We start from the raw sequence: 72,089 nt of genomic DNA on the forward strand, positions 1-72,089 counted from the left end.
TAGACTTGGTTTAGATTTTGTGGTCAATTGGCCATTAATTGGTAAGTCCATGGAATAATAAAAATCTGTATCCCAAACAGATTTAGGTTTTTAAAATATTGAAGCCTATTTAGATAGATTTCCTTGTACCCGAGAGAGAGAGAGAGGAGTTTCCTTTATGTTTTTATGTCTAAATTAATGACCTCATGGTCCCACAAAGCCCTAGTTGATTTATGTTAATGGTCTCCACTTGTGTTTTGAAATTTTTTAAAACGAAATTCGACGCAATGAGGTTGACGATTTTTGGTAAAAAATGAACGCATTGAGGTTGACAATTTGCGTTTAAATTTTCACTGTTTCCATCATTATTTTGGAAAAAAAAAACCATCAACAATTATGATCTCGTTATAGGAATGGTGATTGAATTAATTTTGATCAAAACTAAGGGTTAGAGTATTCATAAAACAAACACCGTGGGTATCTTATTTAATTTGGTTCTTAGTCGTGTTTGGATCTATCTCTTCCAAATTATAATCTTGATGTGAAAAAAACTAGCATAGAAGTCCCACTAATCAACCACCGTGGGGATCGCCGACGTGGCCAGCCGGGTGGTTGTGAAGGTATTGAGTTGAAGGCCCTGGATTAAACCCGACTGGTGCATGGGTGTGTCCATAACTTTTAGAGGTTATGGGCCCCACCTGGGGTTTTTCCTAGCTTCGGCGAGGGTCATAAAAACAAAACAAAAAAGTCTCACTAATCACATAAGTTTGGGATCTAGTGAGACTTCGGCGAGGGTCATAAAAACAAAACAAAAAAGTCTCACTAATCACATAATTATACCTAATGGATAATATATAATCGAAAGGGATTAGAGAATGGCTATAGAACGTTCTAGAATGTTCATGAATGACAAATTGTATGTCAATATGGCAACTTCAACTTTTTTACATGCTAAAAAAAAAATACATATACATATATATATATATATAAGGAAGGGCCTGTTCAGATACTGCAACCGCCACTAATAATAGTAACGAAAAACAATGACGATGATAGTAAAACCATTATTAATCTTTTATTATTACAATTATCTTTGTTACTAGTATTATGAATGCAATCCTAAAGCTCCCAATAACATAGGCAACGATATCATTCACAAATAGCTACTTTATCTTCACTAACACTATCAACACACTATGGCATTGACCACCTAGAAGGTCCCTCTGATTAGGGCCGGTAAATGAGCCAAATAAGCCGAGCTTGAAATGTTTAAGTTTGTTCATTCTTGTGGCAAGCTGAGCCAAGTTTGAGCATATAATGAGGATGCACTAAATAAACCACGTTTGGGTTGTCTTGTTGATGAAAAACTACCCAAGTAAGAGATTATCTAAGAAAAGCTGAAAATAGTGAGAAAAAGCAAGAAGTCATGAGAAATTAATGCAAAGCACGAAATAAATCAAATAAACTGAAAATTAATTAATTTCATTATCCTCATGAATTCTAAGCTATGAATTTTGAGTTGTCTTATATTTATAGGGGAAGAATTTTAATCTTAGTAAACTCGATCTACTGTTATTGATAAACACAAATTAAGAAAGCTAAATATAATTATACTAAACTACTAAAAAAGATATGAATCAATTACTAAGATCCAATATCTATTATATTGACCCAAATATGAAAATATTCAGACTAAAAAAAAATATAAATCTCAAATGATCCAATAAGCCATATGGATTCAGATATGAGTCGCTTCGCTCCTGCATCAATCTCCATGATTTGGAGAAGACTTGTCCTCAAGTGTTGATCCTGCTTACGCTTCTTCCAATTGTGCTCTAATTGTAGGAAATAATGAACAATTGAAAACTTTAGAAGGCATAGATCTGCTAGCAATGGTGTGATCTGATCTGAAAAGTATTCAAGCAAGTGCAAAATGAAAAACTGATCATCTAATGGTTGATATAGCATGTAATCGAACAGATCTTCATTAGAATCAACCAGATCTAATTAGCCTCAGTAAGATCCAAGTGGATTATAGTATGTCCAGGGTCAAATAGATAGGTTATCTTGGGAATATGGGTTGTCTTAAAAGTGTCTAGATTGCAATAATCAAATTGTGCTTAGGATGGATTTTGGAACTAAAATAATTTTTGGGAGTTTATTTGGGGTTAAATGGGTCGGTTCAGGATGAAGGGCTTGGTGAAGATCCAATTGGATTATGATCAGATCGGGAACATAATCATCTGTCGAACTCATAATCGAATCGGTCGGATATTGGATAGAAGTTTGATGGGGATAGGTCTGATTTAACTTTGATCCAGATCCACAATATGTATAGGTTGAGTCTTGACCCGGGTTTGGTTATGAGTATTTGGACCAAAATCAAAGGTTTGGACCCAATCCAAAGGCTGGACACCCTAAACCACGCCCATAATACCTGAAACCTAGAAGTTAAGGGCCATTTCAGATGGAAACCTGCCCAAATATCTGGACCCAAAATGCTTAAAACTGGCTTCTACACATGAGAACTAGGTTGGCTACCGATTCCTGTGTTGGATCGATTATAAGAACCAATTTCGCTGATTCTTGATTCACGGGGAGCCCTTCCCATTTCAAGAAACCATGGAATGATTTTCTGAAATGAGTCAGTTCGACAGTGGCTCTCGTCCACCATTGCTGGTTCAGTGGGCATCCGTGAACACTCCAAATTTTTTAAAAATTCAAAAACTCTCTTTTTACCCCTGGCCCCCATCTTCTGAATAATTGGGTCAACTTCTAATCATTTCTCGGATTCATTTGGAGATTCAAAATCCAATTTTATCTTTGGTGCTTGATTCAATCTCGGATCCAGATCTGATATCCAAATCCAATTCTGAGTCCAGATCTTCTATTTTTCAAAAATCAAAAAAATCAATTCTCTATATTGGTTCATATATTTTTATCCAGATCCAATCTTAATTCAAGATCCAAACTTGAGTTTTTTCATAAAAACCTCAGATCTAGATCCATTTTGAAACTCATCTCTTAAAATTAAAATTCTGTTATTTCAAAAACCCTCTTTTTGTAAAATCCTCAAAATTTCAAAATTATTGTTTTCGTAAGCCTTATCTGGATCTCACTTGTAAAATCCCTCTTAAATTCCTTGTATTTTAGGTTTTCTCTCAAAACCATAAAAAGATTTCATAAAAGTAGCTTTTACACTATTTTGAAAAATCTTGTAAAAAATGCCCCCTTTCTGAAATTTCTTGAAAGTAGAAGGATCACTCTTGAAAAAATTCCTAACGGCTTCTTGTTATAAAAGAAGTCACAGGGGTCGCTTCCTCTTCATTTGTGATTCACCGCTCCACCCTTCTCCATCCATCTTCACCCCTCCACTTTGCAACAAAACTCTCTCCTTTTCTCCTTCTTCCTCTCTCCTTCCCCTCCTCCCCTCTTTTCCTTCGTGACCCGTAAAGAAAGTTCATCCGGTGGTGGAATAAAAAAGAACTCCCTCGACCAATCTACGGTGAGTCATTCTCTAATTCTCAGATCATGTCCTTGTATTATTTTCTTTTCTTCTGTAATTTTACATTTATGCATTTCATATTTGCATTGAATTTTTCTGATTATTTCATTTATTATTCTTCAGTTTTATATTTCCTTCATTATTCTGTATCTTTACATTTCTCATTTCTCTGCATATTATATGATGTTTCATCATTTTGATTAGTGTTTATATTTGCTTCTCCTGCATCCACTGTTATCATTGGATTAAACATCAGATCTGCAAGCTCTCTAGCTTCAGATCAGTGTTAAGATCTCATTCCATCGCATTTCTCTGTATATTTCTAGTTGTTTCATTTGATTAGTATTATTTGATCTCTTTGATTCATCGTTCATCATTGGATTTGTTGACCATACTCCATCACATTTTGTTTGGGGAATTCTGCTTCATTTCATCAATTTCCGATCTACATCATATATATTTCTTGTTCTGCATTGAGTTACTATTTTGTCATTTCCACTCTGATTCACCGCATATCATTTCTCTTATTATTTTCATTGGCTAATTTCATTTGGATCTGCATTCTCTACGTTGGGTCTGGATGAATATGTTTCCATCTCATCACATATTAGTTGCAGCTGGAGTGTCGCATTTTATTCTGCATATGTTCTCATCATTTGTGCATTATTCTGCATCACAACATTTGTCCATCTCTGCAGCATTTCTTCACTATGCATTAATATTTCTTTCTTCTATGCATCATCCAGTTTATCTGTACATCAACTATAAATTCAACGTACTGAAGTCCTATTTTATATGAGTCCCCTTTGCATTTGTTCAGTCCAACAGGGTTTAGGTTCACAACATGTCATTGCATTTTACTAAGCCTAGCCCATTGCATCTTTGGTTGCATCTCTTTGATTCACAACATTTCTTTCACTCCCATTTTCACATCTTTCATTTGCTGCTACCTGTTGTTTAGCATTTGTCCTTTTACCTTTTGCCACTTCGTATTTCCCGTTTACATTCTGTCTCTTGCATTTTAGTGGTTACAATCCTGTATATTTGTATTTAGTGTTGAAGTTTATTGTGTGTTACGACTTTATTTTCATCTGTATTTCATTTTCTCTGCCATATTGCATCCTATTTGCTATGCGATGGAATATTCTACAATTTATTCATATGCATCTCATAGAACAACATGATTTCCTGTTTCATACCTGTATCTGCATCACCACCAACAATCCAGCATTGAATGCATCCGAACAAAGGATCTGCTGAATGATAATGTTCCTTTTCAAGTATCATATTGTATTAATTCCAGCATAGCAATTATAGTGATTTTTGATTTCTTGTTCTGTATATTGAACTCAATCCACGCTTACTGCAATTTTTAATTTCATTATATGCCTTGCATTTGATTATCATTTTCATCCGACAACAAACTCAGTTCAGCATCCTTGTTTCAGTGTCTGTGCATCTGTTTATTTTTCTCTGGATTTGCATACGACACAATGCATTATATAGGCATTATACTTAGGCAACTTTACATGTATCCTTTCATTTGCATAGGAAGATACATATACATTTTTCCTCATTACCATTTGCATTGTACTTAGGCATTGCATATGCATTTTCTTCATTAGCATTTGCATTACATTTAGGCATTGCCTATGCATTTCTTCATAATGCATTGTATCTTCATTAATATATGCATTTTCATTATAATTTAGGCATAATCATATGCATATTAGTTTTAACATAACATTTTTTATTTCTTTTCTATATTTGGATTTCCCTTGCCTTGTGTTATCTTATATTTGCAGGAGAAGCTTGAAATTTGCTGATTTCCTTTCCTAGATTAGGAACTTGATATTTCAATTTCAATTCAAGACTGTAATAAGTTGATATTAATGAGAATTTCTACTTTTCAGCTTAGAATAGAATGTATGACCATATAGTTATTATAAATTGCCTGTGACATCTCATTTTATCTTCATTTTTATTTCAAAAATTCACAATGGTGGAACATGAATGGCATGTGCACCTTTCTAATAAGAGGTAAATAATTCTAAGTAAATGATTCACATTTATGATCATAGTCAAAATGTGAACAATACTTAGGATTTTTATATTTTATGAAAAAATACTTGATTTCCATCATATTTTTCTAAATCTCTTTTCTTCCTTTATCAGGATTCAGGATATAAATTAATTTGAGATATATTTGTAGCCATAGTCATGGATACATTAAAAGTTAATTTTATCTTAAATCCTATAAAGGCACAAAAAAATATTTTATTCTTTATTAGAATTTAAATATAGATTAGATTATAATATATTTGTGACCATAGTGATGAATGTATTTTGATTTAATCTTATTTCAATTCTATTAAAGAATAAAATTTGCTTTTAAATTTTAATCTTTAAATAAATTTCAAAGCACTCATCATTTATGATAGAATTGCATTCATTCTCAAATTATTTCAAATCATTTTCAAAATTTCAAGTGATTTTTGAAATAAACTTTCAAGAATACAATTTTCATTTCTAAAATTCAAAATCATTTTGAACTTCCAATTATAAATCCAGATTCATTCTTTTATTCTAAAATCCATTCAGTTTTAAATGTCCAACCTTCAATTCTTATTTCTGAATTTCTCATTTTAACTTCGAATTTCATTCAAATTCTTTATTTTCATTTCAAATCCTAAGTTTTAATTCAACTCTAAATCAAAGTTTTGAAATTCACTTTGAGATTCCAAATCAAATTTTAATATTTACTTTGAATTTCTAAATCAATCTCCAAATTCAATTCTGATTTCAAATACCAAGTCAAATTTCAAAATTAATTCAATATTCCAATTTCAAGGTTCAATTCAAATTTCAAATTCTAATTTCAATTTTCAATTCCATTTCTAAGTTCAAATTCTGATTTCAAAATCAATTCCAAGTCTCAAATTCAATTTTCAAATTCCAACTTCAAAATTCAGTCTCTTATTTTCCAATTTTCCTCTCTTTCAATTCCATTTTCGATTTTCATTTCTCGAATTCAAAAACTCTCAAAATCTCAATTCTATTTCAACCTTTTGATTTCAGTTACAATTTCAAATTTCAAACTTCATTTTCAAGTCTCAAATTCATTTCAGATTCAAGTTTAGATTCAAAATCTCAAAACTTTCAAATCAAGTTCATATTCTGAACCACTTCTTCAAGGATATTTCTAAACCTGTTTCAAAATCACTTGGAATGTCCAAATTTCTGAAATATTTTCAAAGCATGCATCATATTTCAAACCATCATTTTCAAAAATCATTGCACAAGCATGACTCTTTGTGCATTTAGGATTTTTGAATAATCATTTAGACAAATTTAGGCAAAGCAAAAGGCATTGATTCGATCCTTGGTTCAATTACCCCTGGTAAAGGCGCCAGGAACGGTTGAACCTCGTACCAATGAGCGAATCTCATCTCTCTATTTTTTCTGCAAAATTTAAAAAACGAAAGCGAATAAATTGTCAAAATATCTTTTTCAAAAGGTCAAGTGAGACCTTGCAAAAGAGTTTCTTTCTTTCTTCTTTTTTTATTTCTCCCCTTTAAAAAGAGAAGAAGGCAGAAAAGGAAAAGAAGGGAAAGAGAACAAAGGAGAAAAAAATTTTTTGCAACGATCACAACACCCTGGGCACAAGTGGCCCCCATCCGACGAAAACTCATCAAACCATGGTTGGCTGACGATGGGGTCTCCCATCGTGGTCTCCATCACCTAATCTGTGACATGTGCGTAGGTGAACCGAGGCCCATCATCGGCCACTGCCACTAGCTGGGTGGGCCCTTGTCGATTGGTCCCATTCGATGTGAGGCCATTAGATGAGATCCAAGTGGTGGTACATTGTTGTCTCACCAGATAATAATGAGATAGAGGAGTGAGAGGGGTACAACAACTCTCTCTCTCTCTCTCTCTCTCTCTCTCTCTCTCTCTCTCTCTTGTTATCGATTGAGTGAGGGCCATCATCGTTATGCCTTCCATCGATGAGATAAGTTTTCCTCGGCAAGGACCATCCAACGTGTGGCTAATGGATGGAATCCCATGAGTGGGAGACTGTTGTTACACCAGGGACTGGAGAGAAGGAGAAGGAGACGGGGGAGCGGCAAAAAATGCTTGTTCGCCCACTTTGTGTGTTGCCATCAGAAAACATCTCTTCGTCAGCTGAGTTTCACGCGACCTTCCCTTCCTTTGTTGATTTGAGAGGTGTTTGTATTTGATGAGCGTTTGTTTCAAGTGCAACATAGTTTTGCTATATTTGTATGAGCATCTTTCTCATTACATTATATTCTTACAACATCGTGGTTATAGTTGCTCTGATCGACACCGCTCCTTGAGTTGAATCGATTGATGAACCTAAAATCTAGCCAACCAACCTCCTCTGGTCCATCTAGTCATTCGTTGTAATGCAAGGGGTAGAGAGGGGGATGGCAATGGTGGGGAATGTTGGTGGTTCCAGCGGTGGTGTCATTGGGTTGGTTGGTAGCAGAATAGCACATGACGGTGGTGATGGAGGACACAACTTTTTTTAATGTTGCTTTCAATACTTTTCATGTTGTATAACTTCTTTAACTAACTCTTTTAACATCGCCTCTCTTTGTTGCTCTTTGCATGCTTGTGCAAAAGACTTCAAACTCTTTTCTGCCATCCATTTTTTTCGAATTTGAATGCTTCAAGACTAAATAAACCAACAAGATCATCCCTCTAATGGAATCGAAATGATGAACCTTGCTCTGATACTAGTTGATGTAAATTGGGAGGGCTCAATTTACGATAAAATCTATACAACTAACATATTATCTAGAAAATTTTGTAGAATTTGTTAGAAATTAACGCAAAGCATGAAACAAATCAAATAAACTTAAAAACAACTTATTTCATTATTCTCATGAACTCTGAACTATGAATTCTGAAATGTCTAACATCTTAGGCCTTCCTTATATTTATAAAGAAAGAATTGATAAACATCAGTTAAAAAGCAAATCCTATTTCTACTAAACTATTAAAAGAAGATATGAATCAATTACTAATATTCTATATCCATTACAATGGCTCAAACAAGAAAATATTCAAACTAAAAAATATGGATCTCAAATGATCCAATAAGCCATATAGATTTGGATATGAGTCTCTCCACAGCATCACTTTTACAAGATTGCAAAAAAAAAAAAATTAGAGATATAATAGTAAAATTTTAAGTTTAACATGTTGCTTGCAAACCAAATGTTTTACCTTCTTCTTCTTTTTTAGTGAAACCAAATGCTTTAGACAGTTCCATATTATACTACATTATCTTAAAATATATCTATTACTATGCTTGCTTAAACGGAACACCTATAGTTCATGTTTAGCTTACCGACCCTATTTTTCCCAGCTTGGTTTATTTTTCAGCCTTGCTCCTTTTTTACCATCACAACCAACACCACCACCACCAGTGATAAAGCATCAACATCATCCGCCATTCATCATCATCATCGTGATGAAGCATCAACATCATCAATCACCACCACCATCATGATCACATGAAGCATCAACATTATCCATCACCTTTATGAAATCTCCCATCTCCTTGGAGGAGGAAGGGATGAAAGTGAGCAAGTGGTTAAAAACTAGGAGCCTAAAATAGCAATGCTTCAAATTCGTAAGAAGGGATAAACTGTTTTGCCAAAATTGGAAATCACAAGGAAACACTCACACGCATGAAAAGAATAAAAAATTGAGCGGCAAAACTGAGAAAAGAAAAACCATAGGATTTTCTTTTAAACGCCACTACACTCCCTCTAATCACTCACGTCCTCCATGCGACGTGGCATTCATCTACCGTTCAAGTACGGAACCCCGGGTTGCGGTTCCCATCCCCAGAAAATTAGCCGCCTTCAGTGTACATCTCGACCATTGATCTTAAGAGATAGATGGCCGGCAAATCAGTGGGGTCCACGTGATCGAGTTCAATGGTGGATGTGGCGCCCAATAGCAATGGACGGCTCTGATTTGATCTGTGCCACCGGCCTTCCCGTCTTAAACCCAACAAAGTCTGGTGGAGGCTTAAGAGAGATATACGAAAAGAAATACGTCAGTGGGTCCACGTATTTCTTACACACGTGGAAGCAATTTATTGGGTGGTCGGCGATTAACCGAGAGCGAGGGCGTTTTATTTGGCCTCGGGGTCCGCTCTCCGGACAAGACCGCTAAAGGTTTCTGGTTTTCAAAAGTGGTTTTCGAGCGAGGGAGAGTGAAAACCGCCTATCTCCCACCCCTATAAAAGCGAAACCCTCAGACTCAGGCGCCAAACGAGAGAGAGAGTGGAAGGAGAGAGCGGCCATTCCCGACGACGATCGGAAGGTAAAGTCGGAATCTGAGGCTTCCAATGAATCTATGGCGGGAGATCGCGGGGTTCCTCCTCCTCCTCCGTTTGGATCTCACAAATTTTGCTCTATCGTGCTAATTTGCTTCAGATCCCTATCTCAACGAGCGTAGCGTTTTCTCCAGGGTTTCGGAGATGGGAAGGGGGAAGATCGTGATCAGGAGGATCGACAACACGACGAGCCGGCAGGTGACGTTCTCGAAGCGGAGAAACGGTTTGCTGAAGAAGGCGAGGGAGTTGGCCATCCTCTGCGACGCCGATGTAGGCCTGGTCATCTTCTCCAGCACGGGGAAGCTTTACGATTTCGCTAGTTCCAGGTCAGTGATAACACGATTTCGTGATATCGTTCTTCTTTTATCCGTTCGCTCCTTCTCTTTATATCATTATTAAACATGATTGTTTTTTTCCGTTGCCTTTGGATCCGATTATTCTTTTGTTCATGATATCGTGTGCTTAGAACTGGATTTTTGATTCGTGTTTCGTGTATGATCCTCATTCTGCCGTTTTATTTTGATCCTTGTGGACTGTAAATTTATATTTCTCCGATTTCACTTTAGCAGTGTTTGTGTGAGTCGATTTAATTACTTTGAGAAATGATATTTTCTGGCGAACATTGTTGGAGAAATTATTGATTTTTTTTTCTTTTTCCCTCTCTCTCTCTCTCTCGTGTTAGACCTGAAATAGGTAGAAACACGACAATTATTTTTCTTGAATCGTTTGCACTTTTTCTCTCCCAGTTTATTAGAGTAAATTTTGTGTGGAACTTGTAAATTTACTTTTATGATTATGCCTTTAGCAGTGGTTGAACAACTTTTTGTTTCAAAAATGTTGCAGTAATATTTGTTTTGAATGAACGCAGTAATGACTCTCTCTCTCTCTCTCTCTCTCTCTCTCTCTCTCTCTCTCTCTCTCTCTCTGTGTGTGTGTGTGGGGGGGGGGGGGTCGGTGGGGGGGGGCGTGCTCGCACGCATGCGTGTGTGTTTAAACCTGAGGAGCATACGAGGCTTATATATAGATAAAACCTTAGAAAGACGCGTATTCTTTTTCTTTTTCTTCTATCCTCCGTTCCCTTGCACTAGCTCCGAGTTTATATTTTAAATTAAAAAAATACATATAGAAGCATATAGGGATATAAAATCGATGACGTATTGATTAGTGGCCTCATATAGGGAGCAGATACTAGGTTTTCATGGCAACTGTTTCCTGTATTGATTCTGATTGAGATGACGTGTAGATTATTTGAACAGTACTTCAAGGAATGTAGAGAAGAATTGTTGCCGCAATAAATGTGAAGAGGGCAATATAGGATGAGTTATGGATGGCAATAGAGATAATTTTGAGACGAAGATGAAAATATTATGGTTTTGGTGGACACCTACATATTCAATGTTGGGAAGCAGAAGAACCTAGGAATAATAGATTCGAGGTGGGGGGAGAAGTTGCAATGTGATCTTCTTTACAACTATAGTTTATTGAATCTGTCAGAACCCAACCATGAAAAATCTGACAACTCATTTTTTTCACCTGTCATTCTCGGCCATACTTTATTAATCCTAAGACAGTTTAAACTCTGAAAAAGCTGCAAGCTAAACCCTTTCGGGACATGGAATTCTTTGGTTTCTCTTCTCTAGTGAATGACACTTCCTGTCAGAGGGATTCCACTTTGATAAGAAGTTTCAGAACTCTCTTTGTGCATCCGCCATTTTATCTTTGCACCGGTTGCAGTCGAGGGCAGATCAGGTGCAAATGTGAATCATGTGAATGCACACATTAATGTGCTGCTGCACCCCACATCTTTGGGATACAGCCTGTTAGCTAAAAGGTGGATCAGGTGCAATCATATTAGACACTTTGAGTGCGCAGCTACACCTGGCTGCCCTCCATCTTCGGAATACGGCCTGTCAGCTGTGTGGCTCAACAGAAGATGAAGGACGGATCAGCATGCAATATGATTGTACCTGATCTGTCGTCTGTCAGCTGTGGGGCCCAACAATGGTGGGTGATCAAGTGCAGCACCACACCAAAAGTGTGCAATGACATTGCCTGATTCTCCCTCCTGCTGTCCTATTCCTAATTCTTTACAAATTTGTACATATGAAGCAGGAGCCGATGACAGAGACTCAATAAAAGTTGGCGAGTCATATAAGCTAGGAAATCTGCTTCGTTCTCAATATCATTCAACGCGTCAATTAATTCAAGATGCGTGCTATGGTACACGATATTAGCATGTCTGTTGACGTAGATCCGACGTAGACATGGTTCAATGTCTGTGAGAATTATTTTATCTGATACTGCGGATGCATGAACCTTAGTCGTGCAAGGGTGATCGTTTCTGTGTTGCATGTTCTGGCTTTGTCCTTTCTGCCGTGAACATACCTGGAGATTCTCTTTGTCTATTTCTGGTCTGCTCTTTTATATATATTTTCTGATATTCCTGGAATTTTAAACGCTCTTCGCCACTATCGAGCGATCTTTTGGGCATTACCAACCGGTAAAACATTTCAATTTCGGCATGAGCTCACATGCATCAGCCCGTTGTCCTTCAACCACTTCGATAATCAGTTTCACTGACGGTTTATCTTAATCTGATCAATGTGTGCTACATGTGGAAACATACTCAATAGCTACAGATTGCGGTGCATTCCTAAGTCTACAAACTTACACTCTCTAAAAATTTCGTTTCCTGTGTAAGAGCAGTGGCTTCATCAATGGGAAAGTCTGCGCGACCTGTGGGGAATAATCATTATAAGATGCTTTACTCGTTATAAAAGAAGATTCCCATGTTTTAGGGTTCTTCAGGGCACTTCTTCCATTTTCATCTACATGTCTCATCAATTCATGGTCATGTCTAGCTAGCCATCTGCAGTGTGCCTCTTTCGTTCCGGTGGATCTGGTATTCAAGTATTTATTAGGATTTTCTGAAATGGCAGCTGGAGATGTTAATCTGAAAACTTCCATGTATCAATAAGTTCAGTTTAATCTTAATTTGAGAAAGACATTCTCCCGATAAAAAAAGATTTTGTTCACGCCAGGTACAAGATTTGACCAGGTTGGACAGGTCTCAATCGTAAAGTCCAAAAAAGTAAAGCTATTGGTCAATGGGATTAAGGACAATATATGAATCATCGTAGGCTACAGTGATTCTAAGCGTTGACTTTTAGATTCCACCCGAGGAACACAAAATTATGCCTTTGCACGTAATAGTCAGTGGTTCCCTGGCCCAACATTTTGGCCCGACTTTGGATCTCAGTTTGTCAAGGTAATAGGTGTAGTTAACATCATGGTAAAATCTCATTTGACATCTTTAGGCCATCAAATTTCAATGTAAAAGCCCAAAGGCCTTCACATTATCAAGAGGGTGGTGTGTGTTCTCCCCGAAACACAAATTGTGTGTTCCTGTGTGTGCGGAGGAATATCTTGGGACCCATGATAATTCATATGCCAATGTTGCCCACGATGACTTTATAATAAAATCACATGTAAAAAAGGTAGATATGCTTTTGACGAAAATGTCTTCCAGTAAGATAGATATGTGTTGGATGAAAATGTTCTCCCACAACCTGTAAATAGATTTGCACGTTTCGCCTTTGTTTTTAGCTTGTGTTACAACACATGGTCGCCTTCTCGTTCCTCCCTGATGAGTTGTGGAGCCTGATTTATAGTTTTTTCCCTTAAAAAAGGGGGGTTCCCCCGGCGTAGGTCCTGCTGCGCAGTCAGTAGGCAGGGGGTCTCTGGGGGGCAGCGCCCCCCGAAACAAATTTTTGTTTGGCTTATGCTTGAGACTCAGTTTCTTATGGATCAGACCCAACTTGTTTAGGTTTAGGGTTATCGCCCTTGCCTTGTATAAATTATTTCTTTTTTCTCTCTCTTATAACTGTTGAAAAGAGTAATAAGATTTCTCTCTGAGCGACCGTGGTTTTTTTTATTCTATTTCTTTTGAAAAAAGTAATTTACAGTAGAAATCAAATTAGAGAATAGCGATTTATAATAGAAATCAAATTAGAGAATAGCGATTTACAATAGAAATCAAATCAGAGAATAGCGATTTACATTAGAAATCAAATAAGAGAGTAGCGATTTGCAATATAAATCAAATAAGAGAGTAGCGATTTACAATAGAAATCATATCAGAGAGTAGCGATTTGCAATAGAAATTAGATCATAGAGTAACGATTTATAATAGAAATCAGATCAGAGAGTAGCGATTCACAATAGAAATCAGATTAGAGAGTAGCGATTTACAGTAGAAATCAGATTAGAGAGTAGCGATTTACAGTAGAAATCTGATTTGTACTGTAAATCGCTATTCTCTGATTTGATTTCTACTGTAAATCACTACTCTTTGATCTGATTTTTACTGTAATTCGCTACTCTTTGATTTAATTTATACTGTAAATCGCTACTCTCTGATCTGATTTTTACTGTAATTCGCTACTCTTTGATTTGATTTATACTGTAAATCGCTACTCTCTGATATGATTTTTACTGTAAATCGCTACTCTTTGATTTGATTTATATTGTAAATCGTTACTCTCTGATCTAATTTTTACTGTAAATTGCTACTCTCTGATATGATTTCTACTGTAAATTGCTACTCTCTGATTTAATTTCTACTGTAAATTGCTACTCTCTATTCTGATTTCTACTGTAAATCACTACTCTCTGATTTGATTTCTACTATAAATCACTACTCTCTTATCTGATTTCTACTGTAAATTGCTACTCTATAATTTGATTTCTATTATAAATCGTTACTCTCTGATTTGATTTCTATTGTAAATCGCTACTTTCTGATCTGATTTCTAATGTAAATCGCTGCTCTCTAATTTGATTTCTATTGTAAATCGTTACTCTTTGATCTGATTTTTACTGTAAATCGCTACTCGCTTATCTGATTTGTATTGTGAATCGCTACTCTCTTATCTGATTTCTATTGTAAATCGTTATTCTCTGATTTGATTTCTATTGTAAATCGCTACTATCTTATCTGATTTCTATTGTAAATCGTTACTCTCTTATTTGATTTTTACTGTAAATCGCTACTCTCTTATCTGATTTCTATTATAAATTGTTACTCTACTCAGTTTGACGTTGCCATTATTATCTCTGATGTAAATCATTATTCTCTGTCTACTCAGTTCGACGTTTGCACCCTCGTATCATGATGAACAATAGACATAATGCTGATTTTTCTTGTAGTTCAACTATTTCTCACGAACAGACAACGACAAAGGGTGCTCCGACGACAATAGGTGATGACGACGGCAAAGGGTACTCTGGTGGCAGCAGACGACGACAAAGGGTGCTCCGACGATAACAGATGACAATAAAGGGTGCTCCAACGACGGTAGATGATGGCAAAAGGTGCATCACCAATCAGAGCTCCTGTTACAGCAGATGGTGCATCGCCAAAGGGTGATCCAGAACGTTTAGGGTGACATATTGCGAGGAGCTTCTGTTAAAGCAGAGAAGTTTACTCCTTATGGCAAAAATGATGATGATTTTAACCCTTTCTGGCGGGAGAACATTTTTATCCTTTACTCGAAACATCATTTTATGACGCTAATGGCGGGAAAGGATACTTAAGTCTTTGCAAACGTACTAGACTCTGATGTTAAGTGATGTTGACACACACGGAGAAATGAGCCCCATGTGCTTACATACATGGCACTCATTCAGACTCGAGAACACGCACCTGCGTGTTTCGGGGGAGAACATATAACTTGCTTTGCATTATCAGACTTATCTGTACAAGGATTCCTCCACTCCGTACATCTTGTGGGCAGTATTCAAATTATGCTCTAACCATTGTCCGCTTTCAGTTTCCAGACTAAATAATAGAAACGTTTTAACATTCACTTGCCTGTTGCAACTGCACATTCTTTATTTACTATTTTCACTTGATCTCTCTCTCTCTCATATCTCACTCCACGAGTGAAATTTCTTGCTGGAGCTCTTTTTACTAATCCCAACTTGATGGTTCAAACCTGCTCCTTGGTCTACTTTTGCAAAAGATCCTACAGAAAACCATGAAGCTTTCACCTATCCAAGTTGCTCCTATATCTAACAGAGGAGAGCTTGTTTTCAAACTCAGGTATTTAGAAGTTCGTTAAGGGACTACGATTTGCTGGTGAGAAATGAGAAATGGGACTAAAAAAATGGATGCAAATGCCTTTTGGATGGTCCATTTAAGCATCTCTGAAAGTCATTGCGAGATCAAGGCCTAAGAGAGCTTTTGGAAGAACCAAACAGGTCACGAGGTATTTTCTGTTGGATGCACTGTCCCAGAGCCTGCTTCATTCGGTTCTGATATGGATGTGTTTGAAACAGAGGACTTGGCCTATGGCTCTGGAGCAAGAACCGTATACTCTATTTCGATGTGTGATTCCACAGCGTACAAAAAAACTTTCATACGCCTTTTGGATGAAGAGAGAGGAAGCTTGATTCCAGTGTGTTTGAATGTGTAGCGTTAGAGGAGCATTAGCACATGTTATTCAGTTGGTGTGAAGAAAGGAGTAGCTTAGCTACTCGTTGTGCATGTTCAGTGTGCAGCGAGGCACAAAGAGAAGATAATTAAGAAATTGCGCAGTAGAGAAAGATCAATAAGATCTAGTGTTATGTCAGAAGAACGGAATGACCGATTTTCCGACACCAAATCTTATAGACCGATCGGAGATATATAAGCTTCTTAGGAGAAAATTCATTCGTCAAATAGGTCATACGCATCCTAAAAGGTGGATGATTCTTTTGTCTTTTTAGCCGATTGATTTGTTATGTCATGTTGTTTTTCATCTCCTTAATGAATACACTTTGGAGGTCCACGTTGACTCCTAATGCTTATCGACTTAGTCAAACTCCTAAATGCCCAAAATTTCAAGAGTGATATTGTGTCTGGTTGTACTATATTTCTAGTGAGCTATAAATAGAGAGAGAGTGGAGGTTTTTGGCAATTTTGTTGTTCAATTGAATTGCCAATAACAAAAGCATCACACTCGAAGATACTCTCGGATACTTGATTTGTTCGTTAGAAGGAGTTGGTCCTACTTGTACTGCTTGAAGAATGGGCCTTATATATTTCCCAGCTTACTATTTGGAGAATCTTTTCTATTCTCTATGACATCAAGTAGAAATTCCCACACACACACACACATATATATATATATATATATATATATATATATATATATATATATATATATATATATATATATATATATATATATATATATGATTTTCCTCTTAAACTCATACTTGATTCAGTCCATGCAATTTCCTCCACTCATCGAAATAGAGATAGAATCTCGGACCTTGCTCTTTGGATTGCAAAAACGTAGATGAAGGAGTTGAAGATGTTCTCTCTCTCTCTAATTTTTCAGCTTGACATTTTTTAGAGACTCTCTCCTTTTTATAATGAGAGAGACTCCCTGGTTAGGGGGTGACACCCTCTTCTAGATAGATATGGTTGGGGTAGAGTTCTACCCAAAGTAGAACGTTACTCTATCATAACTTCTTTTAATATATATATATATATATATATATATATATATATATATATATATATATATATATATATATGTGTGTGTGTGTGTGTGTGTGTGTTTATTAAAGTTTTAAATTCATTTTATTTTAAAAAGGTATAGATGAATTATGGGTCTAGGTTGTACCCATGTTCAAAATCTATATCCTTTTGGATTTCAGCCCATGCATGACACTAGTCAATATGGATCATGGACTAGGTCCAAATCCATATTGACATCAACACAAATGTATATAGGCCGGTCGATTCCGATCCAATTTAAAAAAACACCCAAAATAGAGGGCGGACTCATTTGAAAAACATATTTTTTTACCAACCCATATCCAAGATCATCAAATTAGATCTCATATAAGATTTATGGTTCATAATTTCACCTGAATTTAACATGATTTTAACTTCAATTTCACTTGAATTTAAAAGTTAAAAATGAATAAAATTTTTAGGTGCTACATATCATATATATAGATATCTTCAATGGGCCCTCGACTAGGTTCAGACCCACATTGACGTCAGCCTATATTTATTATTTTTAATTTTTGATATATTAAATATAATTATTTAATTAAAAATTGTATTTTTGAGCTTGAAAATATCGAAAAAATTACAAAACATTATATTTGTTACTTAAATTAATGAAAACAAATATCATCGAGATTTTGAAAGTCTCATGATATTATTGCAATATAATCACCCAATGTGATAATCTCAATAATTTCATGAGATTTTCAAAATCTCACTCACTCCAAATATTTTGCGATAATGATCGCAAGTATATTTTATTTTACATCATAGCACTTCAAACCTTTATAATCATCAGCATCACCAACAAATTTACATATGTATGGCCCTTGGTTCAAACTTATTTCTCAATGTTTTGTCTATATAAACATAACATAGACAATCATAAACTCATAAAAAGTTATAACTAGGATGCTTCCCAAAATTTGGGCAATCTATATATAACATAAATACTAGAATGAAAGGCTTCAAACCATAAACAAGTTGTAACATTGATGATATATATTGTTGCTAAAGCACTTTCAACAATACGGCGATGTTTTATTTCAACAATGTTATTTGACTGTGAGGTATACATGCAAGACACTCTTTGATTGATTGCATTATTTTTTAGATAACCAATGAATTTCTTCAACGAGCACTCACCTTGATTATCACGAAATTCAAAATATAAGCAACAGATTGATTTCTAACCATGTTTTGAAACTTTCTAAAAATATTGAACACTTTATGCTTATTTTTAACAAAATAAATTCAGGTATAAAGAAAGCAATCATCAATAAACGAAACATAATGGCTCCGAAAATATTAGGCTTTGAGCCCCACATATGAAAGAATATCCTCAAAAAGTTTTAAAGTTTTTTTATTGGATGGACTAAAGCAGAGTATATGGCTTTTGGACAATTGACACTTGGACAAACACCATCTTACTCATGATACAAATTGAATTGTGGAATCAAATTAGAAGAAACTAGTCTCAATGAATAGATAACTACAATGACCTAGACGATTAGAGTTTTCTTGTTTGACTCTTAACTTACTAAAAAGACAAAGAATTCAACGTCTCCAACTCAAGTTTCAAAATTGTACCATCGCACATGGAAGAAGGATCTTAAAAATGCATATATTGCCCTGTCACTCTCCCTCAAGGAATGTCTTCGTACGAAGATCCTTAACATATAAACAAAGAAAAAAGTAAAACACACACACACAGATATATATATATATATATATATATATATATTTGGTCGCAAGCCTATTTGGTCGCTCGCTTGCCGTTGCGAAAGCTTTGAGTATAGGGTGCAAGAGAGTGAAAGAAAAGAGCGAGAGAAATTGCAATCACTTGAAGGTAATCACAACGAAGGTAAACAAAGAAAGCTCAACGCATTTGCATTCATTCACAGTTTTGCTCGAGGGCATCTTACAGTTCAGATCTACGGGCTAACCCTTCAGGGTGTTGATCAACCTGAATCGAGGTATAAGGGTGGCCCGAAGAAAGTTACAAGTGACTCAACACTTACATCATGACTCAACCAAAGCAAAACTGACTCTAGACACAATTGTACAAAGTAGGTCACAAGAGAACATGCGACGACCTCAGTGTCATCTGCTTCATGGTAAGCCCTAGGGGTGGCAATCGTGTCGGGTCAGAATACCTCAACCCGAACATGACCCATTTATTAAACGGTTTGGATGTGACACGAACATGGCTCATTTATTAAACGGGTAACCCGACATGACACGGTTAACCCGTTTAATAAACGTGTCAGATCGACACAACCCGATTACATTTAATTAAAGAGTATAGACGGTCTAGGGCAGCTTAATTAATATGACTTTGTTATCCAACAAATTAAAAAGGGTGTACAACTAATAGGCAATATTTAATGATACCATGCTCCCGAGTCCCGAAGCACCTACTCCATCTATATCGTTGGATTATTTTTCAATTCAACGGTTTAAATGAGCCTCAAATTTGTATAGCTTACCATCTTTAATGGCTTTCAAAAAGTAAATGAAAGAGGGGGTGGAGGCATTAATTTCAATTATTTTCCTTTATTAATACATTCTAAAAGCTAAACGAAGGAGGCACGCGTTGTGGTGTGGGCAGATTTCAAAGTTATAAATTAAATGTGATTGACTTATTAATTCTCTCTCTCATAGTTGTCAACTTATCTTCACGCACGGTATCATTAAATATTGCATGTTAGTTGTATACCTTTTTAAATTTGTTGGTTAACAAAGTTATATTAATTAAACTGCCCTAGACAGTCTATACTCTCTAATTGGGTTGACGGGTTCGTGTAACCTTGACCCCCCCCCCTAACCTGTTTATTAAATGGGTCAAACGGGTTGGCATACCCTTAACACTAACCCAACCACAGAAAATGCATGTGCGATCAGGATAAAGCTTCACCAACACTTCGTCCCCAACACGGAACTCAGCAGGCCGACGATGCTTGTCGGCCCACTTCTTCATTCTCTTAGTCGCCTTGTGCAGAAACGTCTTCGCCAACTCAGTTTGCTTGTGCCAATCTTGAACAAACTGATAGACAAAGGATGACCTTTCTTTCTTCTGTGCGGCTAAAGTATGTGAAGTCAACGGTTGTTGCCTCGTGGTTATCTCGAACAGGTTGTGGCCAGAAGACTCACTCTTCTAAAGATTATAGCAAAAATGGGCCACATCTAGAAGCTTCACCAAGTCTTTTTGATTGGCACTAACAAAGTGCCTGAGATACTGCTCTAATAGTCCATTGATGCGCGTTGTTTGCCCATCTGTCTGTAGTTGAAAACTTGTTAAAAATAGCAGATCAGACTAGTAGCTGAAATACTTCACACCAGAATTTGCCTGTGAAGCGAGTATCGTGATCGCTTACAATGCTTCTTAGTATACCCCAGTGTTTTACAACATGCTTCACGAACAGCTCTGCAGGGCACTCCTTCGAAGCTGAGATGAAAGTTGCATATTTAGATAAACAATCCACCACCACCAGGATAGAGCTGAAGTCATCTACCTTCGACAGACTAACAATGAAGTCCATGAAAATACTTTCCTAAGGACGTTTTAGAATAGGCAGATGCTCAAGGAGGCCGACAATCTTCTGGTTGGTCTCCTTGTCTTACTAGCAGATGAGGCATGTTCGTACATACCCCTCCACATCGTCTCTCATCTGTGGCCAATAGTAGTTGCGCTTAAGGAGCTAAGGTCCGCTCCTGACCTAGATAACCAGCCCATAGTGTATCATGGCACACCTTAAGCAGTTGACAGTGAAGGCTTCCCCACCGCGATACGAAGATGTGTCTCCCTTTTGTCACGAGGAGGTAGTCTCGTATCCAAAATCGTTGAGTCTTCCCCACTTGCATAAGAGAGATAAAGTGTTGCACCATTGTATCTTGTTGATGCCTTCACGGATGCAGTCCAGCAACGCACCCTCCAAGTAAACTTCGAAAGGCTCCACCCATGCAGCTGCTAGTTTAGCCTTGCGACTCAGGGCATCAATAACAACATTGGTCTTCTCCACCTTATACTCTAACGCAAAGTCGAACTCCACAGAACATTTTCTATCGAGCTTGCTTGGGTATCAGTTTCTTCTGCGTCTGAAAATAGCTCATGGCGACATTATTTGTCTTGACGATGAACTGGGCACCCAGGAGGTAGTGTCGTCAGGTCCTGGGGCAGTGCACGATGGTCGTTATCTCACGTTTGTGCACAGTGTAGCACCTCTCAGCATCCTTTAACTTCTGACTCTTGTAAGCAATCAGATGTCTTTCCTGCATCATAACTCCACCAATAGTGAAGACAAGCATTTGTATGGACTTCAAAGAGTCTTGTGTAGTTCGACAATCGCAACATAGGTTTCCTCACCAAGGCTTTCTTCAAGCCATCGAAGGCATCTTGGCAAGCTCTTGTCCAAAGTCATACCCGATTCTTCTTTAACAAATCTGTAAGGAGCGTAGCAATGAGGAAGTAGCTTTTGATGAACCGTCGATAGTAATTTGCCAAGCCAAGAAACGACCGCAACTCTTATACTTTGCTTGGTGGACTTCATTCCTGAATGGCGTTTATCTTTTGTTCGTCCATGTGCAATAAATCACGCCCTATAACATGGCCAAGGAAGCTGATCTCCTTTTATCCGAAGAGACACTTCTCTCGCTTGACACAGAGGTCATTTTCCTTCAGCACCTGAAACACTGTTCACAAGTACCCAACATGATCCTCCATGCTATTGTTGTAGATCGCGATGTCATCAAGATAGACTACCACAAACTTGTCTAAGAATAGAAAATCTTATTCATCAATGTTGTGAACGTGGCTGAAGCATTAGTCAACCCGAACGGCATCACCAAAAATTCATAAGCATCATAGCGAGTGATACAAGTTGTCTTTGGTTCATCATCATCTGTAATCCTCACCTGCCAGTAACCCGATCGCAAATCTAGCTTCAAAAAGACTTGAACACTGCCTAACTAATCGAACAAGTCCATTATCAGTGGCAACAAATATTTGTTCTTCACCGTGACTTTTTTCAGTGCACGGTAATCCACACATAGTTGTTTGAAGCCGTCATGTTTCACCTGAAAGAGCACATGGGCAATAAATGGTATGATTCTGAAGGACAAACGATGTTTGCTTCTAATATATTGTTCAGATGCCTGCGCAGCTCTTTCAATTCAGTTGATCCCATGCGATAAGAGACCATAGAAGGGGGCTTTGCTCTCGAGGTCAACTTAATCCTATGGTCAACCTCGCATCTTGGCAGCAGACGCTTCGACAGTTTTGGGGGCATCACTTCATAAAACTCCGCCAACAGTGGGGTGAGGGTCAGCGACACTGCTGCTTCAACCTTCCCTTCTTCAGTGCGCACCACAACTAAGAATGTCTGCTCTCAGCGCTTGACACCCTTCTTCAGTTACATCGCAAATAGCATTGAAGTCTTGCCTCCAAGAGTGAGGCACTGCACCGTGTGCGGCGAGTTTGACCTCATGATAGTTAATGAGTTCACCTTCCGCAGCATCATTACATTCTAGCTACGAAGAAACTGCATGCCCAAAATCATTCAAAAATCTTTCAGGCACACCACTGAGAAGTTGGCTTTGTCGACCCAACTTCCAACCTTGATAGCCACATCTCTTACTTCACCAAGGATGGGCTTGACCATAAAGTTCACTTTTTTGATGATCCTCTGCTTTGGCCCAGACTTCAATCCCAACCACTCTGCCTCTTCCCGTGAGACGAAATTGTGTGTGGCCTCAGAATCTACCATTGTCATAGTAGACTCCTCATTTGCAATGACTTTTTAAGTACATGAGTTCTTTGCTGACCGGTATATTTTCCATTGCACAGCTTCTGACCATATTTATAGTCTGCATGGCCCCCATACTGGGCTGCACGACCTCGGTATCACTACTTTCTGCTTGCACCGCATTAGCATGTCTGCCACCGTTCATGAGTCGATTTGGGCATTGCCTTACGATATGTCTATCACCACAGAACCAACAAGTCACAACCCGACCTTTGTTGTCATTATTGTATTTCTTAAAATTATATTTTTTGTCGAAGTGATTTTGGATCGATGTCTCACCATTGTTGTCGCGTCGATCCTCTTTCTTGCCTCTGTGGTCCGGCTTATTCTCGGCCTTGGTCGATGAACTGAAGGTTTTGCACTGAGTATCCACTACGCACTTGACCATCACATTTGCATCTTTCAAAGTCTCAGGATTGGTCATTTCCACTTCGGATTGTGCCCACAATAAACTAGTTGAGTATATCTTCATCTGGCATATTAGGCACCTCCAACATGAGCTTCTAGAACATCCTGATGTAATCTATCAAGGCTCTAGTGTGCTTCAATTTCAACAGTATCTGATATGCTTGTCGTTGTACATTCTGCGACATAAAGTAGTTTTGTAGCTCAGTTTTGAATGCCTCAAAAGTATCAATGATGCAATGCCCTCTTCCTATGTCGCTACATTTTCATCTACACCAGGCTATAGCATCCCCGTCAAGCAGAGTTATTGCAGCCTTTCGGCGAGTACATTCTGAATATTCAGATAGTCTTCCATCTGGAACAGAAAATTCTCAATGGTCTTGTTGTCTCTGGAACCATTGAACTTTGTTGGCCTTGATACATCTATCTTTGATGGCCTATCACCACTTTCACCATTTAGGGTCACTGTCTGCTGCAACATTCAATTTTTTAACTGAAGCTCCCCTACTTCAGTCTGCAAGGCGGTTATTATCGTAGTCGACGACATAACCTGCCACATCAACAAGTTTACCTGCTCTCGCAAGCTTGTTATCCCATCGTCTAATCCTCCAAACAACTCCAATATGCGTAAAAATCGCTTTATGATACAAAATCACATCAACCACTAGTCTATTGACAGTCTTGATCATATGCTCATAGCCTCAAAGTGAACTCATCTCCGTAATCTCGACAACTGCCTTACCTTTGGTGTTGCGCAAGTTGTATTAGGGTGCCATGATGTCTTGCTCACAAATTGCGACATGTCAACACGTCTCTCGACACAGACTCTGAAGTCCCTTCTCCAATTCAAGAATAAACTCTGGTATCACTTGTCACAGGCATATTTTTTCAACAAGTCAGTGCATCGCGACGACCCTTCCTTACCACCGCAAACCTATCTATGATCGCTCGCTTGTCGTTGCAAAAGCTTAAGTATAAAAAGTGCAAGAGAGCAAAAGAGGAGAGAGAGAAATTGCAATCACTTTAAGGTAATCACAATAAGAGTAAACAAAGAAAGCTCAATGCATTTACATTTATTCATTGTTTTGCCCGAAGGCATCTTACAATTCAAATCTACAAGCTAACCCTTTAGAATATTGATCAACCTGAACCACCGAAGTACAAAGGTAGCTCAAAAAAATTTACAAGTGACTCAACAACTTACATCATGATTGAACCAAAACAAAACAAACTCTAGAGACAACTGTACAAAGTGGCATTTACATGAGTAAATATTTTTAATGAAATTTTAAGCAACTGTATCAATCGTAAAGTTTTTCAGTCCAGGAAGCCTAAACCCCCTTGTTTTTATGTTCTTGATACGAACCCAACTTTCATATATGTTATATATTGAAACTTTTTCTTAGTCGAGAAAAGAGGCGTCCATACTTCTGTGCCACAGTAGGGCCCACAGAAATGCATGGGGCGCTGTGCATCTGTGGAATGCGCTTTCTGTAGCACACGCACACAAACTCGGCCTTAGTCGCCAAGTCTTGAATCCAAGAGAAAAGGACGCAGCAAAAGAATTCTCAGCTTTACTCAGAATAGATTAAACTGAGTTGTTTACGTTCTTATTAGACTTCGAATACTTTTGAACTGAAGGAAACAACGAATAAATAAATTTCTAAACCTGCTAAAATTATATTTAAAGAAATAAAAGAATCCCCTTCGATATCAGTTTCAAAAATGACGTCCACTAGCCTTATTCTAACGACTTTTGAGCATATTTTTCTTGTCCAAAACACTTTCTGTTACATCATTTTCTATTTGGTTTCCATAAACCAAAAGGTAAAACTCTTGCCAGAAAAGACTAACCACACACCCCCTTTTCCATCACCAGCCAAACGCTGCACTAGGCCACGGCTAAACCCCCATTGAAGTTTGGTTTCCTTTATTAATCAGCCCCAACTAAAGAACAAATCTTCTATGATAGTCCAACCAAGTTGTTGGAGGTCGACTGATATAGCTGGACACTGAGGATGCATGATTGTAACAGAGGGGACTCGGGTTCAAATTCCACCGAGGTTATCCCGGCTTGCCTATCCAACAAAAAAAAAAGTCCAAGCTGTTAGTTTATGTCAGCATTTATGCAAAAAATTTAAGCTTGAAGTACCAATGCAAATATTAATGGCATTACAGATGCATGCTTGGTATGATGGAATTGCATAAAAGTTCAAGAGAATCATTTGCTGTGATGTATATAAACAGAATTACTAATGTATTAAGGAATTAAACAATATTTAGCCATAATATGTCACCTGCATATCATCAATAGTTCTTATTCACTTAAAGAGCGTCTTTTGAAAGCTCATAATTTACAGTGCATTGTCTAAATATGTCATGCGTTTATGATGATACATCTTACCGTTTTGTTATTTATACAAATGTTTTCCTAGTTTTTTTATCTATTTATTTCATACTATTTTTCCAATAAAAACTAAAAACATACAAATTTTCAACTTCTCATGAGAAATTGGCCATCTTTTTTGCTATTTAAAACCCTACTCTCAATGACTCTTCTCCTTGATTTTATTTTGAAGCATGACTTGTATCAACATGGTATTAAAGTCAAGACAAATGAAAGAAAATGAGCTTTAGCACTTCCATATATGGTGTCCATTTTGAACAGTTTTAAAAAGAAGGTACTGTATTGTTTGAAAACCAACCCTCATTTTTTAACCTTTTTGAACAAATATAAAGATGGCAAGAATCATCATTTTTGTTTAATCAAAGAAAGAAGATATTCTGGAATCTAGAATCATCTAACCAGATATGAAGTCCAGTTTGGATCTTAGGTCCAACAATATCATGCTAGTGTGGAAGAGAATAGAATCATTATAATAAGAAATGCTTCCCAGTCCAATAAAGTAATTGTAAGGGAAAATTTACTAAAATGAGTGCAGTTTGTTTGATATGATGAGCCATAAATAGGCATCACACCCTCCTGTATCTTTTATTTTGTGTCATTTTATGATTTAGTAGACTGAGGGTCATGAAAATATGAAAAGATGAAAATTTCAAACAAACTACCCACATGTTAAAGGGGCTTTAGAGGCGCTCTCTTGAAGCAGAAAACTCCATGCTTCTCTAAAAGAAGGGGAAGCACATTTAAATATCAGTGCTAACTAATAGAAAAATCAAGTAATTTTAGTATTTATGCAAATATATAAGGGTGACATGAGCATGATAGTTGTGCTTACATGTGTACATTGCAGAAATCAGATATGTGCCTGTGTATATACATAAAGATAAAAATTTAATACAACAAATAAGGAAATTTACAAAAGATAGAACGTCTTTGATTTACAAAGCTTTCAAGCTTTTGTGAATACTTGGAGCATGCTTGTTTTGGTGACTGGTGAGAAAGTAGAAGCTGAGAGAGTAAAAGTTGAGAAAGTAGATCACAAGGTCAACCCTATTATTTGCTTTCACAAATTTCAAGGTAAAAAGAGGCAAAAACAATCACAGCTGACAATCACAATCACTACTACTTTTTCATGTTCCACTAACCTTGAGAAAGTATGGTGCAATCACAATAACAAGAAATCACAGGGCATTGCAAACATGCCCTTAAAACACCCTCACTCTATCTCACACTTTCACAACTTACAAAAGAACAAAAGAAAGTCTTACACTTTAGACGTGTCCCATGCTCAGTTCTCCAGACATGTAGAAGAATCGTATGTTCTTTTGGGTAGACTAGATCCTTCTTTTTTGTTTTTAGTTCTTGTTTCCTCCTTTTATTGTGCCTTGTAGTTGATAATGACTTCAGCTTTAAAGGTATGTTTGTCTACAATTCATGTGATTTCGAAATTGCATTTTGTTACTCATTTGCATGAGATTCCAAAACACGTTTGGTTAACTGTGCTACTGAGATTCATTCTCTCATTCATATGAGATTTAAAACCACACTTGAATGCAACCAAATGTGCCCTAAGCGTTTTCCTTTGGCTGTGACATCTTTGCATTATTTTTTACTTCATGATTTGATGGGGAAAAGACGTCTTACCATCATTGCTGAACGTGGACATAGTTTTTTCATTATCATCATCTTTGTTTAGAGAAAGAGATATAATTTAAGATGAGTGGCTTCTCCTCTGATGTGTTTGTTTTTTTCATAGTTCTTTCAAATAAAATATTTAAGGGTTGTGTAGAATTTTCCGTTAAGTCTATCATTTCTTTATATACTTCCAATTGAAGAACTTTTTCTGTTTTTTCTGAAAAAAAAAATCAATAAATATTTTTTCTTAAATCCTCTTTTTAAAGTAGACAAAATTTTGGCTTTGGGGCTGACTTAAGCCTCTAACCATTTAATACATTACTTTGTAATATACTCAGTAGAACACCACAATATTAGTTGTTTCGGGTTTCATATTAAATCCTAAGGTCTATAGGTCTAAAGTTAAGACCTTAGATAAATGAGGATATGATAAGGCCACCAAAAAAGTTAGGAAAGGTGTTAAAGAACATTGGCTCTTGGCTCAGACATGCTTATTATACTAAGCTAGAAGAGAATTTGTATATTCTGGATTCCTGCAATCTCTTAAGCTAACTAATATAGTTGTATTTAGTCCTTGACTTCACTCCAATCTATATCAACTGTAACTGTGCATATTTGCACACAGAGATGCCATGGCTTCTAAATCTTTTTTATTAAATAATTGTAAAACACTTGTCTCAGCCAGTATATTTCTTTTATTAGCACTTTAGGGATTTTTTAATTTGTAACACTTTTTTTAATATTTTTGAAACATATAGATGGCAAGTTTCTAGCAAACATGGATCTAACATAGGGTTTCCAAATATATCAAATGGTCAAAGGCTTAAATCAACACAAAAGCTTAATTTTGACCACTTCAAAAGAAGATCCAAGAAAATTCTTATTGAAAATACAAATATATCAGAAAAAATATTTAATTTGAAGTCTATCAAAAAGTGATAAACTTAATGGAAAATTCTTAAATATTTTATTCAAAAGAACTATAGCAAAAACAAGCACATTAAAGAAAAATCCACTCTCAAATTATCAAAGAAGCTACATTAGCCATGTTCGTGTTTAGCAATGATAATACAACCTCTTTGCCTCATCAAATCATTAAAAAAAAGGGGAAAATGTCATGAACCAAAAAAAGAGACTTAAAGTGGAAGTTATCATCAACTACAAAACTCAATAAAAGGGGAGGAACCAGAAAATTTATGTAGGGGAGCGGACATGTGTGTGTGTGTGTGTGTGTGTATATATATATATATATATATATATATATATAGAGAGAGAGAGAGAGAGAAATATCATGCCCTTTGTTTGGCTTGTTTATGTTTAACTTAAATAATTAAACAAATAAATAAAAGGTCTAAATAAAAAAAGTAAATAAGTAACCTAGGCGAATGTAGGTTTCATGAAATAACAAGTAAACAACAATGAAATGTACATGAAAATTTTTCTTATTTTTTGCTGATTTACTTGGCATCATGGTCAATTTTTTACTTAGGATTATGGGGCACCAAAAATATGAGAACATGTAGGGCTTTTGCCTTTTAGCTCATTAAACAATTTGGTAGGTAGGAATGTACATTGGAAAAAGGTAAAAAACAAAAGTTCAAAAGTTATTGGGGAGGGAAAACAAGGAAAGTAATAAAGTAATGGCATTTTATTATATTATGGTTGGGGCAAACCCTAATGGGTCACGTAAATTAACTATACAACCTAAAGAACTTTTTTTATTAAGGGGAGGCAAGACCTAAACACCGAAACAGAAGAGAGTCTACCAAAAAAACAAAGGAAAACAAATCATGATTTTCACTTGCTAAGAGAGACAACTCATGCGAAAATCCAAAAAAAAAATCATTGATGAAGACATGTTTCTTCTCCATGTGTATAAATAAAGAGAACTCACTAAAGAACACATCCAAATTGCAAGGATGTTTAGCATGTATTGAGACTATGAGATAGTGTAAGGATGTTAAAGTGTTCAAGAGAGCAAATCAAACGTGCCCTATCTTTTGTAAGTTTCCTTCTTGTATATTGTAATAAAATCTTACCCTTATGTATACGTTAATTGTTATTCAACTTGTTTATTTTTGTTGCATTGTAGTCCATGCCATTATGCACAAATAGGATCAACCATCATCATAAATACAGTATGTTTAATTTTGATAATGAAGGATAGATGCAAGCCATCATTAGAGTAATATAGATGAGATATCCCTAAATGATGTTGAACTTCTACTTCATTTTGACCTCTGTGCGTCTCTGTGTGGGTTTGTATATTGTGTTCTATGCATGTGATTGTGCCATCTCTAGAAAAAAACTTCTGGACCTATTCAACAGCAGTAATATCATACCTCATACCAGCACTAGTATCATACCTCATACCAACTTTTTGATAACCAACTGTTTTGCCTATGCACCGAATCTCAATGAATGACCACATCAACACATTCAATGTGTGTGAATGTGTTTACCGAAATTAGAATGACAAATAGTAACTTCATTAATTCAACCAGCTTAACACATTTATCTTGAAATTTATATCAGAACTAGAGAATTCCGATCCGCCCCACAAAAAATGATATAGTTGGAAATTGGAATCTCATGAACATCCACCCTGCATCCTTTAAGAGTTCAGAGAATAAGTTTTGTAGGTATCTCTAATGTGGTGTGCATGCCACAAATCTTTCATAAGACGCAAAGGTCTATAAGGCTATGTTTGGGAGCCTTGAACCGGAGGTTGTGTTGTGGTTTTCCCCATGCTCTCATACTGTCTTGCTGTTTGGGAGCAATGTCGTTGCTGAAACAATGCCATTGGGAATGGTGTTGGCAACCCCAACACCACATTTCAACACCATTCACAAGTGGATGTTTTTAGCAACTCCATCTCTCAACATCACACATTGGCAAAAAAATATTTTGGCAACACATTGGAAACCGTATTTCCATCCCAATGCAAGGTTCTCAAACGCCTAAATGTTTGATAATTCTCACTAACCTGTGTTCAATTGCAATGATACGTGAATAGACTTAACAGCATCAACAACGTAGAAAGTATCAGTTTTTGTAACGAAATATTGTTTTGAACATTATGAAGCGAAATGTCTTCAAGAATTCGTGCTTCCACCATCTGGTTATGTTAACAAGGTTCAACCTCTTTGACATTTATCATAGCATGTATGTTCACAGGATATTGATGCTCACCTTATGCATGAAAAATGACTTACTCCTGCACCTCATTATCATTTACACTAGATGAAGATTTGTCAGCATGAACATAAATTTATAATCTAAAATCTGCTTTATGATTACCAGCATGAAAGGAATAATTGATCGCTACAGTAAATCCAAAGCTGAAAATCATCAAGATCAGACTTCAAAAGCAGAAGCCATGGTATGCATCTGTCACGACTCCCATATTTAACTCCTGAAAGTTATGGTTGGGCAGAGTCTTGGTTGTGGTGATGACAATGATGATGATGATGAAAATAACATTGCATAGACCAAAGGCTTGTCATAAATAAGAAATCAACCATGGTTTGCCATCATTACAGGAGGGTAAAGGTTGATAGGAGACATGCCATATGTAATGTATTGAAGAAAGACATGAAATGTAGCCAACTTATGACAACAGGGATGATATACAGCCTTGTGTGTTAATTGCTTTACTATCTGTGATTTGCTCCCTTGTGATTTCATTGATTGTTTTTACCTACATGCCATAAAAACATATAGGCGCTTGTGTATCATCTTAACTTTCAGCATGATGACTCAGCAAGTGTTTCAAAAAGAAAAGAAAATACAAAGACAAGTTGCTTTCCGCTGAATAGCACAAGGTACAAAACCTACTACCTGAATTAAAGGTCAGTTGAACGGACCACTTCATGCCCAGTTATACCAATGAAAGCAGGTGTATATAAATCTGGTCCAAGAAGAAGGAAGTTGGTGCTAAACAAATGAAAGCACAGAACTGTTATTTTCATGGATCATAGAGAAAATCCTACATCACAGTTCAATTGTTTGGATGATTAAAATCTTCACCCCTTTCTCAGATTAGTTATTGTTTTTGTTCATAATAAGCTACATGCATAGTCCAGATGGAATGATTGGATAATTAGCATGGCTTCTAATCATAATCATTATTCTTCACCATTCTCTTATTAGCCATGAAGCCAAAGAGATCAGTATCTCATCTTGTTGTTCAGACAATTTTCAAACTGCTACAATATCGTTTTCTCAATCCCATCAAGAGAGAAACTAAGGTTTTTAACTGCAAGCAATTTTCCTGCACATCCAAAGTGAAATAGCATTTTCCAACAGCTACTAAGCCAACAATTATCATGACCTCCTGTGTCTACCAGATATATAGACAAATCAATAACTTTATTTTCACATGCAAGATGGAATCTGTTAGAACCAGTATTTCATAGCTTAACAATCATAGGTTATGGATTTTGGTGTGATTATCAATTATGGGATTTCTATTTTTGTATGTCATATTTTTCCATGATAAATTATATGTTGCGTGGACTAACAATGTCATATGAAAGTACCAGTTATGGCAGAGAGAGGCAGCAAACTTAAGGCAGCAACTGACGAATTTGCAGGAAAACAATAGGTACTCTTCCTGATCACATGTCTAATTGTTTCCTATCTTGATCATCTCATAATACAAACTGTATATCAAATTGTGAAGTACTTCAAAGTTCAAACCATCCATTTTCCTAAATCCAATAAAAATTAGCTGGAGAATTAAAGCACAGAATAAGTAGAGTGAATGTTAAGGAGAAACAAGGAACAAATGCAACCACCAAGCAGGAAACATGACACATCTTTGTTGGCAATTATCATCCAAAGTACCTATTAAATAGGAAGATAGGTTAAAAGTGCATCAAAACAATTTTTAGAATAATCATTTTGTAAAAAAATTGGAGTTTTCATTCATACTTGGAGTTCTAAAAATGAACCACCCTGGTTGTTTTCCATGAAAAAAGACAAAAAATAGAACTGCATGAAAAAATTATCTAAAGTAGGAGAGTAAGAAAAAGATTTTACTAATTGTACAGTAGGAGTAACTGATGTTTCTGAAATGCATGGTAGAATACACCACTGTCTACATATCATAACACCACAGATATTTATGGCTACGGATATTCCAGAAAAAACTAAATATGAAGTGGCCATGCAACACATCCTAAAAAGTAGAAGTACAAGAAGCATAAGGGATCTGTGGTGGCAGCAAAATGTCCAAGGAAATAAGAAACATTCATGAGAAACACATAATCCAGTATATGAATATTTGAGAAAACGGATGATTTACTTCATTCAGATTTAGAAAAAACATGCAAATATAGAAGATCCATCAACTTATTAAATGATATGCAGGAAAAGCACAGACAGCCAATGATGTGAATGGAAACAAAAAAAATCAATAGACATAGACATTATCTGGACTAATTTTAACTGAAAATCGGCAAGTAGATGTGCAGCTGCATTTTTATCATTTCACAGAGTAAGGGCAGTCTGGTCATTGGATCATGGTGCAGGAACAGATTGGCGTTCTTGAAAAATACATGAGATTGTATTGTACCATTACGCATAAATACCATTATGATTATACATAATGGCACTAAAATGTATTGCTTTCTTATTCAAGGGGTAATTAATTGTTAGAAGAGTACGTGTTACATAGGTGACCACTAAACAGTAGCTTATGTAACTGCCACACTTTTTCTTAAGGTTCTTATTTAGGTTTCGAACAAATGCATTGTTAGCAGTCTATATAACCTTCTTTACAAGTGATCAGTGTTATCAAAAACGCAACTTGAGGCACAAAAGGCACGCCTCACCTTGAGGCGCGGCCCTCTGTGCCTCAAGGCGCAAAAAAAAAAATTTTTACAAAAAGATTTCTGAGACATGATCAACAAGATTTTTGTAGGTTAATCTCATATATTTTCCAGTTATTTCAGTTATGTAATCAGTTTCTTAGTATATTACTATATTTTAACTTTTGTTGGTTAATCTCGTATATTTTTCAGTTATTTTAGTTATGTAATTAGTTTCTTAATATATTTTAACTTTTGTTGGTTAATCTCATATATTTTCCAGTTATGTAATCAGTTTTTTAGTTACTTTTGTACGTTAATCTCATATTTTTTAGAATAATCTCATATGTTTTAACTTTTGTAGGTTAATCTCATATATTTTCCAGTTATTTCAGTTATGTAATCAGTTTCTTAGTATATTTTAACTTCTGTTGGTTAATCTCATATATTTTCCAGTTATGTAATCAGTTTTTAGTTACTTTTATATGTTAATCTCATATTTTTTAGAATAATCTCATATATTTTAACTTTTGTAGGTTAATCTCATATATTTTCCAGTTATTTCAGTTATGTAATCAGTTTCTTAGTATATTTTAACTTTTGTTGGTTAATCTCATATATTTTCCAGTTATGTAATCAGTTTTTTAGTTACTTTTATATGTTAATCTCATATTTTTTAGAATAGTCTCATATATTTTAACTTTTGTTGGTTAATCTCATATATTTTCCAGTTATGTAATCGATTTCTTAGTATATTTTATCTTTTCTTGGTTAATCTCATATATTTTTCAGTTATGTAATCATTTTTTTAGTTACTTTTATATGTTAATCTCATATTTTTTACAATAATCTCATATATTTTAACTTTTGTAGGTCAATCTCATATATTTTCCAGTTATGTAATCAGTTTGTTAGTATATTTTAACTTTTTTTGGTTAATCACCTATATTTTCCAATTATGTAATCAGTTTTTAGTTACTTTTATATGTTAATCTCATATTTTTTAGTATTTATTTGAGATTTTTTATTTCTTATTGGTTGTTATTTCATCAATAAAGCATTTATTTATTTATTTGTATTTTTAGATATTTTTTTGTAATTTTTTTAAAGTTTTCAAAAAACATATGTGAGGCTTACGCTTTACGCCTCGCCTCGGTTTTTGGTGGAACGCCTCCCTACGCCTCAACGCTTTTCACAACACTGCAAGTGATTTTTTCAGATATCCCTGTGTCAGTGATATCATCCCTTTTTCTGGTAGGCAAAGCTGGGGGTTACCCATGCCCAAGACTGCTTGGTTATGATAGTGTCACCTAATCGACTAGCTATCCCATTTGGACATGAAAGAAAGAATAACCCACAATAAAAGTATTTCTCAACAAATACTCACAAGGAGATTACAAGGACCGAAAGGCTCCTCAAAGAAGGCTCAAACACAAAACCACACAAAATACCAAAAAAAGGGTATACACGAAAAAAAGGAGAGGAAAAACTTCATTAAAGTGGGAGAAATCCCAACTAAAAGAATAATACAAAGAGGAATAGGACCCCATATTTATAGAGGAAGTAGAGAAGCCTTTAAGGGAGTCATTGGGCTCCCAACGGCTCTATTTAGAGCTGTTGGGAGTCCAACGACTCTCTCGAGGAGTGCTTTTTGACTATAGTCAAAAAGCACCTTTTTGACTAGTCAAAAAGGTAGAGGCTATGGATGTCCAAAAATGAAATCTAACCTAATTTCTAGTTAAGTTCTAACTAAAAACTAACTAAGAAAATAACAAAGTACATCTCTATGAGATTACATATTTTAACACTCCCCCTCAAACTTACGGTTGGATAACCGAAAGTTTGTCTAAGAAAAAGTGAAATCTAAGAGCAGCAAGAGGTTTGGTGAAGAAATCTGCCAACTGATATTCTGATGAGACATAAAGTTTGTTAGCTTTATGGGTCTTGTTTCTCCATTCCTTTCTATTTAGAGTTACCTTGCAATCATGTAAAACTTTTATTCTCGATGAGAAAGTTCTTCATACAACATAATCAAACCATATTAAACGAAATTCTCTAATTTTTTGGTAGTATTCCTCAACTTTTTTTTTGACATGTTTATCCTTTTTCCTAACCACGTGTCCATCTTAACATACACATCTCCGTGATATGCAACCTCTTCTTGTCTCTTTCCAATTGCCCAATACTCAGCACTGTGTACGAAGGTCAATCTTACAACAACCTTATACAAACATCCCTCTAATCATACAAAAACTTGCTTATCATGACACTCGACTAGTTTGTCACCACTTCTTCAACAAGCACAAAACCTACTCCCAAAATCTTCCTCAAATCCACAAGTATATAAACGTAGGACATTCCTAAATAGCAAGATTTTTGTATTTGTGGGGGCCGCTTTTTGGATATAAGCCACTACTTTGTCTAAAGAAAACACTTACAGGCTTAAAGTAGATCCTTATTCCTTAGTCAATTAGAGGAGTTTTGACGATATTGTGCTAATTGCAAGGAGTATTGGTGTCAATGGCAATCCACTATGAACTTTAGCCATATCTTGTGAATATGGGTCTTGGAGAAAAACAAAAGAAAATATGACAGAGAAATCATGTTGAAGAAAAAAAGAAAGAATGTCTTCAGCAGAGGTAAACAGCTCCCTCCTCCTCCTCCTCCTCCTCCTCCTCCTACTACTACTACTACTACTACTACTACTACTACTACTACTACTACTACTACTACTACTACAAGGATGATGTTCATGACAACAATGAGACACTGTGTTAACAACTCAAATAAAAGGAGTGGAGATGCACCCATAACCTACATTAACATCACACATTCTCATACCACAGAGTATAGGTAATACTTTCTCAACTTAATTCAATTAGCATCTTAGAGTGGTAAACGTTGACATATTATATAACAGAGCAGCCCAAATCTGCAGCTTCCACAGAACAAGTTATTGCTTAACCTATGTCAAGTAGGCCACTACTCATGAACTACCTATTGTTGATAACAAAATAATCTACGAAAATAACATACAAGTTATCTAGTATATCATCTAACCATTGAAATTGACTGTAGTAGATGTGATCTGCTCTTGCAGGCAACTGATGGGAGAGGAGTTATCAGGCTTAAGCGGTAAAGATCTGCAAAATCTAGAAATCCAACTAGAAATGAGCTTGCGTGAAGTTAGAAGGAAGAAGGTGCTGTATTTCTTCTCAAGACCAGAAAGAATTGCCTTACCAAATCCAGGAACTTATATCCTACGTGAAATGCTAACCCACCTTTTCACTTTTTCAGGACCAAATGTTAACTGATGAAATTCAAGAGCTAGACCGAAAGGTCTTTGAACCAAAAGAAATCCACTTATATGCATATTCTTTCCAACTTACTAGCAAAACATGGTTGTCAAGCTGCTAATAAACACTGTTCAAATGCAGGGACAACTCATTCATCAGGAGAACATGGAATTGTACAAAAAGGTATTAATAGCCTAGAAAAGTATGAAAAGAAAATTTACAAAACTATCACTACTAATAACTTTCTATACATTTCAAACTGCAGAACATAGAGCGATGCAGCTAATTTAAGTTGCCAATTTGTTAAATTCAGGTTTATGGAGCAAGGACAGCAAGTGGAACAAGCGGGAGCTCATTGCTCACCAATGGCTTTAGTTTTGGGGAAGATTTACACATGTCTATTCATCTTCAGTTAAGCCAACCACAACCACAACAACATGAAGCATCAACCATGGCTACAAAACTGAGGTAAGTTCTCCAGTGCAATTTTAACAACCTAAAAAGGTACCCCAAAAAAAACAGAATGATAGATCGAACTAATGTGTTTCTTCTCTTAAAACCATGGGACAGGTTGCAGTTGCACTGAATGGAGTGAGTGATCGACGAAAGGAGGTTGTTCATTTGTCATTTGAAGATTCTCAAGCTTTGGCATTTCCAAACAGTCTCCAGGCAAGGAAACAGGAAGATCGTGTACAACTTCCAAGATGACTGGAAATGATAAGATATCTTTGACCCATGTAAGATATGTAGAAAAGCAACAGTGCATTTTCTATCTTGTGTTCTTTAGAACTTCCAGAACTCCAAGACAGTTAAACATTGTCAATAAAACATTTCTGAGCAGTAAATGGAAGGTCCATCCATATGATCCTATCCTCCCAACATCCTCTCTTTAATGCACGAAAAGAATTCACTGACACAATAATAACTAAGCAGAGACTTTTTGTTTGTTGCACGTGAGAAAGAAGCTACCAGAAATAGAAAGTGTTTTCCTGTTGGAGTTACCAAACAAGGGAAACAAATAACAGCTAGTGATTAAATCAAGAAAGACATATCTATAAAAGAAAACTGAACAATCAGATCCAGAAATAAGCATTAGTTAGAGAAGTCTTGTAATAGCAAACATAAGCAGCAGAAGAATCATGAGCTGAAACAGTTTACCATTGGTACCACTAATCTGATCTCTACCGAGCAATGACTTGTCTCAATCATGAAGAAATTAAGGGGAATTCATTAACAACTAAGGAATAAACTATAGACATATCCAGGCATAGAAGCAGAATTACAATTGTGGCATTGAGGCGGTCCATATTCTCTGACAACAAATGTAAAAAAAAATGAAATAGATAAGCAGTTTTGGTGGCATTCTGGTCGTTTAAGAATATCAATAACAGTACTTGGGACAAATTTGGTTCCCCTCACACACAGTGTAACAGTCCGAGATATAGAAAGACCTGAGAAAACAATAGTCACAGGTTTGATATGATTGTGAACACTGCATAAAGGCATACAGCACACTCTGACCTTATTGATTTGACTATATTTCTCTTAAGAGCAGTGATGATCATTCAAAAAAACAAGCAACCCTATAGAACCTCAGGACTCTGAGGAAAAAGCAACTGAAACCTTAAAACAGCTGCTATGAACAAAGTAAAAGAGCTAAAAAAAGATTACATGCCATTATGTATCAAAAATGCTTTAAATATAGCAAGCCATCATAACCTTATCCACTGTCACGTAAATGTGTCAACTGTGTTTCCATATTGAGAATGTTCAACAGTATTCCCCTCTTTCCACCCACATGACATGGTATCCATGTGAAAGTCGCCATTTTCACTGAAACAGAAGTAAATACACACATTTTTCTCCTGGCAGTCATCAGTATCCCCATATTTGTGAATGTACAAGCATGTGCACATGATAACTGACATCTTAAAGTCAACACTCAACAGTCATGGAACCAGTGGTAAAAGGTATCTGAAGCAAAGCCAGTCACTAACAGGCACATTGTTGAGATAAAGTAACTGGAAATTTTCTTTTCTTAACAGAGCACAGATTCCAAATATACAAGAACAGCAGTTTTTTATGTACATGACAAACTGCAGAGATCACATCCACTCTGCACTTAAAAACTAAGCAATATCTTGCACAAACATAATACAGTTCTCTATCTCCAAAAGTACTTCTCACAATCTGGTCATGTTCAAGAATAACACACTAAAAAGAAAGTGATGTCTAAAAAGTCATGCCACATGGTATGGCTCAAAATTGATGGCGTACATGTTAGGTTGCACAGAAACAGAGCAATGGTTACATGATTAATCAGAGCAGGGTCACTGAACAGTTTATCGCATTATAAACTCTTGATCTAGTCACAGGAACACATATAAGCCTTCCTAGCCAATGTAAAACATGGATCTGTATCATCATAAACTTGAAAGAAATCAAGCATATCATAGCCAGTTGCATGGAGTTGGCCTAATACCACTATTATTGTGTGCAGAAAAATCTGTCAAACCTATGTGTATAAGCATTCTAACCAAATATGTATCCCATCCTACCTTTCACAAAGTCATATCTTTCCTCCTCAGACATTGCAAGTATCAAATCCTTATTTTTGTTATCCCTCTTTATGCCATGTTGATATGCCTAGCATCCATTACTTTAACAAAATACAGGTAAATATAAAACAACACAAAGACCAATGAATATCAGCATCTAGTGAAAGATGAATTCCAGAAGCTCCCCATTAACATAAAATGAAGCATAGTTAAAAAATAAGCATAATTACTTTGAGGAAAGAAAAGCATTTAAAAGCATAGTTACTAAAGCAGAATGTGTAAGTGGGGAGCTATGTCACATGGGTGCGGGTGCGGGTGCGGGTGTGGGTGTGGGGGTGCGGCACTTTCAAAAACCTTGGGTGCGAGGGTGCGACAAATATATATATATGTGAATGTGCATTACAAAAACAAAGTCGTCGAAGCATGTGAATGTGTTGATGGAATTGGAACCTTGAGGCCATTCCACATAAGCCTCATGCTTAAGCTCACCATGTAATAATGCATTCTTTGTATAATATAAACACCACCAAAAAAACAATGCAAAATACAATATATTTGAACTTCACTAAATATGCCCACTTATATCCCAGAAATCTTATTCTTTGGTCTATCAACAACATCCCATGTACTAATTTCATATGTTCAAAAGATCAAGATGGAATACCTTTAATATCATTTAAGTCTTGTGTCACTAGCATGATACTTAGGTATCAAAGATTCTAGTGCCTAGATTATTGGTTTTAGACCCTTGAAGGTCACTCTAATCTTTTCTTTGATATATTTCATTATGTGACTCTTGAAACAAGAAATAAATCAGAAAACAGACATCTCTATTCCAACATAACATTTAACAGTTAACTTTTTAGGTCCATCTGCATAAGCAGCTCGATGTGATGTAGAGCAAAGCAAGATATTGATTTCTTCAAATCAAATGTCATGGTCAAGCAGTTAGTGTTTGGCATCTTATCCAGGGGATACTATCTTCTAATATGATAGTCAACCATCCGAAAGAATAGGGGGATTAGTTACCTACTCATTTAATTGAGATTTTCTGAATCTGAAATAGCCCGATGTTTTGAAAACATTACTAAGGTTCTTGGTGCTAACTTGATATTATCATGATAATATCAGAGTAGGGGTGGACAACAGGTCCGGTGGCCTGTGGCCTGTCTGGGCTGGTCCTGGGCCTGCTTCTGGACCCCGACGCCCCTCCCCGACATTCTAAGAGGGAGAGAGGGAAGACGGAGAGGAGAGGAGGAGAGCAGAGGGAGTCAGGGGCATACCTAGAGAGGTCCGGCGGAGCGGTCGGTGACGGCGTCGGCAGAGAGCAGAGGGAGTCGAAGAGGAGACGAAGGGAGGATTAGGGCAAAAAAAATTGCCCTAATCCTCCCCTCCGCAGCCCATTTCATCGGGCAGATTTTTTTTTCTTTTTCAAATCTAAAAACTGGACCAAAATGACACTGGGTGCATTGGCCGCACCCAAGATCGGGTTGACCACACCGGGTGCCGCATCGCGTCGCCTCGACGCGTGTGCAGAACCTGGTTGGCCCAATCCCTGTGACATAGGTGGGGAGCAAGGACCATAACAAATTTAGAAAGCAGTGGATTTAAATGTCAAGATGAATCAGGAAGCAAGAAGGGGAATCCTTTTTTTTTCTTCTTTCTGTTTTTTCTTCCTTTTCCATTTTTCTATAGTTTATGTTTTTCAGTTATATATCTAATATATATATAACTGGTAATCTTGTGTTTCAGTTATATATTATATATATTATATATTCTGTATTTCAGTTATTATAATATGTATATTATATATATTTTGTGTTTGTTTGTTTCATATATATATATATATATATATGTGTGTGTGTGTGCTACAGTGCTCCGGGAGCACCCACTCACACGTACTAGAAATCATAGTTGTAGGTTGCATGTTCTCAATCAGACATTATAGATGTATTCAACATAGTTTATTTGATAGGAATCATTCTTCGGATCATGTTTTTTAGACAAAAATAGAATTTTTAAAGTCATGAGATTTTGATACATAGTAAGCCATTGATTTTTAAAGGTCTTAAAAAACCTACATGCATGCTATAATCATATGATCCAAAACTTGCTTTCTACTAAATAATGATTGTAGATCATATCCACAAGGTCTGATAAACAAAAAAAGTTCAAGAAATTTGAAAATCTAAAGCTTCTATTAGGTGGGAGTAGATGCTCCCGGAGCACCCTATCATTACTTATATATATATATATATATATATATATATATATATATATATATATATATATATATATATATATATATATATATATATATATATATATATATATATATATATATATATATCATGTATGAATATTTGACTATTTGTTCTATGTATCTTTTCTCACACGCACACACTCACACACAGATGCTGATGCACACATATATATTTGTTTTCTGTGTAAATATATATAATTATATATATTTACATACTATAAGCATATATTATATATATGTAATTATGTATATGTATATATTGTAGTTTTTATGTGTACTATTTCAGCTTTATATTTCTGTTTGTCTCAAATTATTATCTGTTTTCTTATCTTTTTCACACTTCACACATATATATCATGTATGTATATATGTTCTCTGTAACTTTTCTCACGCACACACACTCACACTCACACACAGATGCTGATACACATATATATATGAGCAATGCGATCGTTCTGCCCCATTAGGCCCATTCAAAAATCATAGTTTTTGGTATTTTTCACACATAGATGTGATCTTTAGGCCCATTCAAAAATCGTAGTTTTTGGTATTTTTGCACACATCTAACACCATAGATGTGATCTTTAGGTTTTGTTTAGTGGGAACCCACTTTTGGATCACCGGAATCTGACCTGTATACAGGTTTTTCCGGTGATCCAAAATCAATGGCTATGAAGGCATCAATTTTTTCCAGCTCATAAAAATACATTTTTTCATCGAAAAAACATGATCCAAGAGTTGATTCTCACTAAATCGAGCATGCTAAACACATCTAACAGTTCAGATCCATCATAAAACTCTTCAAAATATGGGGCCTAATGGGGAAGAACGAGAAAAGACGGCCTAATATGTTCAGCTCTCTCTCTCTCTCTCTCTCTCTCTCTCTCTCTCTCTCTCTCTATATATATATATATATATATATATATATATATATATATATATATATATATATATATATATATATACACACACACAACAACAACAACAACTACAACTACGCCTTCATCCCAAAACAATTGGGGTCGGCGATATGAACCAAATATATATAAATAAATATATATATATATATATGTTTTTTTTATGTAAATATATATTAATATATTGCAACAACGAGGATTTTTTGTCCTAATTCTTGGCCTATACAGTTTAGAGATGAATATTAGCATATGAGACGTTGGTTAAATGTGATTTTTTTAGTTATGAATTGTCACTAGTTCAGGTACGACTTATGACATTTTAGTATGACTTGCATGTGAATTTAATATTGTTAAGGCTTTAATTGTGTTTAAATTATTTAGTTGCCTTGTATTTACATTGTCAGTTGCATGGTTTGTTTATTTCTTCTTCTTATTTGTCTATTGATGATTTTATGTCTATTGTTAATTTTTTTGTATACATGATTTTATCTTTTGTATATTTTTTATTCACATTGTTAGTTGTATGGTTTGTTTATTCAATTGTTTATTTATTCTTAATTTTTTTGAGCAGGTTATTTAATATAATTGTTTTACGACATGTGTTTTGCCTATTACTTATTGTTGATTGATTTTATGTTGTATACATATTTGTTATTAATTTTAGCAGCTTGTTTACATATTTTTGTGTATTTTCTAAATTTTTTAATTGGGGTACCGACTAGTCCGCCTAGTCCCCACTAGTCTTTTTAGGGGCTCATCGCCAAGGTACTGCCTTTGACAACTAAGGTTATACCAAATCCAATTATTCGGATTTTCATTAGTCAGAATCGGATTTGAAGTCAGATGCAAAAGCATTCAAACCGAATCAGCATCTGATATTAGTATAAAACCTGGATCTCTTTGACATCCAGGTAGAATAACTAGATTCAGTTAATCCCATGTGTAGGTCCTTTATTACTCAAAGCCTGCAAGAACATCTATTACAGGGGGCATGCAGCCTCTGCATTTGCATTTATTATAGGTTTTGTAAAAACCCATAAAGCTAAAGATGAGGTTGCAAACTCTGCAGTGCATTTATTGCACTCTACACATTTGCTGAGGCTTCATATTATTTTTCCAAAACAAACTTTTATATATTGGAATACTGGTCATTGCTCTTTAAACAAGCATACCAAGTGTCTTGTCGGATCCTTTTATAAAACCGAACCCGACACCAAAATCCGACCCGATTCATATTCAGATGCAGAATATTTTACCAAACCAACGGATTTGGATCAGTCCAATATCCGACCCAAACCCGTACCATTGACATCCCTAGTCTGACATAATGGTAACAGCTATGGTCCATGGACTAATATTTAACAAATAAATAGAAGAAAAAGTAGATTTTGGTGAAACAAATAAGCAAGTTTCAACCCTACAATGCTAACAGATAATAACCAGCACATCTAGCTCCTATCAGTAAGCCACTGATAAAGTTAGCCAATAAAGTACAGGAGAAAAACAAGAATGATAATGTTTCAATGGAAAGAGAAGAAATGTCAAAAAGATTGCATCAGCCTCTGGGAACAAAACAAGCTATAATTTTTTGGTCTAGCACATAATATGGGGCCTCAAGTGAAGATGACAACTCATAGGACAGGTCTCCACCAGGCTTGTAACATTCAAGGTACAAAATCACACTGAAACGTGGTTAAAGAAACCCATGAAGGCAAGATAAGTGCATGGAAAAGAAGAGGACAAATGCACATGGCTAACATCTCAGCCTAGAGGAGTCCAGCGAACATGCAAAGGAAAAGAAGGTTCACAAAGACGTGTCATGAATGCACAACAGGTCCTCATTAGGTGACTAGCATGTGACAAAAGCCAAGATATGATAAAAAATATTTAAACATGATGAGAGTTCAAACAGAATAAGCAAATATTATAGTGCGGAGAATAAACTAAACCTTATTATGTGTCATAGTCCTCCTCTGACGGTCACACACTCCACCAAAGAAGTATCCCCATGAATCAAATTAATGGTTCTTATAATTCAGGCATCCTGTCCACAGCACAATAACAGAACAAGTTATAAAATGATGACTGCATTTGTGTAGATTTACAAAATTAGTCCCAACATAAGGATCAACTACAAAAAAAGTTGTAGGACCAACCAGACTAAGTATCACTTAACACTTCTTTTAGTAAATATAGAGACGCCCACACATAAACATAAACACCTATATGCATACTTATGTACATGCATGTATGGATTCAAGCATTTATGTACATGCATCATGCCTGTGCATGAAGAATTGAAAGAAATAGAGGTTAGCCATTTGACTTATCAATACGTCCATAAAACATATCCAATCTCAGACATGATTCATGTTTCATCTACAGTTAACACTACTCCCTAATACAGACACCCTCTGTGTGTGCATGCGCATGAGAGAGAGAGTCATAGTCACAGCCACCAATTTTGCTGATATTTTGAAAATATTGTGACAGTAACATTTTATCTTGCAACAGCCAAAAAACCATGAAAATATCCCAATATTCTCAAATTATATTGGCAGAGCATATGTTATCATGATATTGTTGCGATTTATTTGTGAGTTTAAAAAAAAACCTTATTTTTACATATTGTAAGCATACATTTTCTTTTTGTTTATATTTTAACAACTTTTCTAACTGTTCCTTTACATTAACATAAAGAAAATACAACAAAACCTATTACTATCTTTATATTTCAATTTTTAAAAATTTTGAATTTTCCGAGACAAAAACACCGTTTGAAACAAACTCTCGAGAAAAACTTGCCAAAATTTTGCTGAGAACAATGCTGGCAACTATGGTCCTAAAAAACATAATAAGTTACACCTGTCGACGCCAACAGCAACTTAAACTAACTATAACCGAATCCAAGAAACATAAACACGCTAGATGAAGTTAACAGTAGCCAGTAGCCAATCAGAGCATATTTGAGGTAATATGCATTGATTTCATGTGATTCTAAAAAGCAAAAGATTTTCAAAAAGCAGCCAAAGAAACCAAGCACATGACTATAGTTTAATCTGTCTACATAAGATAGAAGCCTCACAAACTGGTTAATAAAGCTTTGGAACGGAACAATCAGTTTAAAGGTGTAATGACTGCCTTTTTAATTCAAAAATGGTACTCAGACAAGATCCAAGTAGGAAAACCACCATGAACAGTACCGAATTCCAAGCCAGAGAGAACTCATCCAATGCAAAGTTGCACATAAACAACACTCGACTTTTGTTTATAAAAGTTTACACTATGATACATCCTCCCTGCAACTGCACTATTCCATCATGGTCCATCGACTCCATCCAAAGGCAACAAATGGTGAAAATTCATTTCCTGAAATAAAGATCCCTTCATGAATAAATGACAAGCATTAATCAAGCAAAAATGAACCATCTATCTGTTGTAACAAGCTTCGAGGACTTAGTTTTACAACTTTTGCAAGGCTCATAGAACATATGGATTTCAGAAACCCAACATATTAGAGGTTGGTGCTCAGGATAATCCAAACAAAGATACTGACTGTTGTGCTACATATCAAGGATGATAAAAGAAAAGGCAAAACCAACAAGTAGCTTTTGTTCAGATGATGCATTGGATCTATTTGAAAGCAAACTATCGTTGTCTTACATTTGCTACAACAGAAATACCTTGTTTCATAAGCCACTTATACATCCAAAGTTGCCCTCTTGAAAATGATGATTAGCTAAAAACTAAGTCACATGGGTGTGGGTGCAATGGGTGACACGGCAAATTTGTAAAGCATGGGTTGGGGGGTGCGAATGTATATAGTAGTGCGTAGGTGAATGATCACTTTAGAACATGACCAAAACAAACTTCCGCTGAGTGTCCATCGCGGACGCTCAACGGAAGTGTTTTCGCGATGTCTCAGCAGTGACCTTTAGCGGCAACTTTTGTCGCTGCTAAAGGTGTTATTTGGCGGAACCTCGCACGCGCGATGGACGCTCCGCACGAGGTCGTTCTGGTCATGTTCGAAAGTGATCATGCACCTACACATTTTTGTGTGTGTATATATATATATAGACAAAGAGAGAGAGGGAGATGAGAGTATTCCCGTCGGACCTCTGATCGAATGGTCAACAGTCTCCCTACCCACCACCACCACCCCCTCCGTTGTCGCTCATCCCACCCCCTGCAGCCCCGCCTCCCTACCGACCACCCCTTTCCCTTCCTCCCTCCCTCCACGCCTCCACGCCCCCTCCATCGCTCCTCCCACCTCCCTATCGACTGCCCCCTTCCCCTCTGTCATTCGTCCCACGCTCCCTGCGCCCTTTGTCGTCGCTCCTCTCACCCCCTAACCCATCTCCCTCCCCCGTCCCTTTGCGAGAGAGAGAGAGAGAGATGTTAAAATGTATCGATATATATATATGTATATCAGGGGTATTTTGGTCTTTTGGTATTTTTAATCATTGTAATATATAGTATAGGGACTGTATATGTTCCCTTGCGACTTACATTGTACAGTTGCGCTTAGAGTCTGTTTTGCTTTTTTTTTTAGTCTAACGTTAGCTGCCCGATTCAGGTGAATCAATACCTCGAAGGGGCAGCCCGTATACTTCAACTGTAATAGCCTGCGAGCAAAATTGTTAATGAAGTAAATGCGTTGAGCTTTCTTTTGTTCACCCTTGTTGTGATTGCTTCTTGTGATTGCAATTTCTCTCACTCTATTCTCTCTTGCTCTCTTGCACTCTGATTACAAGCTTTCGCGATCGGCAAGCAAGCTGACAAGTAGGCTTGCGGTGGTGAGGAAGGACTGTCACGTCGCGCTGGCCCATTGAAGGAAATAGGCCCGTGACAAGTGGTACCAGAGCTCGTTCTCGTGCTGGGAAAGGGACTCTGGAGTCAGTGTCGACAGACACGCCGACAGGCTGCGATTTGTGAGCAAGACATCATGGTGCCTTATCAAAACTTACGCAACACCAAAAGCAAGACAGTTGTCAAAGCTGAGGAGATGGGTTCACCTCGGGGCCAAGAAGAGTTGGTTGTAACTGTTAACAAGCTGGTGGAAGATGTGACTTCGCATGAGGAAGTGATTTCACGCGCATGTGAATCATTCAGTGGACTGAATGATGTGGTGGCAAGCCTGCAAGAGCAGGTAAACTTACTAATGGGTCAGGTCACTTCGTTGATGACTACAGTGGCCGACTTGCAGACTGAAGTAGGGGAGTTTCAGTTGAAGAATCGTACGTTGCAGCGGACGGTGACCCTAAATGGCGAAAATGGTGAGAGGCCATCAAGGATTGATGTGCCAAGACCCGCAAAATTCAATGGTTCTTGTGACAGCAAGGCCATTGAGAACTTCTTGTTCCAAGTATATCCAGAATGTGACCCTTGAAGAACTGAGGATTAAGGTTGCAACGGCCTTACTTGATAGAGATGCTATCGCTTGGTAGAGGCGAAAACGCAGCGACATGGAGAGGGGTCAATGTGTGATAGACACCTTTGACGACTTCAAAATGGAGTTGCACAACTATTTCATGCCAAGAAATGCACAGAGGCATGCGTACCGGATGGTTCGTGAGCTCAAACACTCTGGTTTGTTGCAAGACTATGTTAGAACGTTCCAGAAGCTTATATTGGAGATACCTAACATGCCAGAAGACGATATGTTCAACTGGTTCATTGTGGGATTTCAGCCATGGGCACAGTCTGAAGTGGAAATGAGCAACCCCGTATTTTGAAAGATGCATATGTGGCGGCCGAGCGCTTAGTTGACACTCAGCGCAAGCCTTTCACCCCATCAACCAAAGTTGGGAAGAAGCCTGACCACAAAGGCAAGAAGGATGAGCAGCGCAATGATAAAGGTGAGGCACCGACACGCCATCAATCCGAAAAGAAACAGAACTTCACAAAGCATAACATTCAGTCTCTCTCCATGAATGTCTCATCTCATCATAATAAGCTTTAACTTTATTCACATTAGCATCTAAAACTTTTTCTCTTAATGTACGATACGAATGCATCCTGTATCCAGGCCCGAGCATCCTGTATCCAGGCCCGATACTAGTTATGGCATCTGCCATAGCCTGAAAATGAAAGAAATTTGTTGCATTAAAAGGAAGGCATCATAGAACCATCTCCCAACAGTGACATCTGTCTGCTCGACTAAATGCTTAGGAGTCATAGCAGTATGAATGTCGGGCTGCACCCGAGGGGCGGTCTTAGGAGGAAAAAAAATCTAATAGAGCCTCTAGCTCTACCTCATGGTCCTTCTCTCGAATAACTATCTCTTGTTCCTCTTCTTTCTCCTTATTTTCTTTTTGTGCCCACAGCACTACTACTGGCACCAGCCACACCTTTTCTCCCACACATTTTCCCTTCGCTGCAAAACTTCCTACTTCAGTTCCTATGCTATGGTTTGTAGGATAAGGAGCTCTTCTTTATAATACACATCCTCTCAGGGCTCCACATACCCCATTTTTGCCTTAAATCTCTCTTGTTTTTTTTCTCTTAAATCATCAAGTAATTGTTAGCATTACCATTTTACGGCATCCAGCAATTTTTTTGATGTGCATGCTTGCACATTATGATGTGTCCCAGCTAAATGATGCTTCAACTGAGAGATAACACCCAAAAAACTATTTTGGCAATAGTTGCATTTGATTCTTAATCAGTTTTCATTCGTTACTTGAGTGCAACATTGCCATGTCGAATCTTTTGATGTCATCTTCTCCCAAAAAATGCTCAATAATAAGCAAAGAATAGGGTTTTTTTACCTTAACTCACTTTCTTGAATGGAAAAATGGGTGAAAATGCACTCTTGAAAAATTACAAAAGCCCTCTCCCTTGTGCAAAAATCGACCCCCAAATCGATCTCACGGAACCTAGGGTGCATGGTGTGAAAATGTCTATGAAGAGACAATACGCATACAAGCGCAAAAAGGATGTGCACGAAATACAAGCACAAAAAGGATGGGCACTCTCACAACACTTGAACAAAATACGCAAAAAAGCGTAAAAGTAGCAAACATGCACTAAGGCATGTATTTTATAGAAAAGGGCAAATGCTTGAGACTCTCAAGCTTAAGGAATAACAAGGGGGAACACCCCTATTTATACAAAAAGCAAAGAGGTGCAAAGGGGGGCTCCCAAAGGAGTCGTTGGGGAGCCCCCAACGGTCACATTTGTGACCATTGGGGGCTCCCCAACAACTCTATTGGGGACCCCAATGCACCTTTATGAAAAAGTAAAAATAAAAAATAAGAAAAATAAAGAAATACAAAAAAATAAAGAGGGAAATTACAACATATTCCAAATGGAATATGCACAAGATAGGAAATTACAAGAATACCCTTTTCGGGTAAAGAAATAAAATATGTATATAAATATATATATTTATATATATATAGATACATATACATATAATATATATATATATATGTATATGTATCTCTATGTATATAAGTATATATATTTATACTTACAACAAGGTTTTGGAGATACATTTTAACACATGGGTTCCCTTCCAAGAGCCTCTACAAGCGTAGAAGTCAGTCCTTAAGAGGGTTTTTAAACCCAAAACAAAAAAGACATGTTTTCGGATCTTTTAAAGTGTGTCCGACCCGTATTGTACAATACAGAGTTTATCATACGAATGATGCATGCACCCAATACATGTACAATACACACTCATATCATTAGACCAAAAAGTAACGATATGTATCGTGTCGTATGGTACGATACGGACAACCTTGGCTAGGATGACCACTATTAGGACCTTAGTAGCCTTAGCCTCCGTTAAAAAATGGCCTATATACCATATGGATGTCAAAAATGCATTTCTTAATGGAAACCTAGTTGAAGAAATGTATATGGAAGCTCCAGGTAGTGTAACTATTCCTAAGGGAAAAGCTCTTTGTTTGGACAAGGCTCTTTATAGTCTTAAACAAGCACCGAAAGCCTAGTATGATAGGTTTAGTTGGGTCATGCTTGATATTGGATTTCAATCTTGTTTGTCTGACACTGCATTATTTGTTAAGCTCTCTGATGCAGGTATTATTATGTGAACGATATGATCATCACTATATGAGATAAACAGGGAGTTCAAAACATTAAAAACTTCTCAAAAATCATTTTGAAATGACTGATTTAATATTTTTAAAATACTTTTTAGGGATTGAAGTTGCTTACTATCTTAGAGGTTATCTATTATCTCATTTTAAGTTTGCCTTTAATGTTACTTTCAGGTCTGGTATCACAAATGAGAAGAAAGTTGATACTCCAGAGATTGTTAATGCAAAAATGATAATTGAAGATGGGGAACCACTTGCAAATCCTACGCCCTACAGACAACTAAGCGGAGTTTTTTCTTATCTCTCTAATTTCATGGTGATACAAGAAGCAGCAGAAGGTTCCTCTTTCTTCAACTGAAGTTGAATAACGGGTCATGGCTACAACAATGATGGAGGTAGTATGGCTTAGAAGATTGTTGGTCGACATGGGAGTTCAGATATCAGGGGCTTCACATGTTGTGTTGCCTAGAGGGATTAGAAACGTTATAACTATTGGACTAGCTCCAACAGCTCTATGAGCCTCTCGTGATGTATATAAAAGGGGATGACTCCCCTATTTGTTTCCTATGAATTCTTGCATTCCTTTATCAACAAAATATTATAATTTTATCTCTTGTGTGAACCTTATGTGGGTTTTGTGGGAAAACCCCTTTGTGGGTTTTGTGTGTGGACTACATTGTGAGTTTTCCTTTGACTGATTATCCACTTGTGTGTTCATTTGGTGGACTTTGGTGGTGATATTTGAATATCACCATTTCATTACACCATGGACTCTTTTGGTGAGTGAATATAAAGTTTATTGTATTCTTTAACCCAAATGGATCACAAAAAATAGACCAAACATTACTTGCCTACAAATAACAGGGTCGCACATGAAAATTTATACGGTCTTGTTTGTGATCCGCATCATTGAAGACCCTATGACACAAATGTTCACAAAACTTTTAATTAAGAAGCAAAAAGAAACAAAGAACTGTGCCTAAAGAAATATTTATATCATATGTCAAACTATAGATGTAAGAACGACAATGATTGCAATAGAATACTTTAATTTAACTCAACATTCACAATGTGCATGTCTCTCAGCACAAGCACGTGTGTGCACACACACGTACATGCCTACATGTATGACATAATAATGGGTTTATGCAGTGTAGTGTAGCATGTGCACAATATCTATTTTTCAATACTTTATTGACTCCGCCACAATGTTGTGAAAAGCGTTGAGGCGTAGCGAAGTGCTCCACCAAAAACTGAAGCAAGGCATAAAGCGTAAGCTTGAATTTTTTTTAACTTAAAAAAACTTTTAAAAAATATCTAAAAATACAAATAAATAAAAGAAATGCTTTATTGATAACAACCAATAAAAAATAAAAAATCTCAAATAAATACCGAAAAATATGAGATTAACATATAAAAGTAATATCAATGCAACAACTTGATCTATATAAGTATCTAAAAAATAAAATATGAGCATTCAATGAAAATTTAACAAAATCACTAACAATCAAATTCCTTAACGTCATCATATAATGTACACAAATTCATCTAAAGTCCTAAACAAACATTAAGCTAATTTTTCATGCATGCTTGTTTGAAAAATTAGCTCTATCAAACTACTAAAATCACACATAATAATCCATATCTACACTTAGTCGCACAATCAAAAAACAAACATTTTCATTTAACAAAAAATTATTTTTAATTTCCATGATCTAAGAGTCAATTACACTAACATACACAGTTACATACACTATCACATGCATATTTGCAAATAGTTACACAAAGTAAAAGTAACAATTTCATATGTGATATTTTTATATAAACAAACCAACAAAATTGATATAAACAATTTTTATATACAGGCAATTAATTACAATAAAATCCAGTCATTTTGAAGAAGAAGAAGAAGAAGAGGGAAAGAAGAAAATAAAGAAGGAAGAAGAAGAATGATGGAAGAAGGAGAAGGAGAACGAAAGAAGCAAAAGAAGGAGGAAGAAACAAGAAGGGAACAAAAAAAAGAAGAAAGAAGAGAGGAAGAAGAAGCAGATGAACGGAAGAAGAAATAAGAGAAGGAGAAAAATGAGATAAGGAGAAGAGAAGAGAGACAGTGGGGGTTACGTACCTCCTCTTCTTCTTCATCTTCTTCTTTCAGCGAAAAAGAGAGAGAGGAGTGCTCTAGCCATCGGGCATCCCCCTTTAATTTTTTTTAAGTTGGATTTGAGGTGTGTGCCTCAGCCTGAGGCGTGCCTCGTCTCGAAGCGCATGCCTCAAGGCCTATGAGGTGCATGCCATATGTCTTTTGTGCTACACACGTGCGCCTCAAAGCACAAAGGGCATCACCTCATGGCAAGGCACGCTTTTTGCGTCTTGAGGTGTGTTTTTAACAACATTGCTCCACCATCTTGACCATGGGGCTCCACATCCCTATTCCTCTTGTGGACCAAAAAAAATTGCTAGGTAATATTTTGCCCATCACCTATCTCTTGTAACATTAACCTCAACATTTCATTAAGCAAGCTTCTCCAATCTCCATAATGATTTTAACAAGAGGGACCCATTTCACCATTTCTTTTTCTGATGGTAACTGAACAAATTGCATCCATGCTCATTCATTTTCCAAACAACCTTCTTAATACATTTGATCCATCATCTGTCATACAAAGATTTGAGGTTGGCTTCTAACTGATTTTCCACACAGCCACCTTGTAGCCACCTTTTTCCAGATAATCAGTTCTCCCATACACACAATACACCTAAAACATATGGACGATCACATAGGCCTCCAAAACCATTTTGAGGCCATCATGCTCTCATTGGACACTTCGAACACAACTAGTCTCACTAATCTGTTGGCAAATAAATGAATCAAGCTTCTCATAACATGGCAAAGAAATGAACTTGCATGGGCTTGGAAAATGCTCATATTCAGCTTCATCTGAGCTCATTATGTTAAATTATCCAAGCTTGAACAAGGATGGCAGGACATGGCTTATGTGGGCTGACTTCTAAAGCTAATAATTATCGTTAGCACATAGTAGGCACGACATGAGATACAAGAGATTGGGAGTTCATTTATTCTATTATCATTCTTTGTGAAATAAATTATGTAGATAAACCTTGAAACTCAATTTTTTTCTATTTCATTCAAAAAATATTTTTTCCCCAAATAAGCCAGCTCAAAATCGGGACAGGTTCATGACAGGGTTAACTTGAGCTTGGGCTCCTCGTATTAAGCAAAACAAGCCAAGCTTGACAAAGGCAAGCTCAACTTGTTCGTTTACCCACACCATCCACTGTATGACAGCTCTTTAAAAAAAAGAGCCCAATACCTAGCATCCACTATGGGCCTGATAATGCACCTAACATAGAAATGTTGACAATATTATCATGGCAGTTTAATAAGGTTATTCATCTACAGTAACCAAAGGCTTCTCCTTGAAATAGGCATTTAAGGCCACAACTTCCTATAATACAATCACAATAGAAGCACTTTAGCTTGCTAATGATGTTTATTTCTCACTTTTCCAAACTAAGAAATTGCAAGTCTAATAACAGCTTCTTCTCACTTCAAAAATTTTACATGCACATACTTAATCAAGAAAAAGAAATACACAGACACTAAAGTTACGCACACCGTCAACCCAAAACAGTGACCTTCTTTCCAAGGTTAACAGAAAGAAACAGCAACTTTTAGTATGATTCCTACAAAAAAACCACCCATACTGCCTGAAGAAATAAAAGTATACAAATGTCAGTAAGTATAAAGAAGCATACACCACAAAACAAACCTCTTCTACTCCTGTAATTACATCCCACAAAACCTGACCACATCTACAAACACCTATCAAGCTGACAACCTCACTTCTCATAACAAACTTAAAATTAAAATCTCCTACTTTTATTTATCTTTTAAGCTTCCTATACTTGTTTCTCATCCTTTATGAAGTCATTTCCCCATTTACCTCTCAGATCATCATCTCCAAGAAACGAGCACTACCATACACAATAGATTCTTCTGTTTTTTTTTTCGGGCTGACAAAGCAGATTGTCTCATGCTCTTTAAATTGCCCCCCTTATTTTTGTCATGTAACATACGCTAGAAAGAAATATGGAAAGTAACTATCTCCCATTAACACCAGCAACCCAACCCACAACACACCCTCCCCAAGAAACAAAAAGAAAACAAGCACATGCATACAGACACCCCAAATATGCAAGGATGCGCAGATGCGTGCGCATGAGATTATGCACGCAGAACACATGAGAAGTACTTGAAGGAAATAGGCAAAAACAGGTGGTCTCGAGGAATAAACGAATTACAAGCGCAGTATATAAATTAACAGCCGAGTATTTACCTTTCAGACCATTATCGGAACCTGTCAAATTCCAACCGTGAACACGTCGGTAGAAAATCAAACAACTGACAGGTTCCGATAATGGTCTCAAGGGACTACAGATTTTTTTTTAAAGGACAACTGAATCCTCGAGATATAAACGAGGCAAACGAATGAGAAGACACGATTTCCCAAAAAATCAGAAACCTAACACGTCGCACCAAGAAAAAGGATTCAGTAGCATTCAGCAAGACGGTGCAAATTTCGTCCAAACCCTACAAAGAGTAATCTAAGCTAAAGAAAAGTTTTTACGGCTTAAAGTGTCAAACTAACGGCCACCGCTGACAAGTATATTACATTAAAGACGGCACAGAAAGAACGAAAAATGTCAAAAACTAAGTAAATAGAAACCAGCACGATACATAAACGATTCAAACCGGAAGATCTCACTCTCGACTTCAAAATCTTCTGAGAGGAAGAAAATTAAACCTCCAAGTCCTAGAGCTTCTGACGGAAAAAACGATCCTACTTCTGAAACGAAACGGTAAAAATGCCAATATCCAATCCCCGGCTATAACTACGAGATGATAACCTCTTTTTACACATCGTTAGTCCGTTTCATCTTCGAAAAACGGGAAGGATCAATAAGCAAACAATCTACACCCAGAACTCAACTATTTGTCGCAAACTTAAACCACACAACACATAAAAAGGAAGAAAAAACCACCGAACTAGCTCCGAATTTCAGATAGAAAAAAGACTCACAGTAACTCGAAAGTTCAAGCACGAAATCTCATCAAAACTACCAAAAACTCGATCGAAGAAAACACAAAACCAGATTTAACCTAGAATTCCGCCAAAGTGATACCAAAAATGGGCGTGGAAACGTATTTCGCTCGCCTCCGCATCAAAAGAAGCCATCAGATCGCCAGAAATCGCAGAAAAAGAAAACGGAGAAGAACGCAGATCTCAAGAAAGGAAGGAAATCGAGAAAGAAAGTTGAGATCAAAATCTAACCCTAGAGTGTCGTTGGTGAAAGGGGAAGGGAAGAGATTCACCTGATTCTCGGCTCCGATCGAGAGCGATCGCGAGGGAAGACGAGGGAGGGAGGAAGTCCGCGTGCGCCGAGGAAAAAAAATCCGGAGCGACGGTTCTCGCAGGCGCTTTTATAGCGGGTGGCCGGCGACCCCACCATGGCCACGTCACCGCCTCTTTGGCTCTCTGGTTTTCAGTACCATCCGGGGCGCCCTCCAGATCGGCTCAGCTCGTTTCTTTTGTAGTTTTGTTCGCAGTTCGCACGTGCTTCAAAACCCGCCCCGTGACATAAACCAAAGAGGATTGGTTCCATGAGCTCGACGCTCTTGTTAGTTGTAGGTTGGATGATCGTGCATCGGTCTGCAACTGGGCTATCACTAGATCCATTCTACTACTGCAGGGGCTCGAAGACACACTCCATTGAACATGGAAAATAGCTGGTTTGGACCATAGTCACAAATACCAAGCATTTTTTTTAAATCACCCTCTTTTATTGTCAGATTTACAGAAAACACTCTGGTACCGAGAAAAACATTTTAGAAATATCGTTTATTTTGAAAATATCATGCTTTTATCACAATATTATCAGGTTACTGGTGTGATATTTAGATCTTTATGTATCTTGAGTGTGTTTTTACAATTATATATATTTTATATATTTTTAAAGTTAAATGTATTGATTTTTCTTGGATTTTTTGAGAAAATAAAATTTATTTTATTTTGTTTTTCCATTAACAAGATATGTGACTATAGTTTGGACTCTCGGTCAATTTGGACAAACACGTGGAGGGAAATTTCAAATGACCATGTTTTAGGAAGAGACATTTATTTATAGTTTTTCCAGTAGGACATGGATCAATGGATTCTTTTGAGTTTGGATCCAATCCAAATGGGTCTTTATCTATCCCAAATGAGGATAAGACCTATCCGAAAAAGTTTACCCTTTCTGAAAAATGTGCATGAGGGGAAAGGTTAAGAAGGGATAGAATGAGGTGCTCGAGATGCGAGATGACAAAATTGTTTGGTTGTCCCAATCATCCTATAAATGGAATGATTATAGGGGGTGGTCATCCCTCAGTAGAAACTAAGACAAGGAGAACAAGGTTGGATGGCAGGAACAGGTAGGATGACAACATTCTTTTGTTATCCCAAACACCTGGGACAACCTTGGGATGACAAGAACAGGTGAGACGGCAACATTGTTCTACCATCCTGGACACTTGAGATAGCCTCGGTACAATAGGATCAGGTGGGAGATGACAACACTATTATGTCATCCTGAACACCTGGGATGGCAAGAACAAGTGAGACAGAAGCGTTGTTCTGCCATTCTGAACACCTGGAACAACTTGGGATAATAGGAATAAGTGGAACAACAACACTGTTCTGCCATCCCAAACAATTGGAACAACATTGGGACGGCAGAAATAGGTGGGATGACAATATTGTTTCATTATTCCGAACACTTGGGATAACCTTGAGATAATAGGAACAAGTGGGGGTCAACGCTATTATGCCATCCCAAACACTTGGGACAACCTTGGGATGGCAAGAACAGGTGGGATGGTAACACTATTTTGCTATCCTGGACACCTGGGACAACCTTGGGATGGTAGAAATAGGTGGAACAACAACATTGATGGCAAGAACAAGTTGGTTGTCATCACTGTTTTGTCATCCTAAACACCTGGGATGGCAAGAAGAGATGGGATGGCAGCATTGTTATGCCATCTCGAACACCTAGGACAATCTTGGGATGATAGGAACAAGTGGTGGTCAGCACTGTTCTGCCATCTAGGACACCAACATCTGCCCTACAGGATGCCTGCGACACTACTGGATTGGGAGCACAGACCAGAGATAGGGGTAAGAAAAGGGAGTGATGGCCAAGACAAGTGGACGACACACAATGTGTCATCTTTGGACACGATCGAGGGCTTTTGGGCATTTTATAAAAATTTGGGTGTCTACAAAACTAGGTATATAGAAGAATCAATGATCCTCTAGTATAGTTGTTATCCAAAATTAAATAGCCAACATATATGTGTATATATCTTGCACGATGTTGATGTAAAATCGATGTTATTTAATAGTGATGTTTACTTAATTGCTCGCAAAGTTAAAAAATAAGTTGTTGTTTTCAAAGTTAAATAAGAAACAATTAGAAGTAATATACAAGAAGTAATTGATAAATGAAATGTTGATAAACCTGTAGATAATGTGCATCTATCTCAAGCACCATATATAAAGCTCAATCATTTGGTGAACATCCAAAAGTCTTAAACAATAAACAATATTGATGTCTCAAACATTGGGCTCATGCATGCGAAGGGCATGTAGTTTCCTGAGCCGATTAGAGATATAAATGTTAAATGTGTAGTCAATAAATAACTTTGATGAACAATTGATGTTGTACATGATGTGAAACCAGGTGAACAAACCAGTGTCATTGATATTCATCGCAGTAATATGAATGACATCCAGCCTTCTAGGGTAGATTGCAAAGCTAGGTACCAATTGTTAAAATTTATAATTTGTGCCTAAGATGTGAATATTATATTTTTATGATTAATTTTAAAAGTTGAATGCAGAAATGTTGCATGCTTGAAAGCAAAGAAAGCAATAGATATGATAAATTTTGTTTTTGTTTGTGCAACGATATAGTCAATTAGTAGTAGTCGTGATAACGTATACAGTGAATAATCAAATGATATTAATGATGATGACTATACCATGTCTGTTGAGTCGAACTAAAAAATGATTGGAGAGGATAAAGACACTTATGATATAAGACAAATAATGGTGGGTGAAAACGATGCACAAATGGCAATTGAAAAGTCAAACCCTTGGTATGTTGTATAAGCATTTATTGGGTAGTAAAAATATTTTAAGTTGTTACACTAATATGACATTATTGAACAAGTTATCGCTCAACAGATTTTCATATAATGAAGAATAATTGAAAACCATTAAAGCGGAGACATCTCAGTCATATAACAAGTTGCGTAACGAAAAACTTAATAATTATGAACATTTTCAGTGGCTAACAATATGCTAAAATAATCAAGAAAAATACTTTTAGCAAAATATTTAATAATATTTAGCGTTGTCATGAATTTTTGAAAGATCATATGAAAAAAAATAACAATAAAACAAAATTCATGAAGTGTTGCAATAACAGAGTCACTATCGTATTCATGAGAAAGCACTCATAGACTCTGATTGACTGCCCCTAAAATATTTATTGCACAAAGGTGTGCATAGCAGTATTCTTTCAAGTGAAAAAATATGAAAGCGAGAATATATGTGGTGCTTCATTAAGCAACATTATAGTAGAAATATATTTTTCTAAGTAAATTTCATGTATTATTCATAAACGCATGCACGATAATCCGAAGATAACTCAAAGAAAAATCATGAATAACATTAGTCACGAGAAAGGTGTAGAGGTTTCTTATAAACAAGCATGGCATGAGAAAAGATAAATGATGTGGTATATGGTTCATTCGAAGAGTCATTCAGGATGTTTTTTCGCCCATTCAAATAGCCTATTGACAATACAAAAACTTGAATCGTTAAGAAAATAACAAAAAAAACAATATTTTATAATCATGTTTGTAATATAAGATACACAACATATAAACAACAAAACTAGAAGTTAGAGACATACGAATCGTTAAGGACACAAATGATTTAAGATAACTAGTTAGACCAACGAACATTCACACACAAATGATTTAATCAAAGAAAAAATAGAATAGACTATTGAACATGCAAAGATAACTTGAAAACCAATGTTTTAAAAAAATAATTGATTCAAGCCGTTGTTTTTAAAAATTAACCATTTCAACAGTTAAAGATGTTCTTACCGAAAAAATTCATCGTCGATGATTCTAAAATACTCAACAATGAAGTGCATCGATGAATCATCGAAAAAAGTCATCAAAAACTATTGTCAAAAATTGTTGTTGGGAGGAAGCACATTAGGGACCACAAAAACCTCAGTTTATGCAAAAAATAACCTTGGGGTGCGGACATTCAATTTTTAAAATCAAAGAGTCGAATTTAATAAAATTTACAAATAATAAAGAAATTCACATTGTATTCATCCCTAGTATTTTTGATGTTTCAGAAAATTCACAATTTTTTTAGCAAATTCGCATATAAATAGCATATTTACAATGAGTTGTTTGCAAAATTAGTACCTTAATTGTGATGATCATTTTAGAGTGTGAACTTTACTAAAATTGGCAACATGTTATATGCTTATATTGCATATATTTGTGAATCTCCTTAAGATCAATTACTTATGTTTGCATGGTGTCTTGTGAATGCCATACTATATATGCGAATTTAGTACCTTATTTGTGATGGTCATTTCAGAGTGCAAACTTCACGTAAATTTACAAGATGTTATATGCTAAGATCAACACATATTTGCAGATTTTTCTGATGACCGATCACTAAAAGAAAATTTGCATGGTATCTCACAAATGTCGTATTATATTTGTGAATTTAGTCATTATTTGTGAAGTTACACATGTTTCAGTTACGTAAGGTTCAAAATTTTGGTTATGCGAACTTTGTGAGGTATGCAAAAAAATATGCAAGTCTACATTTTAGTGAGTGTTTGCGATACTAGGAGAGCGCACCGATATATCGTGCAAAGCTCAGGAGGTTCGCTCATGTGAAGGATAAAAGAGTTGAGCATTTGTGAATTTGTACATGAGGCAGATTTAAAAAGCTTGTGGGGCATTTAAAAAAATGTATCATTTTTTCCATACAGTACGATCATTTATCATTTTAATTTTATTTAATTTGTACAAATTTTAAGTGCAACTTTTTAAATGATTTATTTTATATATGTGGAGAGTTTTATTTTTTATAAAAACTTTACAATTTGCCATAAGAGTTTTTGTCGCCCACAAAATCCCAATAAAATGACTTGTGACTACTAATTTTAGTTAACATGGTGAAACAGGGACACAAGGATTCCGCTCAACCCTGGTATTGTCACTAAGTTGACAGGATGTCAGGGTATCGAAACCCATGGAAAATGACCTTCACTGCAAGGTCAAAATTGAGGGCACTGCCAAAATTGCCAAAACTGAGTGTACTCTGTGAAGAGTTTTGCCAATCACGGGCTGCAAAGTTCTGTCAGATATTTGCCCATAAGAGCTTCGCTCATCTGGTAGGAACGACTTGTGAATATCACCAAGTTGACGGGGCGTCATAAGTTTGAAATCTATAGGTGGTGTCTCTTTCTGCAAGTTTAAAGTTGAGAATACATGATGGTTGCTGATGAAGTGTTTTTCTCTTAGATTATAAAAAAATGCTGACAGAGATTTTTCTCAACTTACTGAAAAAATGGTGAAACTTGAGGAAAAAGCGATTCGCCCAGTTGATACAACTCGGTTTGCACAATGCATCAGAAAACCGAATCATACTCCTGCAGCATTGCCCGTCACTGTCTCTCTAATGAGGAACACATGGGCCAGGTGAGTTTCCGCAAGCTTTTAAAAGTTTGGAGCGATCCAACAAGACAATAATCGACTCAGTTCACCACCGAGGTGGTAAGCGGGGTCCTGTGCCAAGCTAAAAGCCTAGGTTCGAATCCCTCTGTCACATGGGCATAAGAGATATCGGGTAGCGATCCGTCTAAAACCCAGCTTGCCTTTTAAAAAAAAAAATCGACTCGGCTCTCTGAGTCGACGCGTGTCCCAAAATGTCTCGGGATTTTCGTAGGCACGTGACTGAGCCGATGCCGACTAGGTTCGGCTCCAACTCGAGCCATCGTCATAAAACGCTCGACCAGGGGGCCCACTTGCGCGCTTTTAACCAGGATGGCACGTTTGACAAAGCTGCAAAATTTCCTTTGTTTACTGCATACTTTGCGTGATGTCAGGAGGGCCACGTAGTTGGTTTTAGGACCACTGGTTCCGGCTGTCTAAGTACGTCATTTTACTTGATGAACCCCTCCCGTGGAAATGCTGTCACTTCGATGCTCCAAATACACAAGATTTTCGTGGACTTTTCAAGTTTCATTCTTAGGGCAAGTTTGAAAAGCAAGGAAAACTTTTGTAAGAAAAGAAAATTTTACTTATGCTAAGTTTTGATATAATAATTTTTTTTACATGTATGTAGGGGTGGCAAAACCTGACACGACCCGCCAACCCGTTTATTAAACGAGAGTCGACCCGCCTAACCCGTTTATTAAACAAGTCAGGTTCGGGTAGGGGGTATGCCAACACGCCAACCCGGCTGACCCGTTTAATAAACGGGTTAGGCGGGCGGGTCAACCCGCCAACCCGACCTGCCAACCCGTCCGCCAACCCGCTAACCCGCCCGCTACCCGCCAACCCGTTTTCCCGACCCAACCCATTTATTAAACAGGTTGGCGGGTCATGTCGGGTTACCCGTTTATTAAATGGGTCGGGTTAGTGTTTGCCACAGCCGACCCGTTTAATAAACGGGTCGGGTTCGGGTTGAGGTATGCTGACATGCCAACCTGCCAACCCAACCCGATTGCCACCCCTACATGTATGTGTAGTATGAGAACAATAAAAATTAAAAAATTAAAAAATGAAGAGAAGATAAAAAAGAAGAAAAAAAATGGGTGGTGGTGATTTTAGAAACGTTCCTCCGCCTCCTGAAGGAATGTTTTTTTACAGAAATTACACTTTTTAGAAAACTCTTTCAGAAAAATTTTTTTTCTCTTTTGAAAGATTTTAAAAAACCGTACTAATTGTCCACTTTGTATTACTTTCCTACATCTTTCCTACTTTCAAAAGTGCCCTTAGAGGGCATTTGCATGTCACCGCACCCCCTTCCATGGAAATGTCTGCCGTGGAAATGGAATGGGACCCCTCCCACGGGAACGTTTTCATAGAAAACCCATGTCCAGCATGTATTTTGGCACGCCTGTCAAAGGTTTTCCGCAAAAAATGCTGGATTCCGCTGTTTGTGTTGTCACTGTGGGCCTCTAAAAAAATGCATACCTGTCCATGCATTTCTACGAAAAACCTGCAAAAATGCACACCCATAGATGCGTTTCTGTGAAAAACAGCTCACTTTCCTTGACACACAAACACACCCTTAGAAAGTAGAAACCCATGGAAAATCTAAGAATCTCATCAGTTTTTCTTTTATTTTTTATGCACCCCGTGCATGAACTAAGCGACTGTTCACGCACCAAATTTTCCTGGATAAGCGGGATATCCAACAGCCCCCGAGATAACCAACACGAAAATTTTGCACCTAGAACCCACAAACTTACCATCATTTTATGTATATTCCATGTCGTTTTAATTTGCCCCAAACGTCAAGAGATAACATTGCTGCTCAACTCACCTGCTAAACCCATTTGTCTCAGATTTTGTAGCCTACTAAATAGAACCCATCGAAGCAACATAATTACACCTCGAATTGGATTATCTGGATTATTACGGTTCAAAATGCAACTATTTTGGACTTGGTAGAGTGCATGCATCATCTAAGTTTACACTCCTCGAAGCTTATCGTGTCATTATATTATTTGAATAGATTAGAAGGTGTTCAAGCTTTTGCTCATTCAATTTAAAAACAATAAAATTTTAACTTCTAAACCTTATTGAATACTGAAGTTCAAACAAACTTATTTTACAAAATAAATGGATTATTTCAAAGCTATGTAATAGAATTTGAACTCTAAACCTATGGCTCGCAAGCTCAATATTTCAACAATATGTACTTTATCATATAAAATTTAATTAAAATATATTTATTACTAATCAACAAACTTATATGAGCCCAACAAAGCCTAACATTCTATGTTCATGTTCTGCTTGCTGTTAAACCCTTTGGGCCTTTGATGATCATGGTCCTACTTCAAAAGGCAAATAATTTCCTTTGCAAATAATATGTTATCCCCCACAAATTTTATTTTTATACTTTAATAATGTGAGACACATCATGTGATATGTCAAATCATGATAGAAAAATGCTCCACCATTCCCACGAGTTTGGTTCCAGTGCAATATGATTGCACAAATATTTGTGCATTAAGCACCTTATGGACTTGGCCCCCACAACTGACAGGCCCATATCCCCAAGACGGAGGGTGATCAGGTGCTTAATGCATATCCCCACAGTCCATTGATCTCTTCTAACCAATGTTGTCAGCACCAGAATCCTACCTGTATCGTTTGGCCAACATTCAGGTGAATATATAGGCCCATACCGAATCTTAAAAGAATCGTTTTGAATCGACCAAAAAACAAATTAAAAAAGATTATTAATCAATCAGAACTTAACACATGTTGAAACTATCAAAACAATATTTAAAAATTATTTTAAACTACTTTTTACATTTATTAAAAAATAGACGATTCAGGTCAGTGGTATCGGTTTTCTGACGATACCATAAGTATCGGCCTACAACACTGCTTATAACCATACTCTATGCAAGTGGTGAGGCCCATCATAGAGTTATTGAAGGAAACATCACTGGGGGCCACGATAGTGACAGTTGTTCACAACAATGGACGGTGGAGATACCTCTCCATCGCAGAGTCGGCCGTGTGGTCAGCAGGATGATTGTAAAGGAATTAAGATCGAGGGGTTGGATCAAATTCCACTGGTGCATGATTGTGTCCATAAGGTGAGCGTGTTGGGCTTCACCTGGGGTTGCCCTGTGGAAGAGCGGTACAATTAAGTGGTCTGATTCCCGGTGAGAGTTCCTTCTCATAAAAAAGAAATTTACAAATACCTGCCCAACCTTTGTCTTATTTTACAAATACATGCCTAATCTTTGAAATATTACAAAGAGGTACTGAGTTTAGAACCTCAAGGACCTGCTTTTCCTAACTATAGACCAATAACCCTAGTCAAACGTTGGTTACCTACCACAAAATTAACATTTTTACCCCTTCTCCAGCCCTTCACCATCTCCTCTCTTATGGGTTAAAACAAGGGTTCTACTACAACATAACGAATGGAGATTTCCTTCTTCAATCGTTGCAGGGCTTCTACTGTAATTTACCCATAGATACTGTTTGAATTAGGATGAAATCTAGGCATTATCAAGTCCGACTTAATCAGGTTTGGCCTAATTGGTTTAGAGTCAGATATGGATTTGGATGAAAAAAAATAAAACCAAACACTACAAGAAAAATGTTAATCAGCGACGAAAATTTGTGATGGATTATTTTTGTCGCAAATTTGCGATGGATTAGTTAGAGAAAACTATTTGTCTCTAAAATTGAAATTAGTTGCGGAATTAGCGACTAAAAAATTTTGTCTCAAAATCCATCGCTAATTAGTGATGGATTTTGAGACAGATTTTTTCTGTCGCTAATCCATCGTTACTTTTCGATAAAAAATGGGCTCAAAATTCTTCCTTGCTCCCTCTCTCTCTCTCTCTCTCTTTCTATGATTATCTCCAAATCCTCCCCTTCCCCATCCACAGCCGGCCAGAACCGGGTGCTATCGCTGTAACCACCATCGCCTCCGCCTCTTTTCCTTCTTCTCCTCCCTCTTCTCTATTTCCTTTCCCCGTTTGTGGCGTCGTCGGAGCAGCGTTGTCGCTAACACCCCGTCTATAGAATTTCTCTCAGGTCTTTGGCGAGCAGACAATGGGAGAGGAGGTCCAGGAAGGTGAGGGTTTTTCTCTTACTCTCCGATCTGGTTATGTTTTCATTTTGCTTATTCTTCGGTTTTTGGGAGGTCTCTGGTTCTAGCAATTTGTCTTGTATGTGCTTAATTTGCTTCAATCGGAGTTAAGGTTAAGGTTTGGGTCCTCTTCTTTTGATTGATCTGGTGTGCTGTTTTCGTTAGTTTTGCCTCTAATAGATTAAGCACATGCGAGCAGAAAGAAAAGAGTTTTTTTTAATGGTAGAATCTCCAACCACTTTGCATTTTTGTTCACAATGGTGAAGCAATATGGTTCTGTCGAGTTTTTTATTCTTGTTGGATGATAGGTTTACCCGCAGCATGACCAGTTACAAAAGCAATATTGCACTAAGGCTGCTTTGGAGCCATATACATCTCTGTTCAAATCGTTTGCTGTTAAAAATCTAATACCAGATCCCGATATACCACGTGGATGTGATGTGGATTATTCAGAGTAATGTTTCTTCCTATTAACTTATAAATTGTGTCGGATATAGTGTTCATCTGTATGTCATGCACGTTCTCAACATGTATTTGCACTTTCTGCTCGTCTTCATGGAAACCAATATGAACATCAATTTTACTATGTAAATGTGCAAAAAGTGGTGGCATTAAATAGAGCTGGAAAATCAACATGATCCAGGCTTTCTTCTCTCTGATTAATAGAATTGATAATTAACAAAGGGAAGATACTAGGTGTAAGTTTGTGCATAAGGTGAGTTTCATTCCAGTGGAATGCATGTTACATCATTCATAATTCATAATCCTGTATTTCAAGTTTGAATTCTTACATGCTGAAGCTAAACAAAAAATTGGTTTGGGGAACAAAGACATGGCAATTGCTGGTTTGTTGCACAATTTGTCACTGGAAGGATTATGTCCCCCCTGGATCCGCCCCTGTCCACCTAGGCTTCCCATACTTGACGGAGAGGCAAGGCTTCTGTTTATGGTTATATGCTTTTGGTGTATGGGCATGACTTCTTAAATATATAATAAATATTTCTTATTACTCCTTTCGCTGATGTCTGACAGCTTGTGTGGTTAAACCTTGAGAACAACCACGAGTTGCTATGGGACAAAGGCATGTGTGCTGATGCTAGTTGAGGAGCTGCTGTAAGGGATTTAATGGCAATGGCCCTCAAGCAAGCATTTCCTCCTCTTGAGCAAGAGGTATTTTATGTTTAGACTACTGTACTTACAAGGTTATTATTCATCAATTCGGTTTTACTTTTTACAGCTTAATTAAGAAGACAATCAAACTTGCATTTAACCTTATGTAGGCAATGTATCTCAATATTCAGTTGATTTGAAATGTTACTTTCAGAGTCTCAAATGATATTGTTTGAGTGTTTGGAAGGGGAAGATAGTCCCTGGTATAAATTCATTGTGAAGTTCCTGCATCATATATAATTTTGTTCCTCAAGCGGTTATGTAGGTTACTGGGTGGATTTTGTACTAGAAAATATCAAAAAAAAAAAAATAGCATAGTATAAAAATCTAAAGATAGCCTACAAAATCCATTAAGTTGGCAAAGTGTAATGGTCCTTCTGGGTGTTTAGATGAATATCAAACCAGGATGATGCCTGTTTTTGACACCTTATTCATCATCTAGGCTTAATATATACATCAAACCTGGTTAATGCATTTTATGTAGAATAACTTGCTTAGTCCATGTAATGACATTGATCATCCTGGCTTATTAGGTGCACATGAAATGCGACACTTTTGTACCATGCCTTCCCTTGTTTAAAGCAACTCTGGTGGTAATAAGGGTTGATATTGGACCAGATAGCTCATGAACTCCCAAAATGGGGCTTGTTAAGAACTCACTTTAAGTTTGCTTGCTTACTTGAATTAGCTGTACGTAAGTCTAAAAATCTGTTTGTTTAGTAGACGAACCAAATTCTAGTTGATAAAAGAGTTTAGTAAAAGTTTGACACATGGTTCATAAAATAGCACATGGGGATGTATATATTTGTGTGCAACATTTGTGACAGTGAACAATGTCAGCTTCGAGTGCCACCACTTTACTCTATCTCTGTGATGCTCTGTTGAACTTTGAGAAACCAGTTTCTGTGATAACCTTCTTCAGAATTAGGACAGTTGTCTTTGTTTAAACTTTAATCTATCACTAATTCCATAATTTCAGCTACTAATGAATATAAATAAATAAAATAATGGACATCCATACACACACACACACACTCTCTAGTGTCATCTATATCACCAATATTTTGAAAATATCATGATAATATTAGTGATATCAAGTCAGCTGATATTAACTTCAATTTATCACGATATTTTAAAATTATTGCCAATACTTAAAATATATCATGATATTTTTTTGGAAAAATCTCATTTTTAAATATTTTAAGCATATATTTTCTATATTTTTTGTTTCTTTTATATTTTAAAATCTTCTAAAACTTGTTTCTTTATATTTTTGCAAGAAAAATCATGCAAAACTAATATTTTTTTTATCTTTTTTCTTATTATTTATATATTTTCAATCTTTTTAAACTCCCAAGATTTTCCAACTTTTGAAAATCTCTCCGAGAAATACCCTTGCCGAGAAAATACCTTAGAAGATATAAGTGACTATGATAGATACATACATATGTTGGTGTTTGGAAATTTATTTAGTACTACAAGCTTGTTTTGTCTTGATATAAAGTGTTTCTGTTGTTTCTATCCTTTACATGTTGCTTTGCAGCTAGTGCTATTGGAGCTTGCAAACAATCCAAAGCTTGTATATCACTGTGGTCTAACCCCTCAAAGATTACCTGTATGTGATTTCTTGTACTCTCCATTCCAGTTCTATCCAAGTTCTGCTGATCTTAATATGGTTAATATTCTGTCAGGAACTGGTGGAAAACAATCCCATTATTGCTGTTGAAGTCCTGAGAAAAATGATGAACTCTTTTGAAATTTCAGAGTAAGATCACTCTTATTTTTATGTGTACTCAATTTGATGACAATGACATTAGTTGATTTCATGGCTTTATTCAACTGATTTTGGTGTCAGATATTTTCATGCTCTTGTCACTATGGACATGAGCCTGCATTCAATGGAGGTTGTTAACAGACTTACAACAACAACAGTTGATCTTTCGACAGATTTTGTACAGACTTATATATCAAACTGTATACAATCTTGTGAAAATATTAAGGTTTGTTTCTGTTTCTCTATGAACACATCATTTCCATTATGTGCATGTCCACTATTTTCGGCTATGGTATAGCTTTGACTTTAAAGCCTCAACCTTCATGTCATGGGCTAGTAATATTTTTTTGTTGCAAAAACAACAGTTCTTTCTTTGGATTGTCATGCAAATTCACACGTAATTGCAATGAAAATTTATGAGCAAATGTTTCTGTCATACTAATATAAAGAAGGCGTGGATGAGGTTTGGCTCTAACACTAAACAATAACATGAAGTATCATGATACAATAAGAAAAATCAAAGTGAAATAAAAAATGGCTTATCAAAGAAGTGGTAGAAGGGATCTCAGATATGGGTGTTTCTATGGTGGTACTGTATACCACCATAACTTACTGTGGTACACATTTTATTTACATAGATTTAGGCTTCAAAAGCAAAATATAACCTTTGGATGATGTTTAGCATGTTCTATTTACTATTTTCATGTGTTAAAGTTGACTCAAATAGGATATTTTATACAATTTCTAAACCACCCTTGTTTTCATGAAGTGTGCGCTGTTGAATTTTTATCATCTCAAAATTGAATCTTATGGTTTATTTAGACATGACAACGTATTCTAACGTGTTAAGTAAGCCATGCTAAACACATCTGTACGGTTAGATCTACAATTTGATGGCTAGATCCATACAAACATGAGTGTGTACCACCATAAGGTATCATGGTACAAAACCACCAATATATTTTCCCCTCTATTATTTCACAATAACTGTGAGGATAAATTACTTGTCAATTGAAACTGTTGTAATTTTGTAGTCATTAAAGATATAGTAGCCATTAAGTGTTAGCTGGAATGGTTGGAGAGGGCGCAAATGTTGTATTGTGCTGGAAAGAGGCAAATTTCCTTAAGGCTCACGTTACTAGGATTGAGTGTTACTATGTGATTGTTAATAGGATGCTACAGATGGCAAAAGCTGAGTGAGTGTTACTTTCTATGTTGGCTCTCATTATATGTTGGATCTCTTGCACAGGGAACCGTAGGGATCAATCCCTAGAGACCTTAGTGTTGCAAAATTCATACCCGACCTTTGGTTTTGACAGCAGTGTTATAAAATTCATACTTGTATGCTTCTGACATAGCTTATTGAAATGGACAGGTGCCTGAGTTACTCGAGTTTAGGAGATGAAGAAAATGATATTTAGGATCCCTTAGTTTGTTTGATTAGGTTAAATTATTCACATGACGGTCAGAGTTGAATGCAAGGAATGAAATTCTATTAATCTTGCATATTTTCTTTCCTTTTAGACTATTGTAAACATAGAACTTTCACGTATTTTCTTGATTCATATCATGTTTAATTCTAGTTTTTCAATGATAGTATCTGTTTTGAGCCAATCATTAGCAGGTAGCTTAAGCAGTTACAAGTTTGACATTTTTGTCCAAATTGTCGTCATTGTAAGTATGTATTTGAGAGCACAATGTTGTTTTGCTTATATTCTCTTGCCAATACTTCGTGAGTGCTGCTTCTTACCCAAGTTTCTAAGAACATTGAGAAAGTTCTTTATTTGTTGATAGGTATACAAATTTTCTAGTTTCTTTTCAAAATTTTCAGTTTATTGGATATATGGTGTAGACTTATGAAGGAATAATTTTTCCATCATTGTTTTATTTATTTTCTTTATTCTCATCTTTTAGCAGATGATGGCTGAATGTATATTGGTTTAATATATGTATTATACTATTTAGCAATATCATATATTTTCCTTACTAGAGGGGATTCCCCCCGATGCAGGTCCTACTGCGTGGTCAGCGGGCGGGGTCTAGGGGGGCCGCCGCTGGCGAGGGGTTATAGGGGGGCAGCGCCCCCCCCCCCAGAAGAATTTTTTTTCTTGGGCTTATGTTTGAGACCTGGTTTCTTATGGATCATACCCAATTTTTTACTAGCAGTTTAGTTAAAACTGCGTAAAAAAACCTCAATTTTTGGTCAAATGAGGACTTTGACCCTCATTTGATTAAAAAATTCAAGGTGTGTATGCTTCGGCTTGAGGCGCGCCTCACATCGAGGCGTGCACCTCAAGGCGTATGAGGTGCACGCCTTGGGGATCTTTTTTTTTTTTAAATTTTGCGATGGATTAGTGATAGATAATGTCTGTTGCTAATATTCAGCAATGAATTTTTGATGGTTTGCGATAGATTATATTTCGTCGCTATTTTAGCGATGGAATATAATCCATCGCAAACCCAAATCAATGCTTATTTAGCGACAAACTCGCGATGGATCATGTCCGTCGCTAATTCATCACAAATTAGCGGCAAAGTAGCGACAGATAAGTTCTGTCGCTAATTAGCGATCAAGATTATGCGATAGACGTTATCCATCGCTAATCCGTTGTCATTCCGTCGCTAAACTGTTTAGCGACGAATAGCATCCATCGCTAATCCACATTTTTCTTGTAGTGAAACCCAGATCCAACTAACTTAAAACCTGGTATTTGCACTTAATCAGTTTAGATTTTAGTTGGATTTGGGTTCGGGTTTGAATGCAAAACTTAATACCAAACCTGGATCCAATTATTAATTGAATCCAGATGTAGCTACCAAACCTGCTTAATGAACTCAGATCGGGGTTGGGTATCGAGTTGCACTAGAACGGTTTACATCCCTACCCATAGGTGAATCATTACATTTCCCTTTCGAGCTTATGTCCTCTATATATGGGCCGAAGACTAGCACCTATACGAACATTTATAATTGATATCTTTCTGTATAAATTTAAACCAAGCCACATCCTAATTCATTATTCAGATTATGTACCGAAAATTTGATGCCCAGATTATCACGATCAATGGGTACACAAGCAAAACTTTCATATAGTATAGGTTTAGTAGGTTATTTGCCACTTTAAGTTTTATTTTTGAGAGGCTAGTTATGCATACAAAGTATCGAAGAGCCTTGTAGTGTGCTACTGTATGAAACTTGGAGCAATGCATGGTGGGGGAAGAGGTGTGTATAATTGAGCCCGTGACACTGTGGTTAGGCAGACCCCTACCAATTATACAATTATATTATTGGGTTTTGAACCTGCAACGTTCAAAACAAGGTGACGTGCACTAGCAGATCCTACCAGACAAGCGGAGGCCCCGTTGGTAGGCACTTTTTAATTCTTGCATATGGCGTTTGCAGTTACAAGTTGCAATCTCTATAATGCTCTCACTCGCACCATCCTTTTTTTTCTCCTAACACCAATACACCCAAAGGTGGGAAAAGGTGGGAAAACTGGTGTAGGCATTCACCAATATTTAGAAACCACAGCCCTAAACC

General features: G+C 36.6%; 1 protein-coding gene and 1 long non-coding RNA gene across 4 annotated transcripts; one reads left to right on the forward strand and one right to left on the reverse strand.

Moving 5' to 3' along the window:
- Window positions 1–9,808: 9,808 nt before the first annotated feature.
- Window positions 9,809–41,094, forward strand: LOC149838871 (MADS-box transcription factor 23-like). 2 transcript variants are annotated; one of them, XM_090006850.1, is made up of 7 exons: window positions 9,809–9,847; window positions 9,995–10,186; window positions 30,976–31,054; window positions 32,217–32,278; window positions 36,586–36,685; window positions 36,783–37,249; window positions 37,352–41,094. In XM_090006850.1, exons 2-6 carry the CDS (start codon window positions 10,005–10,007, stop codon window positions 36,900–36,902), a joined length of 543 nt encoding a protein of 180 aa, XP_089862976.1. In that variant the 5' UTR covers window positions 9,809–9,847; window positions 9,995–10,004; the 3' UTR covers window positions 36,903–37,249; window positions 37,352–41,094. The 2 variants fall into 2 exon arrangements, 1 of the variants encoding a protein (XP_089862976.1); XR_016431996.1 differs by lacking the exons at window positions 9,809–9,847; window positions 9,995–10,186; window positions 30,976–31,054; window positions 32,217–32,278; window positions 36,586–36,685 and having other exon boundaries at window positions 36,931–36,964; window positions 37,095–37,249.
- On the reverse strand, window positions 25,220–56,061 carry LOC149838872 (uncharacterized). 2 transcript variants are annotated; one of them, XR_016431997.1, is made up of 4 exons: window positions 55,981–56,061; window positions 44,469–44,563; window positions 26,707–26,759; window positions 25,220–25,711 (listed from the first exon to the last, which is right to left on the reverse strand). It is a non-coding gene; the product is annotated as an uncharacterized LOC149838872 (long non-coding RNA). The 2 variants fall into 2 exon arrangements; XR_016431998.1 differs by lacking the exon at window positions 55,981–56,061 and adding an exon at window positions 45,723–45,879.
- Window positions 56,062–72,089: the final 16,028 nt, after the last annotated feature.

Source organism: Nuphar pumila, chromosome 5 (assembly GCF_984573655.1).
Source record: "Nuphar pumila chromosome 5, dmNupPumi1.hap1.1, whole genome shotgun sequence".
In the NCBI taxonomy this organism is placed as follows: domain Eukaryota; kingdom Viridiplantae; phylum Streptophyta; class Magnoliopsida; order Nymphaeales; family Nymphaeaceae; genus Nuphar; species Nuphar pumila.

Coding starts and splice junctions, on each gene's coding strand:
- LOC149838871 (XM_090006850.1), top strand. CDS start 10,005: ATGGGAAGGGGGAAGATCGTGATCAGGAGGATCGACAACACGACGAGC. Junction 32,279..36,585: donor AATTTGCAGGAAAACAATAG/GTACTCTTCCTG, acceptor CTGCTCTTGCAG/GCAACTGATGGGAGAGGAGT. Junction 36,686..36,782: donor GTGAAGTTAGAAGGAAGAAG/GTGCTGTATTTC, acceptor TCACTTTTTCAG/GACCAAATGTTAACTGATGA.